The sequence below is a fragment of the Macrotis lagotis genome, chromosome X (genome assembly GCF_037893015.1).
Source record: "Macrotis lagotis isolate mMagLag1 chromosome X, bilby.v1.9.chrom.fasta, whole genome shotgun sequence".
NCBI lineage: Eukaryota > Metazoa > Chordata > Mammalia > Peramelemorphia > Peramelidae > Macrotis > Macrotis lagotis.
The window spans coordinates 264,165,325-264,237,413 of NC_133666.1; the positions used below are offsets into that span (position 1 = coordinate 264,165,325).

At 35.8% G+C, this 72,089-nt stretch overlaps 1 protein-coding gene across 1 annotated transcript; it reads right to left on the reverse strand.

The window, feature by feature from the left end:
- Positions 1–21,489: 21,489 nt before the first annotated feature.
- On the reverse strand, positions 21,490–53,664 carry LOC141501645 (ras-related protein Rab-3C). Its single transcript, XM_074205832.1, has 2 exons — positions 53,544–53,664; positions 21,490–28,509 (listed from the first exon to the last, which is right to left on the reverse strand). The coding sequence occupies exons 1-2, from the start codon at positions 53,599–53,601 to the stop codon at positions 28,322–28,324; spliced, it is 246 nt and encodes an 81-aa protein (XP_074061933.1). The 5' UTR covers positions 53,602–53,664; the 3' UTR covers positions 21,490–28,321.
- Between the last annotated feature and the right edge of the window lie 18,425 nt (positions 53,665–72,089).

Here is a 72,089-nt window from a genome sequence, read left to right on the forward strand (position 1 = left end):
AAACTCTAAAACACTAATAATAAGTATATTGAATGAAAACAACCTTTAAGTATTTCTTCATACCCAGAAAATTGTCAAAGAAAACAAAAGTTTAGAAGAATCAATATTGGAGGGGTGGTAAGAAGATATACACATTAGTGTATTTTTTTTTTATTAAAGATAATGGGGTTAAGTGACTTAACCATACTAGTGTATTCTTAGTGGAGTTGCAAATCAGTACAGTCATTTTTGAAAATAATTTAGAATTATGCAAATAAATGTAGAAAAATATTCATATTTTTGTCCCAGAGATTCTACTGTTGGACTTAAACCTTAAAAAGATCATGGGTGAGAAGAAAGTGCTATATATACCAAAATATGTATAGGGTACTTTCTGTTATAGCAAAGAATCGGAAGCAAAGTAGTTATCCATTGATTCAGGAATGACAAAACAAATTGTGATATATAAATGAATTCCTGTGCTATAAGAAATTATGATTACAGAGAAGGATGAATAGATTCATATCAACTGATGCAGAATAAACAGATTCAAAAAATATATCAAATGCAATAACAATGTAAAAACTAATCAAGACTGAATATTATAAAATTACAAAGAACAAGCTTGTTTTCAAAAAAGAAAGAAGATTGATCATCGTCACTTTTTTGAAGAGGTAGAAGACTGATGATATGAACATTGCATTTTTTAAAGTATTCTTGTATTATTGATCAGTTTTGCTTATTTTTCTCTTCTTCCTTTTTTTAAATTTATTTTATTTATTTATTAACAAAAATTATTTGTCAAATGGATGATTACCCAGGAGGGAGTAGGGTGAAGATATTGGGAGAAATTTTAGTTATGTATAAAACAAAAATATCAACAATTTTTAAAAAAGAGATATTTATTAAATTATATTGTGATTTCATTTGAATGATGAAATTAGAAGCTAAATTTTAGAGGTTTTATGGAAGAGTGTCAGGAGAGGAAATGAATGTATAAATAGTAGATTTTCTCAAGAAGTTTATCCATACAGCTAGGTGACACAGTATATAGCATACTGGCCCTGGAGTCAGGAGGACTTGAGTTCAAATCCAGACTCAGACACTAAATAATTGCCTTGCTGTGTGACCTTGGGCAGTCACTTAACCCCATAGCCTTGCAAAAAAAAAAGTTTAGCCAGAAAGGAAGGAGAAACATAGGCAGTTACTACTTAGCAGGAATAGTTAGATTGAAAGAGAACTTTTTTTTTGATTTGCTTTATTTTTTTTTTTTGTTGTTTTTAGGATGAAGAAGATATGTATATTTGTGGGTGGCAGTAGATATGAAGAAATTGAAGATTAGGGAGAGATTAGGGATGAAGGAGGGGCAATATTCTGGAGAAGACCACATGGAATGGTGGTATCAAGGGCTCATATAGATTGGGTTTTCCTTAATAAGGAGAGAGGCTGTTTGTGAAGCAGGCAGATATTGGGATCAGATGGCTAGAGGAGATGGAAGGAAGGGAGAAGTAAGAATTTGGGGCCTTTTTTTGGCAAAGCATGAGGAGAGGTCCTCAGCTTTGTGGGTAAGAGGAATGTGCACTTGGGGGGGGCATGAAGAGAAATTATAATGTTTGAAATGGTTGCTATGATCAGCGGTACAACAAAATAATGAAGGAGGTATAAAAGTGTTTAACACTTCACATCTCTCAGTCTTCTATGATTACTAAATCTCATCCTTTGGGACCTTTTTCAGATTTAAAACTTGAAATTATTTTGATTTCTCTCTTCTGACTTTAACTTCCATATATCACTTTTAAATCATTGATCTTCAGGCTATTTGAAGTTGATTTGATACATACCTGCTAATGCAGTGTAATAGTTATTTCTCTTAGTTTTATTCATTCTGTGTTCCCATTAAGATATGATTCATTGTTTTTTCTTTTCCTGCCAAAACTCTGGGGATGTCTGGCTGCAAAGAATGATCAATGGAAAGAAATGTTCCCAGTTTTGAAATAGAACCAGCCTGAAGGATATCAGTAGGGGTTAGTTAATTTCATTTTGGGGATAGAATATAGAGACCTTGTCAAGTTATTTAGCCTCATTTAGGTTTCAGTTCTTTATAAAATGAGAAAGGTAGGCTAGATTCTTAGCAGTACCAACATTTTCAACGGCTTTCTGAATATTTCAACTACTACTCTCTTCATTCTCTTCCCAACAGATTTTTTTAATTGATATATTATTTTTCCAAATATATGTTATAAAGGTTTTTCAACATTCATCCATATGTATATGCATATTTTTGAGTTACAAAATTTCCTTTCACTCTCCCTTCCCACTCCTGTCCCCTCAGTGGTGAACAGTCAGGCCAATATTGTACATACATATTTGTGTTAAACATGTTTCCAGATTAGTCATTTTTGGTATGAGGAAATAGGAATAAGGGAAAGAAATACATGAGATAGTTTTTTTTTAAAAGTGAATATAGTGTTCATCAGATTCTGAAGGGTCTTTTTGGTTTGGTTTTGTTTTTCTTCCTCTGGAGGGGGATAGCATTGTCTATAGTTGGTCTAGTAGGGTTGTCCTAGCTCTGAACTGCTGTGAGCAACTGCATCCATCAGGATTGATCATTTCACAATGGTGTTGTTAATGTGTATATTGTTCTCTTGGTTCTGCTCCCTTGACTCAGCATCAGTTCTTGTAATTCATTCCATGCTTCTCAGGAGTCTGACCATTTATGGTTTCTTATAGAACAAGAGTATTCCATAATATTCATATACCATAAATTGTTTAACTCTTCCCCAGTTGATGGGCATCCCCTCAATTTCCAATTCTTTGCCACTCCAAACAGAGCTGCTATGAATATTTTTGAACATGTGGGACTTTTCCCACTTTGCATAATTTTTTTCCTGGATATAGTCCTAGAATTGAAATTGCTGGGTCAAAGGGTATGGACAGTTTTATTGCTCTTTGGACATAGTTCCATAGTGCTCTCCAGAATATTTGAATCAACTTACAACTCCAGCAGCAATGTATCAGTGTCCAAAGCCTCCCACCACCTCTCCAACACTGATCATTTTCCCTTTATGTCATCTTAGCCAATCCCTTAGGTGTGAGAGGATACCTCATAGTTGCTTTAATTTGAATTTCTCTAATTAATAATAATTTGCAGCATTTTTTTCTCATGATTATATATAGCTTTAATTTCTTCATTCAAAGACTATCTATTTATATCCATTGACCATTTATCATTTGGGGAATTTGCCCCCTTTCCATAGATCTGATAGAGTATTTCTATTAATCTATCTGTGGTGTCACCCTTTATTAAATCCTGTACCATTTTTGACCTTATTTTGATATAGGGTGTGAGATCTAGGTCCATGCCTAGTTTTTGCCATACTATTTTCCAGTTTTCTCAGCAGTTTTTTTTTCCTTTCTTTTTTTTCTTTTTTTAATTTATTTTTTATTCTCATTTTGTACAAATGTTTTTCTTTACATTAATAAAATATACTTGTTTACAAGTAAACAAAATACCCCTCCCCCCATGAATATAGATAGACTTGCTTGGGCAAAAAAGTAAAGGGGGGAGAAAAAAAATTAAAATTAAAAAAATAATAGTAATATTTGTAGCTATGGCCAGGTGGCACAATGGACAAAGCACCAGCCCTGGAGCCACTAGCACCTGAGTCCATATCCAGCCTCATAAACCCAATAATCACCCAGCCATATGACATGCAAGCTACCCGATCCCCACTGCCCTGCAAAAACCAAAAAGAAGAAAAAAAGACCTAAAATAAAATAAAATAGTAATAATAGTAGGGGTGGCTGGGTGGCAGACAGAGCATTGGCCCTTGAGCCAGGAGCACCTAGGTCCAAATCCGGCCCCAGACACCCAATGATCACCCTGCTATGTGGCCCCAAGCAGGCCACCCAGCCCCACTTGCCCTGCACCCTCCCCCAAATAATAACAAAAAAGGTGTTTCAGTCTTTGTTCCAATACCATCAACTCTGTCGTGAGTGGATCACATTCTTTATGATAAGTCCATCACAAAAGTTACTTCCATATTTTTCCAACATTGCCATTGCTGATCGCAACTCCCTCCTTTCTTATTTCTCCACTACCATGTACTCTATTTTCTCTCTCCTTTCACTCTGACTTTGCTGTAGGGTTGCTGAGTGGCGCAGCAGACAGATCCCTGGTCCTGGGGCCAAGAAGCCCTGAGCCCCCATACTACCCCTTAGGCCCAGAATCCACCTGGACCTATGGTCTTGGGAAGGCCATCCAATCCCAGCCCCTTGCAAGAAGTAAAAAAAGAAAATGTGTTATATCTGACCACTATCCCCCCATGGTCCATCCTCTCCTCCTTTATTCACATCCCCACCCCTTCCCCCCCTGCTCCCCCCTCCTTCTTACTCCAGTTGTCTATACCCCATTGAGTATAGTTGCTGTTTCCTCTCCTAGCCATTTCTGATGAGAGCAAAGGTTCCCTCATTCCCCTTTGCCTCCCCCCTTCCATATCATTGCAATAGCTCATTGTAATTAAAAAAATCTTATTATGTGAAATATCTTGGACTATTCCCCCTCTCCTTTTTTCTTTCTCCCATTCCATTTCCCTTTTTTTCTTATTGACTCCATTTTACACCATATTTTATCTTCGAATTCAGCTTTCTCCTGTGCTTCAACTATAAAAGTTCCCTCTACCTGCTCTATTAACTGAGATGGTTCATGTGAATATTATCAGTATCATTTTTCTATACATGCAGTTCATCCTCATTAAGTCCCTCATATTTCCCCCCTCTCCTCCAATCTCCATGCTTCATCTGAGTCCTGTATCTGAAGATCAAACCTTCTGTTCAGCTCTGGCCATTCCAAAAGGAACCTTTGAAATTCCCCTGGTTCATTGAAAGTCCATCTTTTTCCCCTGGAAGAGGACATTCAACCTTGCTGGGTAGTTCATTCTTGGCTGCATTCTAAGCTCTTTTGCCTTCCAGTATATTGTATTCCAAGCCCTACGAGCTTCCAATGTAGTTGCTGCTAAGTCCTGTGTGATCCTGACTGCAGCTCCACAATATTTGAACTGTGCCCTTCTGGCTGCTTGTAATATTTTCTCTTTGACTTGGGAGTTCTGGAACTTGGCTATAATATTCCTGAGGGTTGTTTTTTTGGGATCTCTTTCTCGGGGGGATGGGTGGATTCTGTCCATTTCTATTTTGCCCTCTGCTTCTAGAATATCAGGGCAATTTTCCTGTAGTAATTCTTTGAAAATGATGTCAAGGCTCTTTTCCTGATCATGACTTTCAGGTATTCCAATAATTTTCAAATTATCTTTCCTAAGTCTGTTTTCCATATCAGTTGTTTTTTCAATGAGATATTTCACATTTTCTTCTAATTTTTCATTTTTTTGGTTCTGAAGTATTGATTCCTGATTTCTGGTAAATTCATCAGTCTCCCTGAATTCAATTCTTTGTCTGAAGGATTTATTCTCCTCAGAGAGTTTTCTTATCTCTCTTTCCATTTGGCCAATTTTGCTTTTTAAAGCATTCTTCTCCCCAATAACTTTTTGAACTGTTTTATCCATTTGACTTAAGCTGTTTTTTAGCATGCTATTTTCTTCAGCATTTTTTTGGATGTCCTTGACTAAGCTGCTGACTTCATTTTCATGTTTTTCCTGCATCTCTCTCCTTTCTTTTCCCAGTTTTTCTTCTAACTCCCTCATTTGATTTTCAAAGTCTTTTTTGAGCTCTTTCATAGCCTGAGCCCAATTTCTGTTTTTCTTGGAGTCTTTAGATGCAGGAGCTTGTGCTTCCTCATCTTCAGACTGAGTATTTTGATCCTTCTTGGGCTCATTTGCAAAATATTTCTCAATGGTCTTCCTCTTGTTTGTTTGTTCATTTTCCTAAGGCCTAAGCCTGTTTATTGGGGGTGCTTCCTGAGCTTTTGGGACACTCCCACAAGGGTCTCAGTGTGTGAGGTTCTGTCCTCCCTCCTGATCTGTGAATGAACATAAGAGCCCCCCCCCTCTGCCACGGGGCCCAGGTGGGGGGCCCTGTTGTTCTATGGGAGGGGCCTAGACTGGGATCAGGATCTGAATGTGGTCAGAGCTCCAGGGTCCTGTTCCAGGGACAGAGGACAGAGCTCAGTAGTCTCTCTCTCTTCACTCCCCTCCCTCAGATCAATGGGCTCATGCCCTGGGGGCTCCTGCTTACTGGCTCCACCTGCTTCTGTTTCCAGGTCTAGGCCGAGGAAAGACCAGGCTGCTGCGAGCTGTTGCCCTCAGCTCTCTGGGGCTGCCTCCGGGAGGCTGAAGTTCCTTGGCTCTGGTGGGCCACCCCTCTGGTGGGCCGCCCCTCTGCCCCAGGGAGCAGAGCCTCTCTGCTCTTTTCCAGGTTACCTTGAGTAGGAGAACTGCCTCACTGGGTTCCTTTGTGGGTTCTGTCTCTCGAAAGTTTAGGTAGAGTCCTTAGTTTATGAGTTTTTATCAGAGAGCTCCTAAGACTCGATCCCTTCATGTCGCCATCTTGGCTCCGCCCCCCAGTTTTTGTCAAATAATGAGTTCTTATCCTACAAGCTAATGTCTCTGGGTTTGTCAAGCAAGATTACTGTAGTCATTTACTGTTGTTTCTTTTGAACCTATCCTAATCCACCGACCTCTATTTCTTAACCAGTACCAGGCAGTTTTGGTAATTGTCATTTTATAGTATAGTTTTAGATATAGTAGAGTCACCTTCCTTTATAGAAGTGCTTTATAATTGTGTTCATACAGTTTCTCAAATATTTAATCCTGTCTACAGTTATTTTAAATAGAATTTCTCTTACTATCTCTTGCTCTTGGACTTTGTTGTTCTGTATATATATATATATATATATGTATATAATATATACATATATACCATATATACATATATAATATATACATATATATAATATATACATATATACATATATGCTGTTGAATTATATGGATTTATTTTATATCCTGCTACTTTGCTGAATTTGTTAATTGTTTCAAGGAGTTTTTTGTATGATTTCCTCAGTTTCTCTAAGTATACCATCATATCAGCTGCAAAGAGTGAAAGATTTTTGGTATAGGTGCCATATACCACAAGAAAAAATGTATATTATTTTCTTATTAAGTTTTCACCAGAAGTCTATCATATCTAAGTTTTCTAAGATTTCATTCATCTTCTTAACTTCTTTCTTGTTTATTTTGTGTTTAGATTTATCTAGTTCTGAGAGAGAGGAAGGTTGAGGTCCCCCATTATTAAAGTTCTGCTGTCTATGTCTCCTTGTAATTCACTCAACTTTTCCTCTGGAATTTGAATGCTATACTACTAGGTGCATACTTGTTAAATAATGATATAGTGTGATTACCTATGGTGCCTTTTAAGAAGATGTTTTTTTCTCTTTTCCCTTTTAATGAGATATTTTTCTTTTTCTTTATCTGAGATCAGGATCGGTATCCCTGATCTTTTTTTACTTTAGCTGTAATATAGTATAGTATATTTTTCTCTATCCTTTTACCTTTTCCCTTGTATATATCTCTGTTTCAAATGTGTTTCTTGTAATCAACATATTGTAGGAGTCTGATCTTTAATCCATTATGCTATCTTCTTCCATTTTATGGGACAGTTCATCCTATTCTCATTTACAGTTAAGATTACTAATTCTGAAAAAAAAATTTACTAATTCTGTATTTCCCTCCATGCTGTCTTTCCCTTTTGAATTTTTCTTTCCTTCCCTCTCAGTCCTCCTCACCAGTTTTACTCTCTTTCCCCTTTAACTTTTCTTTTAAAATTTAACTTTCAGTTTATTTTCACTTATACATTCACCTTCCCTTTTACCAGGTCCTCTTATCTTATCTTTCCTTTCTCCTGCCCACCTCACCCCCCCCCATTCCCTGTAGAGAATAGATTTTTAATCCCAAATTGGAATGTATCTTATTCCCATTCTGGACCAGATCTATTGAAGAGAATGTACTCAGCATTCATATTTTCCCTTCTTTCCCTCTAAAATTATAATTATATATATTGTGCTTGTTCATCTGTTATTATTTATCACTCAGGCACTATTAATCAGGAATCATCAATCACAGATTAAACAATTGATTAATCAATTGTTCAATTGATTAATTGATAAACTCAAAATGTTATCAAAGTACCATCACAGATTGATTGATAGATTACTTGATTATTTGATAAGCATCATTGCCTCAAAGTCACTAAGTACCTCCCCTCTTCTGTCTCTTTAGAGGTAGACTTTTCAAGAGTCTTGAATTACATCAAGTTATAATCACTTTTTTCCTTGCCTCTTTTTCAAGTATTCTCCAAAGACACACAATCCTCATTAGCCAAAGTATCATCCAAAGTCTAATCATTTCATGAACTATTTGTATCCCTCCTCCAAGCCTATTTTCTCTCACACTTGCCCCCCTCCCCAGGAAATTTAACCCCTTGTTAAGTGAAGTAAGGATGAACTCAAAATCCTGATTTAATTAACTATAAGAATTTTAAAGGATTCTAAGTATTGTGAGGCTCTGAAGATCTAATTTGAAAATTTTACAAATGAGTGTAAGTTATGGGAGACATTGACTCAGGACTGCCCAGTTTATGATGCCCTCAAAGAAATTGCTAAGCTTTGTCAGCACAGTAGAATTTAAGTGGGTTGAAGGATACTGAGACACTTAAGTTTAGAATTAACACCCCTGTTTTTCATCAGGGCTTTTTAATCTCAAACATAGTAATTTCAACTTGGATGTCTTCAATGGAGAGACAAGACCCAACTATACCTGTATCCTCTAAATCCAATCTCTTCAAATATATTTGACCCTTAATTGGAGAAGTAGAACTGTTTTGTCTTCCCATTTAGGGTTGTATACAATTTGATGGTCTTAATAAACATTTGTTTTGTTTTTTTCCTTCCCTTTTTCATTTACCTTTTTATGAATCTCTTAAGTTGTATATTTGGCAACTGAATTCTCTGTTCAATTCCTGGTCTTTGTGTCAGGAAATTCTGAAAGTCCTCTGTTTTGTTGAACAGTCATCTTTTCCCAGACTGTATATGCTGAATTTTACAGGGTAGTAAATTCTTGGTTGTTATCCCAAGTCCTTTACCTTCTGATATATGATATTCCAGATCCTCTGGTCCTTCAATGTTGAGGCTGATAGTCCTAGTGTGAGTGTTTCCTTTGTACTTAAATTCTTTCCTTTTTGCTGCTTGCAGTATTTTCTCCTTTATTTGAGAGTTCTGGAATTTGGCTATAACAGCTTTTGGAGTTTTATCCTGGGATCTCTTTTGGAGGGGATCTGTGTATTCTTTCAATGGTTATATTGTTTTCTTATTCTAACACATTCGGACAGTTTTTTCCCTGATAATTTCCTGCTTGATTTTTTCCAGTTCTTTTTTTGATCTAGGCTTTCTGGTAGTTCAATAATTCATAAATTATCTCTCCTGGATCTATTTTCCAGATTGTTTGTTTTTTCTAAAAGGTAATTTACATTTTATTCAATTTTTTTTCAACCTTTTTTTTTGTTTGATACTATCTTGTCATCTTGTGGATTCATTGGCTTCTATTTGTTCAATTCTAATTTTTAAGGTTTTATTTTCTCTAATTAGTTTTTGTGTTTCCTTTTCCAGTTGGTTATTTTTACTTTTAATGTAGTTGATTTCTTTGGTCAATTTTTCACAATTGTCCTTCATGACTCTTATTTCTTTTTTTTCTAATTTTCTTCTTCCTTCTTTCGTTTTTAAATTCTTTTTAAAACTCTTCTATGAGCTTTTGGATTTGAGTCCAATTCATAGATTTTTTTTTGAGACTTTCCCTGTGAAATGCTTTTTCACTAGTTTCTTCTTCCAACATGGCATTGTTATCTTTATCTGCAAAAGTAGTTTTCTATGGTGAGTACTCTTTCAGCTATTTTGCTCAGCTTTGTTGTTTTAGCTCTGCTCCTGGAGTATGGGGGTATAGAGTCAAGCTTTATATGCTGGGGTCGGGGTCTGATCCCTAACGTGTCATTGGCCAAGATGTTGCCTATGCAGACTACACCTTACTTTTGCAGTGATTTATTTCTATCTTTATGTCCAGGTTCTGCCTATGCAACATTTTGTTCCCAAACCAGTTCTGTCTTTTGTCCTAGGATATCCAGAGTTCAATCTTTGGGGTTGCAACCCTCCTTGTTGACTTGCTAGCTAGCTGCCAAGACCTAAACTGTTGTGAAACTGTGGGGACCTGGATTGCATTGTGGATTAATACCTCCTGCTGGCTTTCTCCCCTCTCTAGCCTTGCTTGGCTTTACTTCCCCCTTTCCTCCAAAGAGACAGACCTTCACTGAAGATCCTCCACAATGTCTACCACTGAAAACATCTTTGGACCTTTTCTTTTTCTTGGTGGAATCTGTAGCTTTAATGTCAGTGCAGAGGAGTCATTTATCTTGGTAGGGAAAAGCTCCCTGGAGCATGTTAGCTTCACACATCCATCTTGGCTGTGCCCTGAAAATTCCCCACCAGAATTTAGACTCTGCTTCTAGGATCCTGGACTCTGACAGATGATCATTTTCCTTTTCTTGTTTTGACTAGGCCAAATGCCAAATTCTGGCAATTTTTAAACCACCTTGCCTTTACTCTGGTTATGCTTATTATCTGTCTCCTATCAGAACTGTCTCTCCCCCAGAATCTTGAACTTTGATAGCTGAACTTTCATCTTATCTTTCCTGGAACTGGACCATCATTCTAAATGACCAGTTGTAGACATTTCTAAACTGTATCATGGTGTGCAGAAATCCAGCCCCCCCCCCCCCCCCCGACTCCCTGGCTATTTGGAGTTTCTATATGTGTCTTTTCCCATTAGAATATGAATTCTTTGAGAACATGGATTGTCTTATTTGTTTTTGTTTCACCAAAACTAAGGGCAATATAAGCCAGAACATATATTAAGTTCATGGTAAGTATTTAATAAATGCTCTTTTCATTCATTCTTCATTAATTCCTTCATTATAAGGTGAAGGTTATTGTAATCCCTGTATTAATGTTTTTGGGAACAGGGCTCCTGTCTTTCTTATAGGAAGAAAAAACAATTCTTGAAATTTCTTAAGATTCTTAGAGAAGGGATATGGGAAGTTAAGGTAGGATGTCTCTTCCTGAGGCTCTCTGAAGGGTAATATATAAACAGTTTATTTTGAGGCTTCAAGCGACTTTATTTCAATATGAGGAGGACTCCAAAGAGGGTATCACTGGCAGAACCCGGCTGAGGTGCAATGTGGGAAAGCCCTGGTGGTCCCTGGAGGGTTCCAGGCCGTGTTCCCTGGGTGGGTGGGGGTGCACTGCAGGTCCTCAGGTGATGTGGTCCAGGTCCCGAGGTCATGAGTGGGGGGTGCTGGCTGGCTCCTTCACTCCTTCCTGTAGCTTCCTGTAGGTGGGACAGGACCCAGCTGGCAGGCACCAGGAGGCCGATGAAGCGGACCATCATGGCCAGGTCTTGTCTACCGGGCTCAACTCCTCCCGCAGGCGCCTCGGGCCTCTGAGCAGCCGCGGATCCAGAGGTTTCAAGGCAACGTCGGCCCAGGGGCCGGGGCAGGGCCGGGGCTCGGGGAGCGAGGAGCCAGGCCAAGGTCGCTCGGGAGAAATGTGCACTTTAACACTCTTGAAAGAAAAATGAGATCCAGAAAATCTACGGCTGTCTTCATTCTTTCTGTGGAAGCTACTGAATGGGTGGGTGTGGAAATGTTCCACCTTTTATTGAACCAATATGACTTAATTTTCATTTCTATTCTGAGACTGGTACCAATAATTTCAATTTGAATTTTGGCAGATTTGTTTTTTCTTCCAATTTGTCGGATTACTTGCTGTTGTGAATCTCACATAAAAAAAAATCTATTAAAGGTAGATTTGTTTATTACGCTAGACTGGTTTTTTCCTTTTGAATTTGGAAATAATGGTAATGATACTATCCACTTCACATTTTTATAGCATTTTAATGTTTACAAAATACTTCTCTCACAAAAAATGCTGTGAGGAAAGATAGGTAGGTTGAATATTATTATCTACATTTCACAGATGAGGAGTCCAAGGTTCAGAGGTGGAGAGACTTGACAGAATCCCTTTCCCAGTGCTATGAATTATGATAGTTGGGTATACAGCATCCCTGGAGAATCATTCAGCTGCAGCAGCAGTGAGAATCCTAACTGCAGAGTTACTGGGAAAAATGTCTTCAGAATGAAGAAATATTCTCTGTGCATAAATATAATATTGAGGAATAAAAAGTAAGAAAGACCCTAGTAGAATTGGTGAGTTTGGGTGCTTGCCTTTCTCTTCTCCCCCTCTCTTGTTTGTGGTTCTGCAAAACTCAGGTAATTTGCATACAACTGGCTTTGAACACAACTCCATCTCTCTTCCTTTCCCATATAAGTGCACAGTCCCCTGGATATAAGGGACTCTGAATATACTATCCTTCTCTGTTTAAGGAAGGGAAATCAGCCTTAATTTTTAAAATGATTTAATATTGACTTTAGGACAATATACCCCTGAGGTCACTCCAATTTTTTTTTATCATAATCTGCTCCAAGCCACAGTGTTCTGAATTTGGTGAACTTGTTATCTGGAATAGAATCAAAACTTTTATTATTGTTTTGACCTTATCTGCTTGGCCAATTCCTAACAAACTTGGAGTGGGGATTTAAAATGAAAGAGGGGATATATATGGTCCTACAAGGCAATTGGACTAAGGTGGAAGCTTTTAATTTTTTTCCTCCTGTGGGTGAATTGGTGGGTTTTTCCTCCAGTCCTGTTGCTATGGCTTAGCTATTTGTTTCTTGTGCTCTCTCTACAAACGATCCTAGAACCTTGCCAGCTTAAAAAGCAGATGTTACTTTTGTCAGTGATAACTGTTGGTTAATGAAGAACAGCGAACTGATGGGGAATGGACATTGTGTTCAGGGGGAGGGAGGGGAAAAAGAGAAAGAAACAGAAAGACAAAGACACAGAGAAAAAGACAGGGAGAGAGAGAGAGAGAGAGAGAGAGAGAGAGAGAGAGAGAATGAGAATAACCTAGAGATTACTGGCAAAACCCTTTGATATGATTAGATTATTAGGAAGTGAAGATATGTAGGATACAACTGGAACACATCATCTGGGATCTTTTCTACCCAATTAGCTTCTCTGAGTCATTTCTAAAATAACTCTAAAAGAGAAGTTGGATTATATTATTACTAACAATCCTTCTTAACTTAGTATACTAGGAATGTCTAATTCTAATTTCTGTGTTGAACCTGTCACCTCTAAAGCTAAAGTTTCCTGTTGGCAGAGATGAATAAATTATGCAAATTTAAAATTATGTAAATTCAAAACATCAAAATCATCAACATATTTTATTTGGATGATATTCTGTCAACATGAATGAATATTGACAACATTCCAATAAAATGCACCTGCTCCTTGAAGGCAGGGATAGTCTCACTTTTGGTTTGGATCTCCAGTACTTAGCACATTGACTTGCAAATAGGATTGAATATTTCATTCCTAAGATTCTTTATCTCAGTATTTGGTTATATTTTGATGTTTGTGCAGATTTGATATCATTATTTGTTGCTGGCTCCTGATGAGTTTTTGGAGAACAGGACATAATAAACTGTGCCTCCTCAGGAAAATATCCTTTCCTCCTCTACACCTGCCCTAGTCTTTGCCCCCTTCCCAGGGCTAGAGGAAGGGTTGAACAACACTTAATCAGAGAACTTATAAAATTATATCTTGTTTAGAGATCATATCCTGGAGTGGTGGGTGCTTTTAGATGAGCAGAAATGAATTTAGGAAGTTTGACTTGAGGTCCAATGATTACTGAGATGTTTTGCTCTTTCTTTTTAAGTGGATGCTAAACATTATTTCAAAAGTATTATTCCTATGAAAAATGCTTTATAATAACCATTAAGTTTTTCTCCTAATTGCTAACTTTTTTAAGATGAAGAAAAAGCAGAATTAGTTCCTCACTTCTATTAGAGAATTTGATAGAAATTGGTTTGATGAAGAGAATTTGGCTTCAGGAAAGACCAGAAGGTTCAAAAAAGGTTCAAAATGTCAAGATCCTTACTAGGTATATTACTTTTTTACTAATAAGCCTTAATTTATCAATGCATATTGTTAAGCTTCAATTTTCTTATTTGCAAAATAGGGATGATTATAATAATATTTTCCCCACAGGGTTTTTCCTGAAGTGCTTAGCAACCCTGAAAATCTACATGAATGAGTCTCTGCAAGATGTTTTGAAGTTTTTTTTTTAATGAAAAGTCAGGAAAACATGTATGGTACCTGAATTGGGGAAACAGAATAAAAATACTTTTCTGAAGTCTTTTCAAAAGTCCTTTTTAATCAAAAAGGTATAGAAATGTTAAAAGTCTTTTGATTTACTATGTCAAGTTTAGAACTCATGGCTCCAGGGATTTTAATTGGCCTTCCAAACTCATATGGCATCAACATTTTAGTTCTTACTTGTAAGTTCTTGACCTGATGAAAAAAAAATGCCCCCATTTCAGAACTGACTGCCAATGTGCCGATAGGTGTTATGAGAATGAAAACTTCTTTTCCTCCTGAAGCTTTAGTTAAGTAATGACTTCCTGTGACTACATTACACATCCTGAAATTCTCTTAGAACATACAATGAATGTCCTTTTCAGCTCAGTTTGATTCATATTTGATGACTTATAACTTTCCATTTTTGTGGTTGTTGAAAAGAGGCAAAAGGGAGAATGTCAGTGGATATATTACTTGTCAGTGACTTGGAGGTTATTTTGACCAATGAAAAAGCAGCATTCTGCATCTCAGAGCCAACGGTATAAAGATACAGCTGTCAACCAACCTTTCAGAAGCATGCCTGCTTTCTCTTCTTGGAAACTTTTCTAGTTTGTTGAGAATAGTAGGAATATAATATCCCAGTGTGAGCCAGTTTTCCTGAGAAGGGCTTATCACTCACTTACTTAAAACTTACTGACTTTTTCTTTTATTAAAACTGAACTGATTTTTATGCCTTTTGTTGTCACCTATCTTAGGAAGTTGACTCCCTTATCTTCTGTCCTACCTCTAATCCACCCCCTTCTACACAGTACTAGGAAATTGTAAGAAAAAAAAAATCAATAACCAATTTCAAACAACTCCTATCCCCCCTCAATTCTTAGAAGGATCCTCTTATACCTGATTTCACCAATAGGATTTACTGAAAGATTTGCTCCGTCCAAAGCCAGCAAAGAAGTTAGGGAGCAAGCAATTAATAAGTTTTGCAAATAGAGAATTGATAGTATGAGCCTGGAGCATGGAGATTCCCACATTCAGCTTATGTACATTAACTCAAGTAGGGTTATCAGTCCTTCTAAAACTTGGCATAGGGACTAGACCTAGAACTCTCAGGGACTATCTGATAGGACTCCCTTCTTTGTCATTTTACAGATGAGGAAAGTTAGACCCCCACCCTCCCAAGAAGTTAAATGACTTGCTCAAGATCCTTGTCACAAGATTGTAAATGTCACAGTTGTAATTTGGATTTGGGTCTTGTGATTCCCAGTTTAAGTCATATTGCTTTGCTTTTCTAACAGGTTACAAAGGGGTCTAATAGAAATAAGGTCAAGGGGGTAAAATTCCCTTAAAATTCCCTTGTTTCTGCTAAAAATATGCTTGACTATTCTTTTCATTTTGTTTTTTCTATGTAATATATATATATATATATATATATATATATATATATATATATATATGACCTATATCAAATTGTGTAACATTTTATGGAGGAGTGAAGAGAGAGAGGGAAAAAATTGGAACTCCAAATTTTGTAATAAAGACATGAATACTAAAAATGTCTTTACATGTAATCCAGGGAAAAGATACTATTAAAAGTCTGACTTGTATAGCAAAGTAAAGGAGACAAACTTGGAGGTATGAAAATTTTAGATGTGTAAAAAAGTTAAACTGCAACTAATCCTTCAATTTAAGAAAGAAACTGACAAATTTTTTAAAAAAAATTTAAAAAGGAATTGTCATTATATTACTTGAGCTTCAAATTTCTCCTAAGGAATGTATTACAATTAAATTCAAACATGCATTTTTTCCATAAAACAGCAACATTAGTTTCTTCTGTCAAGGAAGATCCATAAAGTAAATGAACCTTAAGACCTCTGACTCCCCCAAAAAATTGAATATAGAAGCCACTGACATACCCTTTTCCATGTTCTACACTGGATGCTGAAACTTTATTTTTTACTCATTCCTATGAATATCTATTGCACAACTAAAAAAAAAATCTGTTTTTCTTTTTCCACTTACTGAATGAGGCACACATCTGGTAACCCTATGTCAAGGCAAAGAATCTTCCAAGAAAAAGAGCTCTGATGCATGTCAAGCCCATCTCCAGTCATTGTTCTTGGAATTGGCCTCTCATCTCATTTCTATTATCTGCTCCACTCACCTTAACTCTAGGAATGTCATTCATTCAATGTAGGGTCTATAGGTCAAGGTTTCAAGGGAAAATGAATTTCTTAAGCCAATCAATTTTTAATGAAGTCTTCAGGAAGCAATTTTTGGAGACTAATTCAAAGTGAAACTGCACATTAAAGTCTTTCTCTGAGGCCATAGTCTGGAAAGGAACTTGTTTTGCAAGGACTACATATACATATATATATATATATTTATATATATATATATATATTTTCCACAAATAATACTTTGAGGTTCTATCAAGTTAGACAAGACTTTAGGTATGAGTTACCATTTGACATTGTGTCACTGGATGATCAGGGAGCTGTCCTTTCTAATTTCAGAGTGACTCATCAGTAGTAGGTGCTATTTTGGGTGGGAGGGAAAACATAGCAACCTCTGAAAAATCATTTACTAAGGTATATATTATATTGGGGGTAGTGTCTCCAAAGAAAGAATACCCATGATATTGAAATAATTAATTCTCAAAGTATTCATTAAAAATGAAATACATAACTTTACTGGGTTTCAATATTTGTGCTTTTTGTCTGGATTGATTAGAATTGGACTGACATTTTCACTCAGAGCAAAAAGAATGACAGTGGAGAGGGGAGGAAGCAGTACAGAGTAAAGTCCAATAATAGGTGCAGTTGTACAGGAGGTAAAAATTCCAAATGTGTAAAAAAAAAGTTAAATTGTAAGAAATAAATCCTTTAATTTTTTAAAGAAATTTTTAAAAAATTTAAAATTTTAAAATTATATGCTATAATATTATTCTAATGAATATATTAAAATTAAATTTAAACACATCTTTTCCCACAAAACAACATTAATCTGGGAACATTGAAAGAGTAAATCATTCTGCCAAGGGGATGTGTTCCAAATCCCAAAGAGTCTATTCTTGTAGGATCAGAAAAGTAGGCCTTTCAGAGGGATGTCATGATAAAGGGGTCCTTGAATTGTAGTGGACCATAGGCAGATAGAAGAACAGAAAACTGGAGGAGAGGAACAGCAGGCATGCTTCCCTAGATGGTGGTTCCCTGACACAAACTTCCAATCTCCCCACCTTCATGGGTATTGAGTGGCATCATTTTTTTACTCAGTATATATCCATTTCAGATACATGAGAATTGGAACTATTCTTCATTATATAGGTAAGTTGCCAGGTATTGATGACTGCCATGCTAAAGTCATTAAGAGACTGGAAAACACATGGTACAACACAGAATTATTTTTCTTAAGACTATAACCTCAGGCTAGACCCCAAATCAATTGAAAGTGCAAAAAATAGAGTGAAAGGGACCAATTTCATAGTCTTTAAGATGACTACATTAAACTAATGTATTAATTTTAATCAGCACCAGTCCAACTGATTCTACCATTCCTCTCCCCACTCAGTTCAAAGTGGTTAAGCATTTTTCTTTTGACTTTTGTTTCCTTTCATAGGAATGGAAGAAGATAATTTATCTAGCACCTACTATGGACCAGGGATTATGTTAAATACTTTGCAAATACGATGTCATATAATCCTGCAACAACTCTGGGAGACAGGAGCTATTTTTATCCCCATTTTGTAGTTGAGAACACTGAGGAAGATAGAGGTTAAGTGACTTGCTCAGAGTCACATAGCAGGGAAATCTGAGGTTGTAATCCTAATTTCAGACCCAGAATTCTAGTTACTGCTAGCTGCCTTAGGTGGTTGCATATTTCCCGATGGATAAACTCTGAAACCAAGCCTGTTGCCCAGCTATTGACATGGCTCCTGTAGTTTAATTCAAGCAACATTCATGGAAGCCTTTAAACCACACTGGAATGATTTTTACCAGGGTCCCTAGATGACTCTAAGATATAGTACTTGGAGGTCAGAGGACAATTTGAGCTAGGGGCAAAGGAATATATGCTTTTAAGGTTTACTGAATGTTTTACTTAAATTATCTCAATTGATCTTAATGTCAGTTCTACAAGGTAGGAACTACAGGTATTATTTTCTTTATTTTAGAGATGTGGAAACTGAGGCTTAAAGAGACTAAGCAACTCATCCGTGGTCATACAGCTAGAAGGTACCGTGGAAAGATTTCTAGGTCTTTAGTGAGAGGATCTGAAATCAAATCTCAGCTTTACTTCTAACCATGTCATTCTAGAGAAGTTATTTCATCTTTCCAAGACTCAATTTCTTCATCTGCTAAATAAAACTTTACTCAGTATGATCTCTAAAACCCATTTTACCTCTCAAATCTATATTCTAAGTATCAGAGCCAGGTCTTTTCTGACTTCATTTCATCATAAAGGAGTTTTTTTGGGTAATGCTCAGTAAAGTACTAACAGAGCCCAGGGAGAACTTGTTCACCTCCTTTTCAATGAATCAACCAATGTATCATATCAAAGAAGGATAACCATATAACAACTTTTACTTAACAGTCTGTGTGCTGTATGTGTGTTTTGTGTGCATGTGTGTGTATGTGTGTGTGTGTGTGTGTATGTGTGTGTGTGTGTGTGTGTGTGTGTGTGTGTGTGTAAGGATGGTCATGAAGGGAGAGGAGATGATTGGGAGCATTGCTGTTTAATGAGGATCAAGATGAAGTATCTGAACCAGTCTTCAACTTCCATGGTCTTATGTAGACAGTCTCACAATGAAAGCCCCGACTTGATGCTCTTATCAGCTGAGGACCCAGCAGCTTTGAAATATATGACTTTCTGAGCAGAGGTTGCTTTTGAGTTTCAATGGTATATGCAGGGTTGCAGGAGGATGATGGTAGGAAGCACCACTTCTTTCTAAACCTGAAGCCTATAAAAAGTTTCCTGTGCAGAAAAATGCAATTGACCAAGACCAGAGAGTTCAGGAATATAGTCTCTTGGATATTTATTGTCATCTCCAAAAAATAAAATAAATTCAATGAACAAAAAAGACATTTTGTTCTACAGAATTCACAAATGAACTGAATATTCAATGTAGCCCACATAGTTTTTACAGAACCAATTTCAACAAATAATTAAAACTCCACATGTGAAGAAATCACATTGATTTACATCCAGACAAGAATTCCTGTGGACATAAAAGAGCCATGACATCTGCTACTCAGCAGTTTGTTTAAATTCACAATTTAAAATCACAATCACTATATGGCAGTAGTAAGAGTTGGATCACAACTACCACACAAGTATTAGAAGTGAGTAGTTTAATATTTTCTTAAAAACAATTCAGAAAAAATCCATCTTTGATAAGAACCTGAAAGTGCTGTAAAAGGAGCCATTTGGTCTTAGCCTACCCCAATTTCCCCATTTCATAGTCATACAGCATTATAGTCAATTAATGGGTGTCATGATATGCTTTTCTTAGGGATATTAATTTGGATTTCTTGGATAACTGCTTTAGCAAGGGAGAAAAACTATTTACTTCCATGCTTAAAGACTTGTTTGAAGTAATCCACATATTTTGCCAGACCTTGGGTCTACCTTGTGGCCTAGGATATCAAGATTTCTTTCCTATTAAATTCACTGGGTCAACTGAGATAGTTAAACTGGATAATTCAGAGATTCTATGGAAAGTCAACTGTATCACTTCTATTATGACTGGAGCCCTTCTCCCTTCTATCTTCCTATCTATCTCTTGCTCATTCAAAGCCTCCACCATTTTTCTGACTATATGAAGCTTTCCTTAACAATTCCAGCCCTAATGAATTCTCCACATGGGCCTACAACCCTCGTGGTCTATACTGTGTGCTAAATAACCTGTACTTGTAATTCTTGACTTCCCAACCTCATTGTAAATTTGTTGTCCCAGACCATATTTCATATTTCACTTTTCTTCACAATGCTGTATATTGTGCTGAATGAGGTGCTGAACACATTCATGTAGCCTGTTAAATCTTTTCTACATCTTTATCTATTCCTAAGATTCTTCATCTTTTTTTTGCAGGGAGTGAGGTGGAATACAAATATCCTATTATATCTGGTTTTGTATACACCTGCTTTATTCAGTGAAGTTAAGGACCATGTACAAAGTTCAAGGGACCATTTCACAGTTTGTATAATGTCTGGGATTAACCAATATGGTTTAATGCAATTTGGTGCCTTTAAGATTCCCATTTCATGATGTGTCAGAGGAAATACAAGGTGTAATTGTTTAGAGATACCTAGAGAAGGAGAAACAGCTTATTCTGCAATAAATTTCTGCATATTTTATAAAATTTACTATTGCCTTGAAGAGATAGGTGCCATTTTTGGAGACAAAGGAGATCTAGATCTGCAATTTTATCCCTGTGAGAAACTCCCAGAATGGAAACTCCCTCCATGTAAAGAATAGTCATTGATCTGCACTTACAGTTTTACAATTTCTTAGGTCAGTGAGAGGCAGAGACCTGCCTATGGTCACTCAGTATGTATCAAAAAGAGGACTTGAATTCAAGTCTTCCTGTCCCTGAGGCTACTCTATCCACTATATCACATTGCCTTTAATGGGTCTTACTATGATGATTAGTAGAAGTATTTCATAAAGCTCTAATAATATTTCTTAGGACTGAAGTAGCATTAGTGGAAATAAGAATATAATGTGATTGGTCTACTTTGAATCTGGAATCCAGGTAACTAAATTATAGTCAATTTGTTATTCTATGAGTGAATTGCTTATAAACAGAGTGGCCTTCTTTACTTTTTAGTGAAATTCTAGGTCAAAACCGACGAGTTGCCTAAATTATGGAGAACAGATGGTGAGAGTTTGGGCAGCAACACTGGTTACTGACTCTCTTCCAAAATGATTTAAAGATGCTCTGAGTCTCAATTTTTATTCATATGGACAATAAAAAATTGACAGTGATTATACCCCATAGAACAAAATTATCTAAGAAAATGCTCTGTCCAACATACTTAGGGTTTATATATATATATAATATATTATATATATATATATATAGAGAGAGAGAGAAAACCCACAAATTATTGAATAATTGCAACAGTGAAAATAAAAATCATCATAATAGTAAAAATTCTTAGGAGACTTTTTTATGTTATCAGAGATAAAGTTTCTCCCTCTCTGAAGAGCAATATTTAATTTTTCTTTGGTCACTAGATTTAGTGTTTGTCAATAATTTGCATCATTCAATCAGAAACTAAAGGAGAACTTTGAACTTAAGTGGGGAATAATCACTCTTCCTTTTCTACCCACCCCCTCAGCAATCTACTATCATTCTGTTTGGAAAAAAATTCGGTTTAGACAAATGCAATGTGTACCTGGGAAAGTTTTGCCTTCGATAGCTAAAATATTTAAGGTTCATCATGGAAGAGTTTCATGCAACACCAATGAAAGTATTTTCTGTATAAAACACACCACTAAACATATACAACTACAATAAATCTTTTGAATCAGTCACACAGTCAGCAATCACATCCCATGCATTCATCAGAATTGTCCCTTTCACACTATTTTATATACACTGAGTAAGTCATTAAATATTGCACTTATTGGCCCATGAACCCTCAATTTAGAGGTGTTGAAAAATAGAAAACAAATTTATTTTTATAACATATTTCATGCAACATTTAAGACACTTCAGTTCCACAAACACCATTAAATAGTTGTACATTCTGACAGACCAAAAAGTAGCACATCACATCTGACAACAATATATTAATGGGAATTATAGAAGAAACAGTTTTCATTCTGCATTCATTCATGGGAACAACAGGACTAACTGTGGCAAGTCATTCAGTGAAATGGTAAATGATGACCAGATTTTATTTTCATAATATAAAAACTGCTAGACAACATTAGGACACATTCTCTTCTCTGAAATGCTAGGTATCTGTGTGCAAACCATAGACCATCTGCTCATGCTTTCTCTAAGAGCATCATTTCAGAGGCCTATGGACTTGACCCAAGTGGATCCCAGCTTGACAAAAATCATTAATTGAGAAGCTTGGGGAGAAGTGGGGGAAGAAGACTACTACCATTAACTCTGAATTATCAGCAATAAGGGAAAGTAATAATTTCTTGGATTAAATTAAATGCACAAAATGAATAGGTGCTAATAGATGTAAATATAATTTGAGTTTTGTGCCCTGAAAAAATGTTCTTTTAAAATATAAAATGGAGAACCAGAAAAAATTCACTTGCTGTCTTCAGAATGTTAATGACATTTCTTGTCTTCCTTCTACTTTCTGTGCTTAGTGAGAGTTGGTTATACACATATGAACACGGTATAGTCACATCAAATCAACCCAGAATCAAGAACCATTGCTGCAGGTCCACATCAGGGTTCCATCTCAGGCAATTGACAGGTCTTTGTATATTTTAATACTGATATAAATCTATCCTTCCCCCCCTTAAAATTAATCCAGCAATAAGAGATAATTTCATCTGCTTTGTTTCAAGGTGAAATTATTATGGAAATATAATGGATTTTTTTATGAATTGAGAAGAATTTGAAGTAATTATCTCTTTTTCACTGAGACTGCTATTTTTAGAATTATTTCTATTTTTAAAGGGGGTAAGTTGGTTGATGAGGCAATCTTTATTATTATTATTTTAAATCAAGTATCAGGTCTTTTAATTCTCACCTTGCAATAATTCTTTTGAAGCTTCCCAAGGAGAACCATCACTTAGCAATGTAAGGAAGTAGATAAGTGGGGTGGGTCGGATTAGATGAGGACCCCCTCCCCCATGCAGAAGTTCTAGGAGTTGTGATAGGCACTGAAGCCTGAGCTACCTAGTATCAAGTACTAGGATCACCTGCTTTCTCTCCTCTCCAATGCCTTCATCCAATCCTGGGCTATGATTTAGACTAGGTTACTCAGAAGTCTACCTGAAGTCAAAATCAGTGTCAATGCTGGAATCAGTATCAAAAACCTGTGCTCACCAGAAACTCCACACTGCTTTATCTCTAAACTAAATAAGGTGCAAGTGTAGCAACTGGCTAGGCAGAGCTGAATAAAAAGTTTGATCTTTTTGACAGCTGGTCGAAAAGGCTTTCAAGATCTGGTAGTTGAAGTATCATACTCAACAGACTAATTGGAACAGAGTTTCAATCAATAGTCATGCACACAGGAAAAGGCATTTCAGATCTAGAAATATCAACATGCACACACACACAGGGACTTTTTGGTCTATGGACTTTTACAATGATTTTAAAATGTAACTTGTATCATGGTTCTATGCATGCAGTTGCTACCTTAATTTGTCAGGACTCATATATCTTTCTAATAAATGGGTACTATAGAGTCACAAAAATGCTGCTGGCTTGCTTAAGCTCATATTGCAGCATTCACATGTAGCATACAATGACTGCATACTATATTATGATCATGCACTAAGACCTGCCCTAGAATCAAGTACTAGGTAATGAGGCAGGGTTTATTAATGATTGTCTCCAGGAGATGACACTTTGTGAAAGTTCAACTTGAAACATAGGACCCAAGTTAGATGGGTGGAATGAGCATGAGAAATGTACTCCATTTACAAGGTGATGTAACAAGTTCCAGAGATTTAAATAGGTACCCCAACAACACACATGTATACACAACACACACACACACACACACACACACACACACACACACACATAGCCATACATGCACACTCATACATCCCAAGTAAAAGGCAAGGCAATACTCTGACTAAAAGGTCTATGAATTATCTGCATCAAAGTAAAGCATAAAAATATATATTGGTGTATTCAAACTATTGGTCTCCCATGTAATTAGGTGGTAATTTTATAGCTGTTGCATTCCACATTTACCATGTTTTAATACTATTATTTGTTCACAAATGAAGGCACACTCAGTTTCCATTAAAAATAAAAACCTCAACACTGACACACATGCACAATGATGCTGCAGCAGACAGGAATCCATAAGAAATGGACCAGTTTTTTTGAAAACCTCCATATTCCTCATGCCTTAAAAATCCATCAGGGATGTAGAGGTTGCTCACTGAAAGAGCAGTGGCAGCAAAATAAATCTTTTGGGTAGACTAGGAAGATATCAGCTAAGCTGGTTCAAAGCAAGTCTTTTTAAATGTCCACAGAAGAGAATCTTTATCATCATCTTAAAACTTGAAGAAAATAGCTCAGGCACCTACAGATCAACTGAGGCTTGACCATAGTAGTGCTGATACATGTGACTATTTGATTAGGTGATTGTGTGGTAGATGTCCAATTCTGCATATTCATTAGATCAATGTTTAAGCTCTTGGAAATAGATTTCTGAAATAATGGTACTTTCTCTCTGGGGGGGGTGAGGGTGAGGAATAATGTATATTCACTTGTGAATATAGGCAAAGGGATTGGATGAGTGATTTCATTTTTTTAAATTACTTTTTTTCCCCAAGGGAATGGGGTTAAGTAACTTGCCCAAGTTCATACAGCTAGGAAATTATTAAGTATCTGAGGCAGGATTTGAACTCAGGTCTTCTGACTCCAAGGCTGGTGATCTATTCCACTGCACCACCTAGCTGTTCCCAGTGATTTCATTGCTATAGGGAATTCCTAGAAATTGCTTCTTCCAGTGCAGGCTGGCTCCTTTTTTTAAACTGATAGTTTGATAGAGTTAACCAGGATACTGAGGAGTTAATTTTTGATTTCCTGGGTCATTTAATCAGTGCAAGTAAAGAGGCAACATTTGAACTCAGGTATCCTGGTCTTCAACATGAGGACTGCTATGGCATGCTAAAATCAATACATATGACAGAAAGGGATGTGACTTGAGAATGAGTCAGTAGCTGTCCACAGGCCCCCAATATACCATATCTTCCAAGTGATTGCCCTTAATGTCTCTGAGATATGACTGTCCAACAGTTCTCTAACTGAAATCACTTAAGTTTCTGGCAGCTAAGGAACGTGTGTGTGTGTGTGTGTGTGTGTGTGTGTGTATAAACACATCAAGTTCTTTCCCCAAACAAGTCCATTTAAGCAGGAAGTAACACTCTTTGTGGAAAAAAAGGAGAGAGAACTAGGTTAGAAATCCATGGGGACAGAATACCATGCATAACATAAAATGTAGGACATTGCTTATAGAAACTCACTCAGTTCACTTAAAGCCAGTTTCTTTATGTGTTGTATTTGGTTTTAAAGCCAGGATCTCTGGATGTGATCAGGAATAAAGGAAAAATATAACAACATACCAGCATTTCACAGATGTTTTTAGCTGGCATAATTTCAGGGGTGGGCCAACCAGTCCTTGACACTTTCCTTTCAACTACAGAAAAATGAATCTACCCTGGGATTTGAAGTTGAGACAAAACAACCCAGAATCCATCAGGATTTGGGGAGCTCTCAGATGAATGAAAGTGGAAAGTAGTAGTTGTATATCCATAGTAACAAATTCAAATGCTCCTTAGTAAAGAGACAGACTATGGCTATCCCATGCCTTTAAATTCAGACACAGGGCATCTCTCTCCTAACTACCTGCTCCAAGTGAGTTTGTTTCCATTGATGGCAGGTATTTTGTTTGCAGGGAAGGGGACATCCAAGATGGGGAAACTGGACCACTTTCCTTCATAAAATCAGGTATTCAGCAAACATTAACAAAGTGTTTTACTATGAGCCTGATTCACTTTACTCTTTCAATTTAAAGGAGAGAAAATGCCTCCCCTATGTCTATTTGTCTGCTCAAAATACCATCTCTAATTCTTTTATGTTTAACCTTAAAAAAGAACATGTCTTATTTTTGTTAATTCATAGATTTGATGACAGAAACCATTTGTTTTTCAACTATCCAGTTGTATCCAGTAGAATCACACACAAATGCAGGTGTAAGAAGAATTCTGATTCTAATGTTGAAAAAACTTGATCATGCACTAGTAAAGTTTTCTGTTGTATTCCTAAGCTAATTATCTCTTTACCTTGCTTTGTGAAGGATTCAAAAACAATCATTGCTAGATAAAATCATGGAAAACAAATGTTTCTCCAAGGTCCATGGATACCTTGTGGATTGTCAAAGGGAGACATTACCATCAATTAGGGGAATACTGAACTGTCCATATTAAAATTAGTAAAGTAAAAAAACTTCTAAATTTCTACTTTGGTTATCCATAAGCTCTGATTTTTCAACTGAATTATAAGATCCAATTTTTGATGATGTGAGTAATTTATGTTTTCTGAGCTCTTTCAGAAAATAAAACTATGTCCAGTTTTTCTTCTATGATGTTTTTTAGACCCCTCCCTCACTTTGAACCACATTAAAGGAAGAGTTTCTAATTTTGAAATTCATATGCTGGGTATGATTCCACAGCAAAAGCAAAGAATCCTTTCATTCAATAATCCTACATATTTTGTGTTAATAATCACCTCCTCAGATGACAAAACTGAACAAATTGTAAGCTCCCTTAGTAGAACTGTCCTCCAAACCCCTAATAAGTCTCCTGCCTTTCCATATCTCTTCCAGATCCCAGTCACTACACAATAAGATATGGAATTACTATATTTAACACAATGGGTAGCAGACATCAATATCTTCAAAAAATCTGGAGTAACTGAGAGTAGGGATTTTGGCATTTGGCTCCTCTCCTTCTTCAGAATATTTGTGAAACAATGACTGCACAAACTGAGCTCTAAAGAGTCTCTTCAGTTTTCTAATTAATTAACACATTTTTTGCTTGTAAAAACATATGGTCTGAGGGTGGAGATAAAGGTGGGGTGCTAGTGTTCCAAACATTCAGACCTCCTTTAAGTCCCTCAGGGGTAAGGGGGGTTTCCCCTCTTCTTGGAAACCATGGTTATATAATCTAAATAATCTTGAAGGGAAGGTCCTTTTTTTTTCCCTTAGAAATGACACAAAAGGATCCACCCCAAGCAAAAAGACTTCTGAGACTGTCACAAAAACACACCAAAGGAAGGGAGAGTAAAGATTTTCCCAAATCAAAAAATAAAACTCTTACCTTAATCTTAGTGTCCTCATTTTTCTCACTGATTCCATAAATAGAATGACTTGACCTGAGGACTGACTGATTATCCAGGCCCAAGTGAATTGGTTTGTTCCAGATAGGATGAGAGGAGATGGGATGGGGAGGGACAAGAAGGGTAGTTTGGTTTAAGCTTTTGCAGGTCTCAACATTTCACCTTGTCTTAGTCAAAATGCTTTCTATATGGAATTCTATAATTATGCCTCTATTTACCCACCCAAACATTCATATTAATGCATAAAGTCAGTACAAACAATTGCCTTGTTTAGCCTCATTTTAAGCAAAGGCAGCATGTTTCATTTGTGGTTACAGTAGCAGTTGTTATTACTTTAACAACAGCAAGAAATAAATGGTTACTTAAATTCAATTTTATGCCAGGGTAGCCATTGAACTTCATATACCACTTTGGGGGGGTTATGGAAATAATATTTGTATTTTTTTTAGAATCAATATTCCCTTTGTTTTAATAGCAGTGAAAAATAGATACATTGCTTAATATGTAAGTTAACTAGCCGCAATGACGATCTCCTTAATTACCTGTAATATTTCAGAATTGATTTTTAATTCAGAGGAAAGCAAACACAACACAGAAGCTTTGTTGCTTTCTTCTCTACTCTCCCCTCTACCCCCCCATACCCTATCATTGCCCCACAGTGATCACAAGCAGCATAATATGAATTTGATGAAGCAATCAGAAGTAGCAGTAAAATTATAGTCTGAGGTCATGACACTAGCTGAATTTAAAATAATCTTTAAAAAAAAAGTAAAAAAACTTATAAGACAAACAACTATTCACATGCAGATATCAGATGTTGATAAATGGATAATCCTTACAAATTTAAGATCACATATTTGCCATATATTGACACAGGAAATTTCCAAAGAGCTGTATGCACATATTACCCATTGACATCAAAGACTTCCCTCAAATAAATTAGTAGACAGTATAAATAAAGGCTAATAGACCATTTATGGATGCTCTTTTTTGGCAATAGAACGCACTAGAGCTGCCATGGCCAGCAGCTCCATTAACAGCCACAGTTGGGCTGCTGTGGTGGTGGGGATTCTTTGAGTCTTGTATTCTGTTTTCCAGCAGCAATGGCAGGATCTGTCTCCAAACTCTCTGACATTTTGTCACAGATGATATCCACGAGGCGCTCAAATGTCTGCTTGACATTTATGTTGTCCTTGGCACTTGTTTCAAAAAATTCAAACCCTAAAGGAGAAATACAGAAACACAACATAATCACTGCACATGTCTGGACAGGACCACAATTTAGACCATCCTTACCTAGCTTCTCTCTTCCATGCTTCTGCCACCCCCTCAGGTTAAATTGAATGTGATTCACTGGCTTTTCTAGGGGGGAGGTTGTGCCAAATTGGAGTGCTTTTTATGTTGCCAGTGAAAAGTAAAATTCTAAGTGTAATGTACCAAACCCTTTTTAAAAATTTTCCATAGGAAATATGTCAAGTCCTTTTCTATTTTATAAGACTATAACCTTCATGCTAAAGGTAATGAACAGCAATTACAATTCTATTGCTATTTCTTTAAAATGTTTTATTTAAACAACAATACCAACAATAAAAACATGAACCTCCTTCAACTCTAGCTGTTCTAAACTCCTGCTCTCCTCCCTCTTGGACCTCTTTTCAGGGTTAGGATCTTGGACAGTTTTGAGATTTTCATCTTTTGCCTTTGACAGCCCTCATCTGTTTCAACTCTTTGTATTTCTATGGTACTATCAATTATGGAAGTTCCCTTGATCTAACTTTTAAGTGTTTATTCTTTGTTGCTCTTATCAAGCCTCCTATCTAGCAGATACTCATTTTAAACAATAATCTCAGATAATAGTAATAATAATAATAATTGAAATCAATATGGGATTCTTATGGTTTGCAAGAACTTAATAGACTTCATTCCCCTTAGATTTTGCAATAGCCCTGTAAGGAAAACAATCTACATGTTATTATGACCATTTTATAGATGACAAAATGGAGAATCAAAGAACCCTAATAGCATCTAGCATTTATATAATGCTTTAACTTTACAAAGGCCTTTATATATATATATATATATATATATATATATATATATATATATATATACATATTAATTCATTTGATCCTTACAGCATCCCTGAAAGTAAGGTACTATTTATTATCCTCATTTTATAGATTGAGCTATGAAAGGTCAAATGACTTGCTCAGAATCACAAAGCATCTGAGGCATATTTTTCAGACTCTTAAGATCAGCATTCTATCTATTATGACAGACTGAACTCTGTTGCCCAAGGATGAAAATCAACAGGCACAGATAAGAATAAGTGGAACTTGTGTCTACCAGGGCATGATGACAAGAGTGCCTACTACCTTCTTTACAATTCCTATGGCAAATAAACCAACAGTTAAGTAGACACCAGGTGGCACTACTACCATAGAATTGGTTTCCAGAGTTTGGACTCCGGAATTGTCTAGGGGCAATGGGGCAACAGCTGTGATGTGTGTACCTATCCCCTAGTGCTTATTTTTCCACAGTAACTGAAATCAAACAATAGGTGGTATTTTGCATATGTTTAGGAAGAGATTTGACTGCAATTTTTGCTGGAGCTGCAACTGTTAATCTCATAGCTCTGATGCTCATTGTACCTGTGTAGAGACAGATTTGGCAAATTGCCCTCTACACAATCCTCCCAGTCTATTGTGTTTGGATTCAGCTTCTGTTGGCTAAGCTTACAACTCAGTTGCCATAGCAACCTTCTCACTAGAACAGTCAGAGATTGCTCTGGTCTAGTCAGGGGGTGCTGATTTAGGATGTTTGGGAATGAACACAAAACTGCTATTCTAATCTGTTCTGGATTTCACACTCTATAAATCTGTCTAGTCACATCTGGCCTCTCTCAGAGAAACTGAGATGCAAAATGATTAACTCTTGTGATCATATTTTTCCATCTGGAAGCCAAAATCCCTAAGTAAAAGTAGACTCAGTTTTGCATTCAGAATAAACCTTTTTTTATTCTGTAAAGAGAGTTCTAGAATTAGTGATAGAAACTCCAAGAGATTAAGTTACTTGCTCCAAGTTACATGGATTTAAGTGGAAAAGCTGAGATTCAAGGCCAGGCTCTCTGACTCCAAATATGACATCATTTGCATGACATCAGAAAGACCTTGATTTGAACTCCAAATCTGTCACTGTATATTAGTTCTTTTTAATCTATAAAACAGGCTTGCAATATTTACCTTCTCTATTGATATCAAAGAATCTCTAAAAGAATCAAATGAGTGGTGAAAAACCCTTATGAGGAAGTATATAAATGGAAGCTATATTATTTTCTGAAATGGCATTTCAAAACAGAGGAAAGTATTTCTCAAGAGTTATCATATTCCCTGAACAATCCATTTCAGAAGCTCCATATTTTATCAGGCAACTATCCTTAATCTGTATTTCATGAGTCATGGATGTACTCTGTTATTTGGTTCCAAGTAAGTGTTTTCAGAGTCTGATCTACAGCAACTGTCAGAAGAGGCAGGCTTTTTTAAATCAGTAGGTTCAGCTAAATGACATTTCTTAGTACAGCAGACACACCCTCCTTCTAATTAGTAATAACTGACACCTAGGCTATTCAGCAGTGGGAATTTCTGAACCACAGATGCCAAGTCATAAGCCTCAGAGGAAATGATTTCAATTGACCCAAGTGTCAAAAGTCACTAACAAGACAGATACCCACTGTCCAACTTTCCTGTTATGAATGTCTGTTTTGGTTGTGATAAATTTCAAGTGTATTATAGACAACTTCCATTTATCTAGAATGATTGAGAAAAAGGAAATTCTGATTAACTGGACATTCTGAGCTACTAAATACAGACCAGAGATTACAGATAATTCAATTATAATAAAATACATGATACTAAAATCATATTGGGCATAATTTAATCATCTGTTATGGATGGCAACGTAAGATTAATATGAGCATCAATGAGCATTGCTAAAACTAGAAACTGTTGCACCTGGGGCTAGTAATACAGCAAGACAGACATCTTCTGCAGATCAGAAATGGGAGAAAGGGGCAAGATATCATCCAGTATAGGGGACAGGAATCAATGAGAGCAGTATAGGAAGGGGAGGAACTCACCCTAGTGCACCATTTAAATTATTTTAACTTTAAAAAAAATACCTATTTTAAGTTTCCTATTTTAACCAATTAACTTTTTATTTAAACTTTCTTATGTTATCTTTTTATGTTACTATATTGTTAAAGGACATTTAAAAGCTTTGAAATTCACCCAAATTCAGCACCTTGGGCAGAACACAGATTTCAACATGGTCAATCTCCATTGCTAAAGAAATAAAAAAATAAAGGAGATTGCTCAGATATTGGTATCTTAATTGACTTTAAATATTTATAATAATTCATTAATATCCAGTTGTTTAGTTCTTCTTGTTCTCTTTCATGAAAGGAGGGAACAGAATGTGGAAAAAATAAATCCAACTTTTGTGTAGATCCTGAAAAAGACTATCATGATCTCTTCTATTATAATGTCAACATTAATCTGGCAGACTTTAATTCCATACCCACAGAGCATCTCCTTTTAGAGGAGAGGCATTAAACTCAGAGTTAAAAGCTCCTGAGTAGAACCAGATACAAATATATAGCATAATGAAATATAATTAACTAGATTAAAATATAATTGGTAAATTTTAAATAAAGTAAGTAAAAATACAATGTAACATAGATAATATTAATTTATATTTTTCAAGTCAATATTTTGTTCTTTTCTATTTCAGATTGCCATCATTGATCCAGAAAATAAGGACTTCATGAAGCCATCTAAAACATATGCCAATCCCTTTTCCTATTCATGTGGATTTATTAAAAAATAATATATCCTCATGAATACTAATCTTTAAACTCACTGTAGGGTCTTAGGGCAGCTGTCTCCTTTATAAAGTGGAAAGGAATGTGGAAGTGATTTCATAAATCATAGATTTAGAACTCAGAGGACCCTTAGAGATTCTCTATTTAATCTCTATATTTTACACATAAACTAACAGAGGCCTAGAGAGGTTAAATGCTTTCTAAAGGTCACACAAGTAGGAAAGTTGTAGATATGGTATCAAGTTCCAGATTCCCTTGTAACAACAATATGTTCTTGACATTTTATCAGGACTTGAGAAGAATACTTAACAATTCTGAGATACCCTATCCTCCACAATGTATGTATGTATACACAAGCTTTAGAGGCAAAATCACCAATTTATAAGGTTTTTAAGTTAGCAAGTCAAGTAACAACTGCCTGTGTCAGTTTCCTTATCTGTAAAAGGGGAAAATCATAGCATCTACCTTTTAGGGTTGTTGGGAGGAAAAAAATTACAAAATATTTGTAAAGTGTTTTGTAAATCTTAAAGTTTTGTATAAATACTAGCTATTATTAGACTCAATAAGGTCAATCAAGCTATCCCAGGTCATATCCATCAAGCCCAGAAAACTCAGAGTAGATCTAAATTAGAACTGATGATGATGATGATGATGATGATGATTTTTGCTTGAGTACCCACCAGCCTACCCAGATGTTTCTCTGGTATTAATAGTTTAGCATGAATATTTGTGTTTTCCATTAAAGATAGAAACTCTCTCTATTCACCAGAAACACACTGATCTTTCTTTCTCAGTTTCATTCTCAGACCATTTGTGATTTCATTCTGATTCCTCTCAGATAGTCTCCTTCCCACCCCTCTATGGTGAAAGTATTTCAATAGGTGGGCCTAGAGTCATTGTACTTCCCAAAAGACCCTTAGAGGTCTGCAGGAGAAGACTTTGTCATTGGTCTCCCACTTCACTTTCACTGAATGCTTGGCTCCCAGCAAAGTCAGGGGATGCCATCTCCATGCAAAAATGAGTCAACTGCCCCAGCAGAACCATAAAGGAGACCCATTATCCTTTTCAAGAAAACAAGAGGCAAGACAGGCTGGATTTAATTAGGATGCATGACCAAAGCTGAAGTCATGTGAGGATAGGGAAGGACATATATCCAGGACTTCTGAGTTAATCGGGTTAGAAAAGAATATGAAGAATTATCCAACCTCTGTCTTTAGGAATTGCTATATGCACCTAACCCTGCTAGGAAGATAAAATTTGTATTGTCTTTCTTTTTAGGGTTTTTGCAAGACAGTGGGGTTAAGTGACTTCCCAAGGTCACACAGCTAAGTAATTATTAATGGCTGAGGCTGGATTTGAACTCAGATCCTCTTGATTCCAAGGCTGGTTATCTATCCACTATGCCACCTAGTGGTCCCTGTTATGTTTTTCAAGACCTCAGAGAAAATGAGTCCATGTTTTCTGAAACACCTTTAGCTAATATTCTACACTCAGGGAAATTCATGTCTATAACACTACAGCTAGCTTAGTAGTAGATAGTGTCCTGGGCTTGGAGAAAGGAAGTTCTAAATTCAAATTCTGCCACAGATACACTGTAACTGCATGATCTGAGCAAATCTCTCCTAAGTCTCAGTACCTCAATCCATGATTCTATCACCTCTTAGTCTTGAGCAAAGAGTAGATTGTTGTGGTCCTTGAATGCAAAAGATTTCTTTTGCCTTTTTGCATACCTAGTTCTTAATGTAGTGTTTAATAAAAAATTATTAACTGACTGCCCAGATAGTATCAGTTCAGTTATCTTCTTTAGCCTTAATAGAAATGAATAGCTAGTCACCCAATTCATTCAACAAGCATTTGTTGAGAACTTACCATGAGCAGAGCATTGTTTTAGGTGCTGGAGACATGACAGATATGAATAAAGCAGTTTAGTAAGGTTTTTTTTTCTTTTTCTAGGTTTTTGCAAGGCAAATGGGGTTAAGTGGCTTGCCCAAGGCCCCACAGCTAGGTAATTATTAAGTGTCTGAGACCTGATTTGAACCCAGGTACTCCTGACTCCAAGGCCGGTGCTTTATCCACTATGCCACCTAGCCACCCCAGTTTAGTAAGTTTTATTAGACCATAACCCCATTTGAGGAGTTTCATGGCAAGAACACTAGGATGATTTGGCAACTCCTCATTTTTCAGATGAGGAAACTGAGACACAGGAGTAATTAAGTGACTTTCCTAGAGTCACATATGTATTAGGCATCTGAGGCTACATCTGAACTCAGGAAGAGAAGTCTTCCTGACTCTAGGCCTGGTACCCTATCCACTTTGCCACCTAGCTGCCCTTTGAATAAAGCAGATATGTTGTCTTTAATGAGATTGCAGAGGAACCTTAGTGACACAGTGGATATAATGCAGCCAAGAGGTCAAATTTCACCTCAGACATTAGACTGCCTCAGTTTCCTCAATTGTAAAGTAGTACCTACTTCCCAAGTTACATATCAAAGTCATTGTGAGGATCAAATGAGATATAGTATTTGTACAGAACTGAGCACAGAGCCTGGCTCATAGTAGATGCCTAAAAAATGCTTCCTTCCTTCCTTCCTTCCTTCCTTCCTTCCTTCCTTCCTTCCTTCCTTCCTTCCTTCCTTCCTTCCTTCCTTCCTTCCTTCCTTCCTTCCTTCTCCCTCCCTCCCTTCTTTCCTCCTTTTTTCTTCCCTTCTTCCTCCTTCTTTCCCTCCTTCTTTCCTTCACTTATTCCTTCCTTCCTCCCACTTTCCCTCTTCCTTTTCTCCCTTTCCCTTCCTCCTTTTCTCTCTCTCTCTCTCTCTCTCTCCCTTCCTTCTTTCTTTCCCTCCTTCCTTCCTCTTTTTCCTCCCTCTGTCCTGTCCCCTCCCTTCCTTTCCTTTCTCACATAGCGGTCTATACAACTATGTCTCTCTGGGTAGACCTCCATCTCCATTTTGTACCCTGAAGCCCAAGGCCATTGAGGGCTTCTTCAGTAGCCTGAAACCTTTTCAGTTTAGTGTCCATAAATTGACATAGAGTGCCTTTTGACATAGAGTGCCTTTTGGCCCAATAAATGTCTTTGCCACTGGGTACATATTATGACTGAGGCTGGATTTGGATATATACCTGTCTTCTAGACAGGTATATTGACTTGTTAAAGTGTTTGCGTGTCATACTACTCTTCCAAAATCTTTTATTTCCTTGACTTTGTGCTATAATCACCATAATAATCCTAATATCATCATAGAACATTTTATAACTATTTCCTTAATGTCTTTCTCCAGAGAACTCAAAATATACTTATATTTTTATAGTTATCATTCAGTTTACTCTCACATTTATTTTAATAAGTATTTCCTTTTAGGAAATACCAGTTCACTCCCCCAAGACATTTTTAAAAATTAATATTTTTCTGTTACTGATTTAGGAAAATCCTAATTGCTAATGTAAGTTAATATAATTCACCTCCTTTATCAAGAGGATATGACTATAACTGGCCCAATTTGACCTTGAAAGAGAATGTACAAATGCATCTTTTTCTGTTGGAGGAAAAAGTCATGGTGTGATAACACTCTGATATATTAAAAATACACATGCCCACACAAAACAAAAATCCATTAAACAACTTTAAATTTGTATACCCAAACTCCCCCAAATATGTATTATATGATATTTTTAGATTCTATTATAGCTTCTTAGGCTCCTATCTTACTGTTGTTATACATTAAACATGCAGAGTAGGAAAAGAGTCTTCACTTTTCTGAGTGACATCTGGGTCAGAGCCTAGAGATACCCAAGCAGCAGGACAGGCTCTAGTTCAATGTGTTCATGTTTGGGAAGATTGCCCAGAGACAGACAGTAAAATGAGTAGAACAACAAGGATTTTATCCCCATTGACTGGAAGAGGACCAAAAAACTGCTCTGTAAAAGAGAAAAGGGCAGGATCTTGGCAGCAGGCTTAGGGCTATCCAGAAGATCAAAGACTTTCATCCATTGGAAGGACCTAGTCTGGCTTGACCTGGCAGCATCTTTCTTTCCTCCCTTCTGTCACCAGTCTGAATTGGGTCATTATAGGAGCCTGACTCATTCTAAACAAGGGGATTTTGGGGTTCAATATCATCAGTGCAATGAATTTCATGTCTGGGAGAAGATTCACCTTCTTCTATTGGATATAGAAGGAAGAAAGGCCTCTGATGCGTTCTGCTATTATAGTTAGATGTCTTTACTTTCAGGGAGATAACTAACAAAGAAAAGTAGAAGTGGAAAATGCATTCCATATGATACCAGGATCTTACTGGGTTTTTTCACTCGACTCCTTCTTACTCTACCCTGCACCATTTCTTGCCCAGTTCCCCTTCCTGATATTTATATTTCTGTCAGTTGTACCCTCATTTTCTTAGTCACTCATGCCTAAACCTTAGAATCACCATTTAGGCTTCTCTTGTGATTCCTTGACACTCCCTTTGTCATTTTTCTCATCTTCTTTCCTTTCCATTTTAATCATGGCCTTCTTGATTCCTTAATTTAAATTAATCTCTTCATTCCCAACCTATTTCAGTAATCTCCTAAGAGTCCCTAACTTGTCTTTCCCCACCCATACAATATATTCTTTACAATTGCTTCCAGATTAATCTTCCTAAAATATTTTCATTATGCCAATTCATAAATAATAAAAAAAAAAACCCAAGCTGTCAAAGGTTCCACATTGTCCTCAGTCTGGCCCTCACTATGCTCAGCTGCTAGTCTCAAATGATCCCCCTGGCCTTATCTTCCACCTCTTCCCAAAAGAGCTCTTTGCTCTAGGCAAGATTGTTTATTCATTGTTCTTAGAAAATCAACTCCTTACTCCTGCCTTTGTGAGTCTGCTCACACTGCACCTCCAAATGTAATGAATGGCCTCCTTCCCCTTCTGTGAGTGGCTAATTCTTACTTCATTTCTATTTTCCCTGTCAAAGAGTATGATTTTGTGACCATTAGGAAAAAAAGAAAAAAATCGTTAATGGAGAGTTGAGACCAAAAGACTTAGGAAACAACTATAGGAGGTTACCTAGATGATGTCTTCAGGGTGTATACTGGAGTGGAAAGGAGCTCTTGCACTGAAACCAAAGAATTGAATTCAATTCTTTCTTTTTATCCTTAAATCCTTGTATGAATTTGGACATGTTACTTACTTCTCTGGGTTTCAGTTTTTTAACTATAGGATAAGGGACTTGGATTTTATGTCCTTTGATATCTCTTCTAGCTGTGTATCACTGAATATTTGCAAACTGAAAGTGGTGCTAATGGTGCTAATGATCTCTAATGATTTTTAGTGATAAGCTACTAGTGATTTTTTTGAAAAAATCATGGAGGATAGAAAAATTTCTAGACAATTGGGAAAGAGCAAATATTACCCTAATTTTCAAAAAAGGAAAGGATTATAGACTAATGAACTATAAACAATTATAGTTTCTTAACTCATTTGCATGGAACTGTTTTGAGATTTAGGAGATTAAAAGTCACAAAATGAAAAAATCAAAGAAGTAGATGAACACTAAGGGATGATTCAATAAGAATTGGGAATTTAATAAGAGAGATCTGGTCAGTTTTAACATCATAAGTAATATATGGGTCACTGAACAGTAGGATGCTTTGTTTTAAGTCATTTGCAGTAATGAAGGTGGAGAACCTGGCAAATGAAGACTGAAGTAAAGGCAAGGGGAACTATGTGAAGAAGCTGGCAGATTTATCAGTGTAGTGTCAGAAGGCTTATTTATTAAATTCCTAATTGGTTGGAGTAAAGGTTCAACCCCATTGAATAAGAACTTCAATGACAGATATTATGCTTTTGTACTGCTTAGAATTTTAGAGAGGTCAAATCTCTCAGAAGGGCATGTAGCTATATTTTTTTTTTATGAACTCTGGTTGCTAATGTTGCCAGTAGAGCATTCTGGTGAGTAAATAGCTGTCTAGGCTTGGCTGTATTGCCAGCTTTATGAGCTTTGCAGTTCTCTGGCCTAAAGTGTACTTCTATACAAATTAAAAATGTAACATTTTCTTACCACACTTTCACGGATGATTGTGAATTGAAAGAACTTATAAATACTTTGACAGTTTGAGAGGAGATTTGCCCAGCTGGGAAGTGGTGAGGATCAAAAGGGTAGCAATTAGCAGCTAAATTCTTTCATATGGCACAAATGTTCTTGAACTGATAATGACATCAAAGCCAGCAGTGCATTTTGAGTCATCCTGAGCAAATGGGTTTCCTCACTCATATTTCTTTGGCAGATTTCTATAAATGTGTACCTATTCTGTTCTATAGATACTGACTGCACTGATGGGAGAATATGACCCATGCTTATAAACATAGATTTTGGTACATTTATTATTCCTGTATTTATCTTAGTATAGGAGTATCTTTTCTTTTGCTTTATTGTTAAATAAAGTTTAAGGTTAAAATCTAAATGTAAGATTGATGTGAATGTCTAGGTTTAAGCAAATGAAAACCCACTGAAGGGGACTTGAGAGACAGAGTGGTGAGGATAGGTAGTGAATTCCTCTAATAACAGGATTATCCCTAGGATCCTGAGAGAAGATGAGTGTAACTACATGGTCATGTTCCTTCTTTGGGAACTTAGTTCTGTCAATATTCTCAAACTCATTCCTTTTTAAACTACCACTGCAGCCAAAGTGGAGAATCTTTATAGCCTTCACTCTCTGTGTAGCCATATGTGACTGGGCAAGCATGTATTTGTTATATCTAATTATACCTAATGGATTCACATAGAGGGCAAAGAATTGAGTCTGTCATTAAGGATTTTTTTTATTTTGGTCAGAATTTGATACTTAATTGCCACACATCCCTGAAAGACATTTTATAATTTCTAATATTATAAAACTTTGTTAAATTGGACAAATATGAGTCTCAATTATGGCATGCCTTAAGAAATATTTAAGGCAACTACGAATCTAAATTAGCAATCAAAAGTTGCTTGGTGAGACTGAAATCAGAGCAAAGGGATAGACATAGCTTTTTAAGATTATGCTCCCCTGGCTGGTTAATGGTGGTGATGGACAATCTGGAGAATGATCTCTATTCCATTATAAAAGACTTACTAATGAATGAGTTCTTATAGGGGACAACTACTAGAAAATACTGTAAAAACACTAGTATGTTCTTATTCTCTTATTCTTTTTCCTCCTCTTAAATTGTATGAATCACTTTATATTATAACCTTGCCTTGAAAAGCACAGTGTCTGGCACAGAGCAAGCTTTAAATCTCCTCTGGTTAATTGATTAAAGGCTATAATTAGATTCTAGCTTATCTTTTACATGGTTACATTTTAGTTGGTCATTCATCAAATATTTATTAAGCCTCTACTCTGAGCCAAGCATTGTTTTAGGAACTGGAATAAGTAGAAAATTTAAGTAAGATACAGTTCTTATGTGTTTTACAATTTTTAGAGATAAATTACATGATTATGTGGTAAAGAATTCTAAGGCAAAGCGATTTATGAAATTCATTGGAGAGATCAAGGAAGACTTCATGGAGGGGGTTAGTCTTTAAGGGGTTAAAATTTGATGATAATAGTGGAAGACCTCCCAGAAATGGGAGTTGGGAGCTGCAAAGGCATAGAGATCACTGAGCATATGAGATAGGAAAAGTCATTTTTGTCATTTTGAGTATTTGTAGTGTCTTAATGAGACAAGGTTGCAAAGGGAAGACGTTGCCAGATTGTAGAAGTCTTTGAATGCCAGATAAATGGACCTGAGATAAAAAAAAAAGATTTTTCAACAGAGAAATGACATGTCCATATCAATATGAAAGAATAATTATATTGAAAAACAACTTGAAGCATGAATTGGAGAGGAAAGAAAGTAGAGTCAGAAAGATGAAATTGTAGGACTTTGAAAGTCATCATGGTATAATGTGAAGAGTGCTGGATTAGAAGCCAAATATCCTAGATTTTAATCCTGCCTTTATCATATTTTCCACCTGTGTGATATAGGACAAATCATTTAACTTTTCTGAGCCTCAGCTTCTGTATCTATAAAATGAATAGGTTGAACTATATGGCTCCTAAGTTCCCCTATGTCTCTTAATCTATGATCCTGTGATCCTCCATATTTATCACAGGTGGAAGTCACAAAACAATTGAGATGAGAGCTGAATGGCTGGTACATACAATGATAGAAAAAATTTTGAATATTTACTGGGGAACTGAGGTAGAGTGTTGGTAAGGGTCAGACAGGGGAATGATGAAGCAGCAGTTAGGATTCATCTGAGATCATGAATGATGCATGTGCATTAGGGGAAATCATGAAACGAGACCTACATTAAAACCTGTATAAAATATGGAAGCTATTTATTCTTTCTTCTGGGTTTCCTAAAACTATGGGAATCTCTGATGAATACATATTTGAAAAATAAAAGACTTATTTGGTAAATACCTATATTTAATCAATGCATTTACAAATCTTCTCTGAAAGTTTATGTTTATACATGGTTTTTTCTTCTGGTTTTTTTATGACAATTTTCAGTTTTTATTTCAGTTTTATTTATTTTTATTTCAACATTTTCTGACCTTCTTAATTTACTTATATGTGATCTACTACCTGTATCTACTAAATATGTAAATATTTTCTTGACTCTATGGAAATTATTAGTATCAAAAAAGAAAGATGGAAGAGCCTTGCATTATTAGCTATACCTACTAAATCACAATTCTGTCTCTCCTTTATGGCTAACATACATTAACTTGGAACAGCATGTCTTGGCTTTATTTGATGAAAAAGCAGCCATCCTAGGAAAGGAACCTAAAGGTTTTAGGATTCTTTATATTCTCTTGCTTGATTCTAAAAGCTCAGTGGGATAAAGCCAGGCCCCAGGAGAGATGAATTCTTTTTTTGAATCCATTGCCTAGGAATATCAAGTTAGATCCAGAAGAATCATTGTCAGAGGGAGGCCTTAATAGTAGCCCATTGGTATCAATATACAAAGAGGTCTGACTGATACTGAGCAATATTTACTGTTTCAGCTAAGGATAACACAAGAAGGAATGGTCTAAGATTTAACAGGAGGGCATTGAGTTAGACATTGCAAAGAGTTTTCAGAGTAAAGAGTTATGATGCACTCACTCATTCTTTAACCCCTTGCAATCTAGGTTCCATCTCTACCACTCTACTGAAACTGTTATCTGAAAGGTCATTAAAGATCTCCTTTTTCCTAAATCTGATTACCTTTTCTCATCCTTTACCATGTGCCACAGTTTTGTAACATCTGATATTGTTGACTTCTCCCTTTCCTTCTGGGTACTTTCTCCTCCTTTGACTTCCCTTTTGACTGGACTTTGATGAAAGAAAAATGATTATTTCTCTCTCATATCAATAGTCAAATATTAAAATTGGGGAGATCCCAGGTTTCTTCCTTTGTTTTATTTCCTTGTCTAATTTCTCAAGGGTGAGGCTAATAGTAGATAGAATAACCATTGTCCTCATTTTGGGTATTTCTATTCCACCCAACTAGCTCAAGCTTGGATGGGGGATATAGATTCCTAGTCTAGATTGCCCAAGGTTGGGAGTGGGAATCGTCTCTCTCTGTCCAAGAGTGACATGAGTCATTCAGTCCCTCACTGGAGTGAACTCACTTCTCTTTCTAAAGTCTACCTCTCATTAAACTGGCAACCAAGTGGAGTTCATCACTATCTTCAGGAATTCCCCTCTTTCAGGGGCATATAAGTTGTGAGCCCAACACTGCCACCATAACTTTGGCATTTGAGAATATCACTGACCTTTTATTAAAAATTCTTGAATTATTAATAAAATGATTATGTCGCACAGAAATTACATCTCTTGAACTTCTTAAATGCCACAGGTGGAACACCAGCCCTGGAGTTAGGAGGATCTGAGTTCAAATCTCAGATACTTGAGACTTACTAGCTATGTGATCTTGGGCAAGTCATTTAACCCTGATTGTCTTTCACCCAGGGTCCTCTCCAAACATCCTGATCCATATCTGACCATTAGATCCAGATGGCTATGAAGGAAAAAATGAGACTAGTGACTTAGCACAGCCCCCCTCATTCAAATCCAATTCACATGCTTGTCTTGGCATCACTTCTCTGACATCATTGTCTTCTTCAAGAATGAAGAATAAACAACAAATGCCACAGACAGTTCTCCTTCCAATTCTCTGATCACTCCTTTTGTTTCTTTAAGTTCAAATTTCTAAGGGACAATCCTTTAACCATCACTTCTCTCTACAAACTCTTGGTACTCTTAGCCAGTCAGTTTTCAGTTTTACCTCTGCTAGCTAACTCTCAAATCTGTATATTCATAACTGTTATCTTTTCTAGGTTCTCAAGAATTTCCAACAATCTGACAATCTTGCTGAATGTAGATGAAGAGATCTTAAATCATTAAGTTCTACAATATAGTTTTGTAGGACAGAATAGAGAGGTTAAACCCATTATCCAGTAAGCATTTTATAAATACTTCTTGAGTTGATTTGTGAAAGATAGCAGCTAGACAGGATTTGAACCAAAATCTCATACTTCAACAATAATTGATGATGATGATGATGATGGTGATTTAAATCAACATTTAGAAAACATTTTCAAGTTTGCAAAAGTGGTTTACTGGTTTTCTGTCCACTACAATAAAAAATGTCTATCAGCATTCCAAGCTCATTAAAACTAAACAAAAATTCTTCATCTTTTCCGTAAAGCATGTCTTGCCTCCTAACTTCTTTATTTTGGTCAGTGGATTCACAATCTCCAAGTCACTTAGTCTCAACCCTTTGGAATAATCTTTGACTACTCTCTCTCTCTTTCAACTTTGACATTCTATTAGTTGCCAAGAACTATTGATTTTGCTTCCATAATATCCTCAAATTGGTCTTCATTATTTTTTTTCACTGCCAATGCATTCCCTCTTGGACTGCTGCTGTTCAATTCCATTAACTCTCTTAGTCTACTGTCACAGCTTTCCAATTAATCCTTTTTATTTCTTTCAGTTTTAAATGGTTCAGGTTTATCTTATTTACCATTGTATTCAATGGTAAAGTGATCAAAATCCCTGATTTGCCATTTAATTATCTGTGTACCCTTGGCCAAGTCATTTTACCTCAATAGGCCTCAGTTTCCTCAACTGTAAAAATAAAGGGATTACATTATCTGACTTCTTAGGTCCCTTTTAGCTTTAAGTATATATAGTCCTAAAAATAATCACAGTCTTAATCAATTCACTCCATTTATCACAAACCTTAAACGATTTTACACAGACTTACCACATAAAGTCAAATTCTTCATCTGGCATTTAAGGTCCTCCACAAAAAGTGGACATGCATATTTAAATCACAGTAATATGTAATATGTCACATTGTAACTCTTTTTAGTAAATCACTCTCATGTTCAAACTTAGTGTAGACAACCAATCACCTGATCAAACTGCTATCTCCTAATTTCTACAACCCACCAGATTTAACTACTTTAGTTCTACTTGTTGTTGTTTTTTAATTTAAATTTTTTGTTGTTTAATCTGGTTCCTTTTTTAATTCTTATTAAGAAGCCTGAATCAGACCTCCAGTGTCATCTCCAATAAGTGACAAAACAAAACAAAAGCTCAAGTGAGCTAATGAACAAAGAGGATTCAGAAAATACTTTGTATCTATGAACCACCCCCATGTGGTTCAATCTGACTGGTTAAGCAGTTAATCCTAGCCTTCTGTCTTACCCACTTTCTCTTTCTCTTATTTCTCTCTTCACATTCTCTTCTTTATCACCCTTTTCCCCATTTCCTCTCCTTTCTATCATATTTTCCCTTTCTCTCTTTGCCTTTTTTCCCTTCCTTCTGTCTCTCCTCTATCTTTTCTTCTCTTCTTTCCCTCCCCTACTCTTTCTCTCTCCATCCCTCTTTTCTTTTTCCTTCTGTCTCCTCTCTATTTCCCTTCCTTTTTATAGGTTACATAAAGCATACTTGTCTTTGATCTAAAAGAGAGAAAGAAGATCCTGGAATATAGCCAATTACTATAAATATACATGCATGTGCATACACATAACATACATATGCACACATTTATCTACATGTATATTATGTGCATAAAAGCATACATGCATAATACACACCCAAATATATACACACATGTATATATACACACATACATAGACATGAAAGTAGACCATGGGATGGGAAAGACATGACAGTCATACTTCCTTACCTTACTAAGGTGCTTCCATGCTAGGAAATGCATCTCTGTTTCTATATTACTGCGTGGCATTCCTATACTGATTGAGCCATATGATTCTTCTCTGTGAAGATAGCATCCTATCTAACTGACATGAACATTCCAGTTCACTTGGAGGCTGAAATACTTAAAATAATTAATTCATTGGCTCTTTGTTTTATAAATCAATCTCTGGTGATTTGGAGTTGTGTGAATTCATCCCTTAGGATGAATTTCTTACTGACCTTAGGTGGGACATCAAAATTGAATTATTTTACTCAAAAGGCTCTGCAGCACAGGTATACAATAGAAGGCAGTTTGGATAACCAATCAGCTGGTCAGTCTGCCATCTTCTAACTTCAACAAATTGTCAGATTTAACTACTTTAGCTCTAAGTTATTGTTTTTTTTAATTTAAATTTTTATGTTGTTCTAATCTGGTTCCTTCTTTTAACACACATACATACATGCAAATATTCATATGCAAACAGACACACCCCAGCTTATAATGTGTGGGTTTTTATTCCATTGGAATGAATTGGAACCAAAGTTGGAATAAATTCCAACATTTGTTCAATATGACTTGGGTGGGAGGGAATGAGAGCTATGTTAAATTTGAGGAAATGTCATATAAAGGAGGAATTAGAATTGCTTTGTTTGGTTCCAGATGACAAAATCAGAAAAAAAAAAACTTATGGAAGCTGTAAAGAGGTTGTTTTTAGGTTTATGTTGGGATATCCTTCTGAAGTACCAGATCTGTCCCTAAGTGGAATGGGCTGCTGGAAGAAGTGGTAGGAATCCCTCCTTTGAGGTCATCAGAGTTTGGAGGACCTCTTGTCAGTTATGTTAAAGACAGGCTCCCTTTGTCCATGGTCCTTTATAGCTCTCAAATTCTATAATCATGTGATACTGCATTAGGTTGGAAATATAGAAATTAATATGACACAAATTCTGTTCTTAAGGCACTGTGAATTTAAAGGGGAAACAGACATAGACATAAATAGGATCATAGTTAGAGTTGGAAGAGAGTCATAGAGTCCTAAATCTAAAAGTGGAAGGAGCTTTAGAGGTCCTCTAGTTCAACTCTGTGATTCATAAATAGGGAAATTGAGTCTCAAAGAGGTTCAGTGACTTTCCCCAGGTCATAGAGTAGAAAATTGAAGAGCTAAAATTTGGATCCAGATCTTCTGACTCTCAAAAATCAACTTTTACATATTTTCTTTATTCAACAGTAAAAGATGTGGAATAAGTACAAAGGAGAGATCCAAGAAAGGTGCTGTGAAAAAAAGTGACTTTCAGGACTTTTTAAAATAGATTTCATATAGATAAAAAACCCTATATTTTATAAAATAAGTTTCAATAGATGGAGAATGAGTAGGGGAAGAGGAAGGAGCAGGTAAGGAGTCTATCCTAGATATGAAGAACAGCATGTGAAATAATATGGAAGCAGGAATGAGCAGAATAAAGTATATGTTAGAATGTAGAGAATGTGAAGGGAAGCAAAATAAAAGGAGACTAAAAGGGTAGTCTGAAACCAGATTGTGGAAAACCTTCACAGAATCACTGAATTTCAGAGATGAAAGGGTCCTCAGAAACTCAGAAGCAGTTACAATCATTATTAGGCTATTATAACAGTCTAAGAGAAGAGATGACATACTGAATCAGGATGATGACTATAAGGAAAGGATTGATTGAATATGAAAGCTATTGTGCTATGATCACTAAGTCTTGGAAACTGGTTGGATGTTTGGGTTGAGAGAAAAGAGACTCAAAGATGATAACTGTTAAAATCCTGAATGACTTGGAGATGATGCTGATGCTGACATCATTGAGAAATTCAAGTGGAAATGTCCAGTAGATATCTGAATTTATGATACCAAAGATCTGGGAAAAAGTTAAGATTAGAGATACATAGTTTTGGGATCCATTTGCATAAAAGTGATCTGGATCTAAGGGAACAGGACCTAAGATTTCCAGAGGAGAGAATATAGCAGTAAGATAAAAGACAACCAAAGATAGACCCTTGGTGGACACTCACACTTCAACAGTTTTGAAATAGATGAGGAGGCAGAAGAATTAGGAAAAGATTAGGGCTGTGTTGCCCTACAAAGTATCAAGGAGAAAATTGTCGATATTGTCAAAGACCATTGAGATATCAAGGGCAGCAGATTTGGGGGATATTTTGATACTGTGAGAGGCAATGTAGTGACTAGAGATTCAGTCTTGGACTCAGGAGGATATGAATTTAATTTTCATCTCTGACACATACAAGCTATGTGATCCCAGGCAAGTCTTTGTTCTAAGAGTATAAATCCCAAGGGCAGTACCCATCTGTCTCAGTAGAGGAATTTATTCATCTGCATCAGCAAAATCACAGATTCATTCTCTATCTCTATTTCAATATATGTGATCAATTACATATATGTGGGTAATGTCCTCAAATGGAATAGGTTTCAACTCATTCACGCTTTTTTTATTGCAATGTGACTTTTATTCATTTTATGCTGCACATCTTTCAGAAGAGAGGTTGGATTTATCTAATAATCTAGAGTTTCTTCCTCTAGATTTCTGTTAAAAGCCTAGATTATTCAGAGGATGGTGTTGCTGTCAATAATAATGGTCGAATTCAATTTTAGAAATATTTAAACATCCAGGTGAAAATGTTCAGTGGGCATCTGTATATATGAGACCAAAATTCTGGGAAAGGATTAAGAGTAGAGATACATAACTTTGGGAGTTTTCTGTAAAGAGGTGATAACTGGATCTAAGGGAATTGGTAAGATAAGGAGAGAAAATATAGAATATAGCAGCAAAATAGAATCCATTTCATGGGTACCTTGACCTTGTCATCCCCTAAAAGTCTCATCCTGCCTTAAACTTAAGAGAATAGTATGCCTGGGTACAAGTATATCATATGATTTAACAATCAATCAAAAGGCATTCATTAAGTACTTAATATGTGCCAGGAATTGTTTTTGGTGCCATGAATATAAATATAAAAATATCCCTTTATTTCCCCACTCCCTGAATATCTCTTTCATAGCCTTGCTTACCATATTTCTAATTTGGAGAAATTTACTTTCTGGATCTCTGATGACCAGATTAGTTAATGGATTTCCCAGAATAATATTTCAGGAAAGCTTTAGTCTTTATGCTTCATTTCATTTGTCACTCTTTAGATTTCTCTTTTACAACTTTGCTTGCCACATTGTTACTGAGCTTATACTTAACTCTACCTCCCTCCAGTTCAAGAATCATGAACCATGATTAATCATTTGAGTTCTGCCATTGTTTCTGGGTGGGATATGTCAATCTATTTCCATATGATCTTGCTTACCATCTCTGTAATGATCCAGGACAAAATGATTTTCCTGGATATCAGGTCCTATGTATGTGGTCACTATTTTAGTCTATAAGATTCTTGAGTGCAGGAGTTGTTTACATTTTTTATTCACATCCCCAGTATTTAACACAGTGCTTGACATATAGTTGTGTTTAATAAATGTGCTTTCATTCATTCTCATTGTATGACCAACTTACTTCCTATTATAGTTATATAACTCTGATACTATCTTTCACATATTTTCTGGTGTGTGATTCTTCATTGGTAATATGCTGATACATATTTACTATGTCTATCATATGTGGCTCTTGCATCCCATTATTCATGATCATATAGCATCATTAAAAAAATATTGGAATTTTAAAATGGGCCATGTCTTAGGGAGAGGCTTTGTGGTCATTAAAAGTAATTCTATCCAATTCTAGACTCAGTTTATTATTGACTTGCAGTTTCTCTCTAAAATACAGATATTGATAGACCTACTCTCTCCATTTTCCATTCAGTTGCATAGTTTATGTATAATGGACATTGTTGGTTCTTCCTGAGTAGGTAATTAGTACAAAATTTTTTGAATGGTTATGGATCTTGTTTAAGAGGATTTGAGACAAACTAAAATCTGATACAATAAATCAAATACCACTGGCAAACAGAAACATCTAGAGCAAAAGTGTCAAAATATTGACAGGCTGCATTGCAGCCCTTAATTTGAATGTGGTATATCTAAATTAAAATGCAACTGGGAAATATTTAAAGAAATAAAAATACAATAGAACTAGATAAATGTGGTTTTTTAAAATCAATATGTGGTTCTTATGTATGGTTTAGTGGTTCCTGTTTCTATTTAAATTTATTATCACTGATCTAGGGACCTCACTTTTATTTGGAATCTGTACTAGACATTCTCCATAATAGTGGTCAATATCTTGGTGAGCATACATCTTCTATTTTATATCTTGTCTAAATTTATTATTGAGAAGAACATAGATAAAAGAATTGTTTTAACTCCTGTATGGGAGACCTCATGAGAAAAGAACTTCTAAGACAATGTTTTGCTTTACTGAATCAAGTGCTTTAAAAAATAATAATCATATTGGGATGTTTTATGTAGTGTACCTTTCATTCAAATGTGTGACTAAAAAGATGTAATCTTTTTTTTAGAAAATCACTTTTGAAAGAATATCCTTTGTGCATGTATTGATTAATCTCATAAATATCCTGTAGATACAGGAAAGTCAGCATATGGGTTGTTAAGTAAATGGCATCTTTTTCGAATCAAAATATCACTATTTTTCCAAGTTAATGGAAATGTAATGCCCCCAAAACATTGCTACTCCAGCACACATATCCTCCATATGTGCTATAGAACAATTAATCTTTCCATTTTTCTTTCCTTCAGTATCATTTCTATTAAATTTATTGGGTGATCTTGGAGAAAGATATTTCTGTTAAAGTGATCAGAGTGAAAATTAGATGGCCAGGAACTAAGAAGGAGAGACAATGAATAGACTGTTCTTTAAGTTTAGGGTAGGATGATAGCTTTTGGGGATAGAAGCATCAGGGGAAAGTATTTTTAGGTTAGGAGAGATTTGAGTCTATTAATTGGTCAAGTAGAAGAAAGTATTAGAAGAAGAAAGATGGGAAATGCTTGAAAGAAAATTAGAAATTCATTCAAGGTGATTAATAGTTGTGGAAGAAAATGGGATCAAGGGTTTGAGTGGAAGGAATGGTTTTAGCAAGATGAGGAATATTCCTTTCTTTGAGAATAGAAGAGGGAAGAAAGATTGAATGGGTGAAAATATTGAAAGATTTAGAAAATAATTGAATTTATATCAGATGATCTCAATCTTCTCAGTAAACAGGAGGTGAGGTCATCTGCTGAAAATGAGTAGAGAAGAGATAGAGTTAGGGAAGAGGTTGTGAGGAAAGAAAAAAATCAGAATAGATGTTGTATAGAATATAGTAGCCAATAACATAGGAACAAAAATGATTTATGCAAGGCAAGTGAGAACCCAGTTGAGATTAGATGACATGAATTTGAAGATTGAGAGGGAGAGGGAGAGGGAGATAGAGAGAATGAATCATTTTCAACAGTGGTAAGGGAGGTTTCCTAAAAGTGGCACTCAAACTGGAGTCATGAAGGAAGGAAAGACTGTCAAGAGTCAAAGTTGAGGATAGAGTATATTTTAGTTATGGAATATAATATAGAATATAATCTCTATAAATACACAGAGGTAGAGAACAGTTTATTGCCTGGTTTGACTGAAACATAGAATATGTAAAAGAGAATAGGATGAAATATAATCCAGAAAAGTGGTAGAAAGCCAGTTTATGGAGCCTTGCATATACCAGGTTTCAGAGTAATTTCTCCCCTGTATACAATAGAAAATCTCTTAAGTTTTCTGGAGTAGGCAAATAAAAGAATGTCTTGTTCATCAGAAAAAATTAATTTGACAACTATGTGAAAAACAGTTTGGAGACAGGAGGGAAAAACATGATCAGATAAAACATTATCAGATGGCAGTGCCCATAGAAAGAAGAGCTATTTTAGAGACTGAATAGGAAAAATTGGAAAATTATTAGATGTATAGGAGTCAATGATGATTCTAAGATTTTGTGCCATTAATAGAAATTATCCAATTGAATGGGGGAACTATACATAGAGATATGCATAGAACTATGCATGCTGAACTTAAGGTGCAAATGAAGTATCCAGGTAGCAGAAGCTCAGAAGTCAGGAGTTCAGAAAATAGCTTAGGGCAGGGTCTGTAAGCTTGAAAGTCACCTTCATAGACTGATTATCGAACTATTTGGCATTCAAAGCCCTTCTTCATAACCTACTCTAAAGGAGCTCACACTGCATCTAGGGTCATTTCCAGTCATTCTGATCCATATCTGTCCAATAGATTCAGATGGCTCTAGAAGAGAATGTGAGACTGGTGACTTTGAACAGTATCCCTCACTTAAATCCTTACAATTAAAACTTAAAACTTGCAATTAAAACTCACTTAAAACTTGTAATTCATGCTATCAACTTGGAAGGAAGAAGGAAGGTGGTGAGTTTGATGTCAGGGATATTGAATTACAGGGATGAAATGACAGTCATATGGCAGTGTATTCATAGGTAGCTGCAGATTTTTAGGTGATGCTTAAGAGGTAAGGACCAGAGCACATTGGGATGTTTTATATATTCTCTGTACCTTCCATTGAAATGTGTGATTAAAAAGATGTAATCTTGTTTTAATATCTTCAAATAATCTTTTAAATCTGTAAAATTATCTGTTAAACCTATAAGTGATTTAGTTCTCAGAAGAAGAATAGAGAGAAAAGATTCAAGATCTGAAATCTAAGAAATGCTCTAATTAAGGGATAGAAGCATAGTTCCAGATGGTAGAAAGTGACTAGCTACTCTGGATCACTATCAGTAATTCGAACCAAGGAGAACTGATGAGTACTTAAGGATTAAAAAATTATATTTTCTTCACCTGATCTTTTTTTTTTTTGTATTATGGAAGATTATGTCAGTCTGGTAAAGCCTAAGGATGTCTTCTTAAAAACCATGCTTATAAATCCACAGAGAAAAATACATGGGATTGCGAAGGAAACCAATTATATTGAAATACAGATTTTTCCCCCATCCAATTTATGGACCCCCTCAAATCTATCCAAGAACCTTGTTGAGGGTCCATAAACAGCAGAATAAGTGCCACTCAAAACCTAAGGGAACTTTGGAGGTATAGGTGGAAAGTTTACTGACAGATGTCAACCTCTAAGTCTATCATTGCATGTAGACCTCTTGAGTAGTGGGATTTAGACAGCATGGGAGAAAGAAAAGCAACTCCTCTCACCCCATGAGTATATTTCACAGTAAGACTAAAAATATGAAAGAACTCAGTTGCAATTTGGCTGTCAAGTTATTTTTTTGTTGAGTGTGAATAGTATATGTGCAAAATTAAAGAAAAGATTTATTTAAAGGATTATTCTTTCATAGAATGAGAATGGGATCAACAGAGCATATGCTAGGATTTGGAAATAACTTATCCTTTTTAACAGTCTCCTTTTTAATGGTACTCTTTATCATGGGGTTATCTGTGTGATTTTAAAGATGACAAATATTTAAACTGACTTTGTACCTCATAAGGTTTCGTGTCTGCTTAGCATTGGTACTTATCTCTGATTTCAGTTAATGAAGGCATGTATGGTCATGGCGGGGGGGGGGAGTCTCTAAGGCACATGAAAGAAGGAGCATTTCTCTCTAGGAGAGCATCTTACAATGGTTGCTATGGAAACCACTGATTTTTATTGAATCCAGAGCAAAAAGATCAATTAGAAACAATTGGGGGAACTTGCAAGGGACATAAAATACTCTTGTCTTGTGATTTCAGGAACTTCTCAGTAATTTTTCATTGAGCAGTTTACAGAATATGGCTGGTTTTAAATTATCATTTTGAGACTTCTAATTTTAAAGGCTATCAGGGGCTCAGGAAAGGTTTTATTTTTTATACAAGGTTCCAAAATTGTGTAAGCAATGAGGACATCTTTAAATGTTAGGAGGGCATATGTAGCACCTTTGCATTCTTAGTGGAGTTTCATATGATACATGAAGCCTTTTTGTATTCTCTACCCACCCAAGGATCAGCACAATAAGGAGCATATTGTACAGTCTTTGAGAAATGATATATGTGGGTTGAATGAATACTTTCATGCAGATTCTTCCTTTGTACCAATATCTTCCCCCCCCACATGCTTCTTTGATGGCTTTCCCTTTATCTTATCTTTATAAAAAAAAGCATATGCTGAGTAACTCTAATCAGCCAAAGTATTTGCACAAAATATTACACAATGGTGGGGTGGGGAAGAGATACAAAGATAAAAGTGGACAGAGTTCTTGTTAAAAAGGGCACTGACTCTATGATCTCATTTGGATGGTTAATATCTTTACCATTTTGGATCACAATCAGTGGTACTCTGGTAAATATTTAACAATCAATTCTCCAAGGGGGAAAAAAAAGGTACATACAATTTTAAATTTAATTTGCATTATTATGAACACAATTTCCATCACTTCCTTAAAAACATTATTTCTACAAAACAATAAATCCAGCCCTGATCTGTAGTTGTTGGAGATTTCTGAGGTGTAAATGCTCACACTCAGAGTTAACTAGTTGGAGCCAGGTATGGAGTCAGGAAGACATCTTTTTTTTTAAAACCCAAGTCCAACTTCAGATACTACTAGCTCTGTGAACCTGGGCCACACACTTAACCCTGTTTGCCTTGGTTTTTCTCATCTGTAAAATGAGGAAGAAAATGGAAAGCACTCCAGTATCTATGTCAAGAAAAATCTCAACCTCAAACTGAGTCATGAAGAGTCAAGTGGAACTGAGATGATTAAATAGCAAATGCTCACAGTAAAAATTTAACTACTGGCTCTCAAACCTGTAGAATCTAGTTCAGCACACTCTTGAACAAGCCACCTACAAGTTTTCATCTTTATTCCCATCTTCTGTAAATCCTCCATGGATGTCTTATGATGGGTAATAATAATAATAATAATAATAATAATAATAATAAACATTTCTCACAATTTTATTGCACTTTTAGTTTTTTAAAGCACATCACATATTGATCTCATTTGCACAGTTCTAACCATCTTTTTTCCTCTTTACAACCTAGGTTTGAATACAACTAGGAAAGATTGAAGAAAAGACAATGATCATTTGCTGAGGATGCATAGCTTTCCTTTGTCACAGCATTACATTTCATTTAACCCACCTAACAATTAGTACTCTTTCTGTGAAGTGCCACAAACAGTAAAGCGATCTCATTGGTTGATTTCTTACCGAGTTGTTCTCCTAAGTGTTTGCCTCTCTCTGTTGAGATGACTCGCTCATCTTCCATGTCACATTTGTTCCCAACCAAGATAACCTGGGCATTATCCCAAGAGTATGTTTTGATTTGAGTTGACCTACAAGAGAAGGAACACAATTTAAAAAAAAAAGTTAGGGGAAAGCGTGACTGTCTGAAAAAGAAGAGAAGAAACAAACAGAGAATGTAATAATAGAAAAAAATGAAACTCAGACAACTTCTGACATTTACACTAAATTAGTTTGATCTGTAATTCAACCTTTCAAAGACTCAACAATAAATGAACACATAAAAAATATCAAGAGAAGTTCAGCGTTGTCTTGATTTCCTCATTTATAAGCTATACAAGTAATGACTGTCTTTCTTTACAAAAAACAAAAGTGTACTGTTGTCATTTCATCCCCCTACACAAAAACATCATTTTATTTTATTACAATATGGTCTTAATCTTCTAAGGCAAATTAAATTTGGAACATCCAATATAATATAAATATATGAATCCAATGAAATAATAAATACATCACTTTCAGTTTATGTTGAATGGAAATCAGCTGCAGATGGGTATTAAGGATGCTGAATTGTGTTGATATTTTAACTCCTAATTATATTCTATCTGATTTTTTTAAAAAAGATAGCCTTAGATAAACTATATCACACAAAGACTCATTCCACCTTCCATCCCACTCTTTTCTCTTTATTTTGTTACTTGGAGGGGAACTAATTAGAACCACAGAATGTTGGTTCACATAAAACATATATATGAATATGTATAGATACACATATGAAATACAAATACATACATGTAAATGTTTTGTAAACATATTGATATTTATCCTTTGTTCTCAAAGAAGACTATGACATCAGGAAAGCAATGCCATGACATGTGAGAAATTGTATTTGAGTGAAGGGAGGCTGTGTTAAGTCACCAACCTTACTTTCTCCTCCAGAGTCATCTGGGTCCAGTAGCCAGATATGAATCAGGACTGGATATGACCCAGGTTGTGAAGCAGTCAGGGCTAAGTGACTTGCCCAGTATCAAAAAGCTAAAAATTGTCAAATGTCTTAGGCTGGATTTCTACATTTTGATTTCAGGGTCTCTTGACTCCAGGGCTAGTACTCTAACCACTGCCTCATCTAGCTGCCCACATATACATATATTTATGTGTAAATGGAAAAAAATTAATGTTTTTAAAATTGGTAAGATATAGACTGTGTCACTGGGGAGAAAGAGAGTGAAGGTCACCCTTGCTGCTGGAATATATTTTTATGATGAGTACTAAGGAAATTAATGCTAAATCTTGTATTTTAAATTCTGTAGACACTACTTATCTTGATACTATACTGATTGCTATTAGCATAATAATAATTTATTTAGATAAAGGTTTAATGTTTTCAAAATGTGAGTTTCTCACCTATTTCAACTCTCAACAACATTCAGCTACTGCCTTGTAAAGCTCTTTTCTAACTGGTCCTCACTTCCCACCTCCTTATTGTTAGAGATAGCCACAACATGATAGATGGAGAGCAGGACTTGCAGTCAGTACCTGGATTCAGATTCAGCCTCTAAAACATAGGCTGTGTCCTGCTGGGCAAGTTATTGAAATCTCCACACCCAGAAAGCTCTCTATGACATTAATTTTCAGAGCAGATGTTAAACTGGATAGACAAATAGAGTTTTCTCATTGGGAATTTACTGTGCTAATGAAATCAAAGAGAGGACACTGGTCCCCACCAAAATCCTCCAAAAACTGAGTAATTAATTACTTCTCTGTTTATAGTCAGATTCTCCACCTTTCTCAGTATTGGCTTCAGTCAGTGGATTTGGGGTCAAACCCTGCTCCTTGCTCAGGAACAATAAACTGCTTGAAGGCAGGGATTGATTCATGTTAGTATTTTTATCCTCAGAGCCTTCATTTGCTTTTCATGGCATCACCTCCCTGATGCCATGGCTTTCTTTGAGAGTGAAGGACAGACATCATTACCCTCTTCCTCCTCAAAGCCTACCATGACTTTTTTTAGTTTTTTTTTTTTGCAAGGCAATGGGGTTAAGTGGCTTGCCCAAGGCCACACAGCTAGGTAATTATTAAGTGTCTGAGGTTGGATTTGAACTTGGGTACTCCTGACTCCAGGGCTGGTGCTCTATCCACTGTGCCACCTAGCTGCCCCCCTACCATGACTTTTTGTACCACAGTTGGTAAATGTTGATATTTGATAAATGTTGTTTTGTTTAATTAACTCCATGAGGTATACAATTCAAATATTATTATTATCCCTATTTTCCTGATGAGGGAAGTGAGTCCCAGTGAGCTTAAATGTCTTGCCCCAAAGTCATATAGCTGGAATTGGAACTGTCTTGAATTGTGTTCTGATTCTTAGTCTGATTACTCTTTCCTCTATTGTCCAAAATAGACAATGAAGGGGGACTAAATGAGCAATTAATCAAATAAACTCTTGACAAACAGACAAGTATTTGTATTCAGAAGTTATGTTCCTTTTTTTTTTTTCAAAAATGTGTTTTGATTGTTTTCCTGGCATTTCTCTGATAATGAACATACAGATGGAAATGAATTGCTTCAATTACTTCCCTAATTAGAGAAACCTTTAATGTCGGCAAGAATAAGTGCTCACAAATTGAGAGAAAGTTTCAATCAAATCATGTTTCATTCTTCAAGGATCATTTCTAATCTTCAATGGGCAAAGTGGAAAGCTACTTAGAACAAGAATCAGATAAATAAGATGTGTTTTTAATTCCCACTCAGCACAGGTGGATGAATTTTGCTACTATTTAAACATCACCAACTCACTCTGGTTTATTATGTATTTCCACCAAGGTCAACTCCATAATAGAGGAATACTTTGCTTCATCAATTAAGAACTTGAAGACCCAAGTGTCTAACTTTGAATTATTCGCTCAAATCATTGCCCTCTGAAATATTCATCACGAGAGTGAAAAACATGACCTGTAAAGAGACTTCTTTAGTAATATAACCTATACAACACTGTTTACTTTTTAACCATATGAATGGTCAAAAATACCCATGAGTGTGGGGTATTTCCAAGATCTTGGTTTATACCTTGCAAAGGGTGATTTGCCATATTGCAATGCTGTCGCCTGGGACAGGTAAGCTAATTAACAATGTGTACTAATGAGACTTCACCATGGATATTTGTTGATTAGAGATGCACATTTTTAAAGGGAGTAGGGAGGGGTACATCACACACTATTACTCATGGAGAGGAATTAGATATTGCTAGATCCTTGGAAAAAAAAGATCCTTGGGGATTTACAGTTAATCACAGTGAGATTAATGGATTTCATTGGAACTACCCTGGTCACCATGGTTACTCTGGAAATGGCAGTCAACTCAGAATTCACACAGTATCAGACCATGAGGGACTAAAGGATGCCATTATTCATTGGTCATGAACTGAATTTCATTTGCAAAGAAAAATCATTTAGAAAAGGGAAAAGGGAACTTCCAAAAAAGGATGCAAGAAATAAAAAATTGTAAGAGATTTTATTATAAAAGAGGTAAATTCCATATTGTGTATATATATATATATATAATCTATTTTGAAAATTAAATAACAGACTTTAATACAAAATGCTAATGCTAACATATTAACATCAATGTCCCTAGATGCTTAAGTCATTCTCTAGTAATGTCAGAAACAAGGTGGAAGATGTGTGCATATTTGTGTATATGTGAATGTGTGAATTAATAAAAAAATTTATTAAATACCTGCTTTGTGTTAGGCACTATGCCTGACAATTTTGTTTTGCAAGAAATTTGCATTTAGATTATGAAGACAAAAAACTACATGGAGATATAACCAGAAAAAAATGAAAAAGAATAACTACAGACATCTACCACAGAGCTACTGATATAGTTTGAGAGGGAGGGCAACAGAAGTTGAGAGGGATTAAGAAAGGTTTCAAGCAACGATGCTTCTTTTACCTTCTTTTTTTCAGAAAGAGAGTGCATACCAGGTGTGGGGGGGGAAGACTTTTGCAAAGACATAGATACTAGAGATGGATATGGATTCAGACAGAAGGCTAGGTTTGACTGGCTTATAGTATGTTGGGGGGGGATATATAAAGAGGATAGAAAGTTAGGTTAGGACCAGGTTGTAAGGGTTTTACAAGTTTAGAAAGAAGAGGTCATAGTTTATCATAGAGGCAATATGAAGCCATTAGAGTTGATTGAGTCAATGAAGCACAAGGGCAGATTTTCACTTAAGAAAAACCATATTAGCAGCACTGTGGAGGATAGTCTGGAGTGATGAGAGATTTGAGTGACCAATTAGGAGTATGACATCTGAGCAAGAGGTGATGAAGACCTGAAACGTGTGTGTGTGTGTGTGTGTGTGTGTGTGTGTGTGTGTATGTGGTTTTGTATGTGAACAAAGAGATAGGGTCAGATGTGATATGAGAGATTTGGAGGGAGAAAGAGCAAGATTTGGCAACTGATTAGAGATGCATGAATATGAAGAGTCTTGCCTAATTCCAAGGTTATAAACCTGGGAGACTAGAAAAATGGTGATGCAGTGTAAAGAAACTGGGAATTTTGAAAGAAGAATAGGTTATGGTAAAAGATCATTTGAGATATACTGGGATTGAAATGTATCCAAGACATCCAGTTGGTAATAGGAGATAAAAGTTCAAGGATAGACTAAAGTGTAGAATAAGACCTTTTTTAGACATTGCCAACATGGCAATTTGATTTGCTTGATTAAATATATTGATTATGTGGATCTTTCTTTTCTTTTTTTCTTTAAATAGTATTGTAGGTAGGAAGAAAAGAAAATAATTCTTTGTCAATTGAAAAAAAATTTTAAATAAGGAGCTAATTCTTCCATAGAACCTGTGACTTACTACTAAACCTGGAAATAATTCAGGCATGAGTGTAAATCTCACTATCTTCTCCAACTGGCAAGTTTATGTGGGTACTACCACCTAGTTTTCCTGTTGGTGCTTCTTCTCTCTATAGCTATGTGTGTTCTACTGCAACTGGCAGCTAGAGTTTTAGGCAAATTTTAAATAAGTTTCAGTGACTCATTTTTGAATTTCCCTCCCCTCTACAGAGAGTCTCTTGAACAAAATAAGATCTCAGAAAAGATTTATTGGATTAAATTGAAATGTCTATTCCAAATTAATTTTTTAAAACTCTTATGACTCAGAGCTAGAAGGAGCTATCTACATTTCAAAACACTATTTGTTGAACTTGAAAAAATAAATTGTATTTTTGTATCTATTATTTTTAAGCGTAATTTTAGAAACACATTTAGATGTGATGTGTCTTTTAGGAAATAGATATATGATAATAAAAGGATCAACATAAATGTAATATGGAAGGAGACTTATTTCACAGTAATGAGATATAAATTGTCTCCTAATGATGACTTTAGATTTATCCCAAGAGTTTCAGTATGTTGTCTGATTATTGTCATTTTTTGATGAAATTATTTACTGTTTTTATAATTTGCTCATTTTTATATATCTTGTAGGATTAGATTATTTAGCCTCCATTTTACTATTGAATCTGTTCTTCAAATCCTATTATTATAAACTTTATTGCATTCTGGCTAATAATATTTCTGCTTCACTGAATTTGTTTTTGATTGTTTTATATCCTTGCATAACTGATTTTTTAAAGGTGTCAGACAGAATGGAGAAATATGTTTACACCTTTGTTTCATCAAAATAGAATTTTGACAGAACCACTAAATCTAATAGTTAAGCTACAGTATGAAAGAACACTATTCTGACTGGTAGTCCACTGAACTCTCTCAATATTCTCCTCTAAACACCCTAAAAATAATGTCTCAAATCAAATTTTGGAACAGCAGAGCCAACAAAAGGTCAGAGGGAGACATTAGGAGGGCTTTAGGAGAGGTCTGTAAGGTTGAGATAGGCACAGACCCAGGAACATGAGTAGTAGACCTTGGAGACAGCAGTAACAGTAGCAGCATCAGGTTCAGGTGTTCTCAGACTAGAGATGGTAAGAATTTGGACTAGGGGTCAGAAAGAGATTACAGGGAACCCTTTACTGTCACTGGGTATAGCTGGCTGAATTGAAGCTCTAGAGAAAAGAGGAATGCTTTTGATGGATCACCAGGGTCTCTGATTACAGTTCCAGGGCTAAGAGGAGCAGTGCGGCTAGAAGAGAAAGGGAACTTTCCTGGGTAAAGACCAGAGCTACATGTTGACTTGGAAAACTCTATATTAACATTATCTGTGTTCTAATAAATTTTATTTATTTTGTTAAACATTTCCCAATACGGGGCAGCTAGGTGGTGAAGTGGATAGAACACCGGCTCTGGAGTCAGGAGTACCTGAGTTCAAATCTGACCTCAGACACTTAATAATTACCTAGCTGTGTGGCCTTGGGCAAACCACTTAACTCCATTTGCCTTGCAAAATCCTAAAAAAAATATATTACCCAATTAAATTTTAATCAGGTTCCAGCTGAACTAGGGAATGTGCTTGACACCTCAGATGAAATTTAATTCTTTCATTTCAGTTATGATGAAACAAATTGAAAGAAGGAAAATAATTTGTCAAGGAAATATGATGCATAAATGGCAGATGCAGAACTAGAATACACACATATCTGGACTCCAAGTCCTGAACTTTTTCTGCTATATCATCACCACCACCACCACCTACATTTCTATAGAGCTTTAAGATTTGTAAAGCCTTTACAAATATTATGTCATTCTATCTTCACAATAAAAATAGTCGTCATATAAAAACATTTTTTTACAAACTTCAAAGCACTTAGTAATTATCAGGGAGCTTTACAAGGACCTTTGAACCTTAAACTCTCATCATGATAAACTGGCAATTTAGTCATAATTTTGGACTTTTTTATTTATTTAAGAACAATGGAATCTTTTGTGACTTTTCATGAAATATGTATTTTCTTATTTAACAAACAATAGGACTGGTTAAAATTCAAAACAATAACAATAACAAAAAACACAATATGATTTGAAAAATTTAAACTTCTCTGTACAGGCCCCTGGGAATGAATTCAGCCAAAATCCATGAAAGTGGTTATTATGTGTCTATTCTGTGCTACATAGAACCAGACAAGAACTCAAGGAACTAACAATCTAGTTGGGGAGGCAAAAAAATATAAGAATTCAAAAAGTTAAATCCTAATGAAACATTAAATATTTAAAAACTGACTGTAATGAAGCTTGAAGTTTGGGGAATACTTTAAGATGTTTGCTGTGTCTAGCTGAGAGTCTCAGTATAATTTCAATAGGATGGACAGAAGATTTGGGATGAAAAAAATAGATTGAAATCCTTCCCTCCTCATTTACAAACTAATATTAATCTAGTTATGGGAGTGGGGAGCCTCAGTTTCATCTCTAAAATGGGGGATAATATTTAAACTACCTACTTCATACAGCTGTTATAATGAAAACCCTTGTAAAGTGGATATAAATTGAGCTCTTCTAAACTGTGAAATCCTGGGCAATAATACTATCCCCACTAAGCCTCAGTTTTCCTCATTTGAAAAACAAAGATAATATCAACATACTCCACAGTTTTGCTGTGGGGATAAATTAGATGATGCATGTAATACATACATACACACACACACACACACACACATATATATGTGAACATGAACTGAAATAGAAAGTAAAGCTTATAAAACATTTAGTTTTTCTTCCATTTTCTCATTAATTGCTTTTGCAGGTTTGTCCAGAAAATTACTTCTCCTCCCACCCCATCTTGTAAATGTGACATTTAAAATGACATTCAATGTCTTTCACACGAACCACGGGCAAAGCAATTTGTCAATGCATAATACTTTGACCCCAGAAAAGGGAAAAACATGAAAAGGCCAAACTGAACATCTGATATCTGCCCTTGATTACAGATAATAATTGTTCTTCATTCTCTCAAAGTCCACCAAATAAAGTGCTTTTCAAGGAGACCAGGGGTAGAGAAGTATGGGCAAATAAACCATGGCATTTTCCTAATGAAAGGTTTTGGAACCTGAACTTAGCTTTGATTCGATTGGTTCTAACCCTCTTGGTGTGCTATGGACACCTTTGGTTGCCTAGTAAAACCTAGGCATCTCTGTCTCAGAATGATGATTCTAAATGCATACCATATAGAACAAAGGAAACTCTATTGAAATAGTTGTCAAAAATATGTTTTTAAAATAAATTAATGAATCCCAAGATTAAGAATGCCTGGACTTCAGGGCAGCTAGGTGATGCAGTAGATAGAGCACCTGCATTGAAGTCAAGAGGACCTGAGTTCAAATCCAGCCTCAGACACTTAAAAATATCTAGCTGTGTGATCATGGGCCAGTCACTTAACCCTGCTACCTTCCAAAAACCAACTGCCCCCCCCCCCAAAAATAAAGAATAACTAGACTTCAATGAATAGCCCAAGCCCTGTTCACATAATGTCATGAGACACAAGTTTAAGTTAGTATTGAACTGCCTGGGGAGCAGAAGGGACCACGGTCCACCATTTTGGTGAAGATGAGTGCTGAAAACAACATTTCTCAGGGAAGGAAAGTAACTTTATAATTAGGCAAAAATAAATCTCTAAGGAGGTAAAGAACATATTAGTATCAGAGCTGAAACTGGAATCAAGGTCAGAGAATCAGTTTCAGAGTCGATAGAAATCTCACAAGCCATCTAATCTATCCTCTTTGCAAAAAAACAGAAAGGATCATGATGTCTTTGCTTGAAGACTTTCAGTGAGGGGGAACCCACTACCAGAGTCACCTCCCAAGACAACTCATTCCATTGTTGTATAAGCTCTAGTTAGTATGATTGTTTTTCCACTTTCCTTATGTCGTCCACATATGTGATTTCTCTCTATTGACATGATGATTTATAATGGGGCCCAAGAAGACACACCTAATTTCTAATTCATAGGACTTTCAGGGACATAAAGACAGCTATCATTTCCCCCTCTCCTCATCCCCAACTTCTTTTCCTCCTCAGAACAAAACCTTCCCAGTTCCTTCCTTTTAATATGACATATGTAAGGTCCCTTCACCCCTCTGATATTTCTCATCTGTTTTTTTATCAAACTCTTTCTAAAACTGTGTTTAGAACAAAGCACAATATTCTATACATGATCTGACCCAGACAGAGAATAGTAGAGTTTTTTAGTGAACTATATATTCTCCTAGAAATAGAACTCAAGAAAAAACTAGCTTTTTTTGCCTACCACATCACACTATTGACACCTGCTGAGCTTGTAATCCCTTAAACTCCAGACCTCCAGATCTATGTCAGACTAACTGTTGTCTAACCATATTTTCTCCAGTCTGCTCTTATAAAGACTTTTTTAAGGGGATCCAAGTAAAAGTATAAATAACATGTTATATTTGTCTCTGCTAAGCTTTTTTTTCCACTTAATTTGGCTCAAGAGTCTAGAAACTAACTTTGTAACACCTATTAGCTTTGTATCTGCAAATTTGATAACAATTATATACACATCCCTTTAAACATAATATATATATACAGATAATGTGTATACATACCCTATATATATATATATATATATACACACACACACCCTTACATATATTATGTATACATGCAAAATATATATATACCTTTACAACTATAATATACTCATATACACATATCATTACTTATATATACAAATACACACTGCATTCATATACACATATACCCCTTTACATATACATACTTTTAAACAATACATCTATACATGTGCATACAATATCAGTGTTTTTGTGTACATGTATAGATGTGTTGTGTATATAGACATATATAATATATTGTTTGTATTTATATATATGCAAATACATAAGCATCTAATTTTTTTATATTTGATATAGATTTTATATGCACATATTATACATAACCACATGTAGGTATATATATAATATATGAATATATCACATACATAGGTATATATATATATATTTATGCACTCAAAGTTGTATGTCTATAATATACATATATATATATATATATTTATGATGTATGTATACACACCTGCATTTCTTCTCAAATTTGCAGGTCAGCTGTAATGACAACTCTTTCAATATGGCCACTGAACCAATTCTGTATCCACTTAATTATATCATTGCTTCTCCAAGCATAGCATGAGATAGCTCCATAAACACTTTCTAAAGTCTTTGGACTCAGACTTTTTTCATTCACTATACCAATTCCAAAGAAATTACTTTCTAATGAAAAAAACTACCTGAATCCTTTATACCCTCAAGGAACTCTTTAGTTTCTGAATATAAAGTCTCAGATCTTTTTTTTTTTACCCTTTAGAAGGAAAAACACAAACAAAAATCCACCATCCATACTAAGAATATCACCACCTTGTATATTGCTTCTCCCCACACATTTCTCTTTTGGCTTGGCAATAATCATAGGTGATACAGAAAATGAATTGATCAGATATAAGACAGAATTTTTAAAAATATGCATCCTGTTTCCCTCTATAATTTGTCAACTCTAAGCAATTATTTAGTAGAACATTTAAAGTAGCTAGGTGGTACAGTGGATAGAACCCTGAACCTAGAGTCAAGAAGACATGAGTTCAAATTTGACTCAGATACTTATAGTTGTGTGATCTTGGGGCAAGTCACCCAACTCCAACTCATGTCAGTTTTCTCATCTGTAAAATGGTGATTACCTTCTAAGGTGGTTGTGAGGATCAAATGAAATAATTACAAAGTATTTGACATAATATGTGAGCCATAGTAATTGCTGTATAAATGATAGCTCCTATTATTGTTTTTTTATTGCTCCTATTATTGCTGTTGTTGTTATTGTTGTATTATTATTATTTCTTGGAATAATGAATAATAACATGATTATTACTAAAATAATTATCATTATTATGACTATTCTAGCTATATGGCTAAGGTGCCACATTTTGTGAACTTTCCTTTTAACTCTTGTGAAGTGTGTTTTCCCCTAGAATATGACTATGGGCTGGGGAGAGAAATGAATTTATCTACAGAATAAATAAAATGATATACAGAAATAAATAGAGAGACAGCACCATATAATGAATGGAGTTAGTTCAGAGAGCCTAGAAGACCTGAATTCAGGAATTGTCTCTTCCATATCCTTACTGTGTGGTCCTAAGTAAGTCATAACCTTTCAGCGCTCTAAGATATTCTGTAGATTAATAATTTCCAGAAAAAGTGTCCACTTAACACTTGTACAGGGAACTATCTTAAATGGGAGATTTCTACAGCAATGAATCACAGGCTTGGTCCCTATTTCTAACAAATACACCAGATTAATACAAAATTGGCCATTCCTCAAATTTAGCAGTTGAAAGACAATTCTGTCTACTTTTTAATGAGTTCCTGAGCAGTGATGCTTTCTAAGATTGACAGAACACATTGTCCTTGAGGATCTACTGACTGACTGTGCAGTCTCTTGAGGTCAAAGGACACACCTTGAAATCACAGGATGAAGTTAAAGTGGAGAAATACATTTTAATTTCAGAAACAAATAAATTAAAAATAAATGTATTTTTGCAATCAAACCATAGAGACATTTCCCTAATCTTTTGAACTAAAATCTAGACTAGCTTGACAATTATACCACAGGGAACAAACTCCTGATGAGAGGCAGGTAGATTAAATGACCTACAAGTTCTATTCCATTTTCAATTTCTATGATCTGTAACACAATTAAGTAATTTGCAATGGCTTGAATAATAGAATTACTTTGTAGAGATGAATCTGCTATTTAATTTGTATTTGATTTGGTCTCATATTTAACCATTTAAAAATTTTTGTATTCACCAAATATTGGTTTGGATACATATTGGGTTTCTTGCTCCCATATTCTCTCACTGTGGTCTATCTCTTCTATGAGACTAGGCCCAGAATTACAGCATTTTAAACAAGTTTTCTACAAATAACCACTGAAAATGCTATTTTCCCTTTATTATTTGGAAGATTAAGCTAAATGGTGGCCCTGAATCCCCATCCTCTGCCCTCTTTTTAGCTTAACATTTAAAAAAAACAGGTCCATACAATTTTATTTGAGGCACATTTTATGGTCATCACCCATATTTACCAATACCCTTCTTCCTGTTTCTAGAGATTTTTGCTTCCTTTGTCCACTTCTCTCTGCTATTCTTTCTAAATGAAGATGAGATTCAGATCTAATAGATGAAGGAAAAATTGAGTCACCTTGTTCTTCCACTTCATTTCAATGGATACATGCTGCTATCTTGGACCTTCAGTAAATTAACAAATGAATTGTTTACCAGTTAGGATGTTTGTGGGTGCAAGTGGAAGTGAGTGGAGAGTGGAGAGAATAAACTACAACTAACTGGACAAATCAGTCACCAGTATATGGTAACATCCTTCGTTCTATACTCAGTGTTATCCAATAAAAGGAACAAAAACAGTCAGTCTACAAACATTTATTTAATGATTCCTGTTTCCCAGACACTGTGGCAAGTTCTGAGATTTCAAATAAGGACAAATAAGATTTCAAATAAGATGGCAGAGTAGGTAGAGTGCTGGTCCTGAAGTCTGGAGGATCTGAGTTCAAGTCTGGTTTCAGATAGTTACTAGCTGTGAGACCTTGGGCAAGTCACTTTACCCCAATTGCCTTGCATTCAGGGCCATCTCTAGTCATCCTGATTCATATTTGGTCTCAGGACCCTGATGGCTCCAGAGGAGAGAAAGTGAGGCTGGTGACTTGGTGCAGCAGCTCCTCATATCCAATTTGCGTTCTTGTCATGGCATCATCTCTCTTTTTTTTTTTAAGAACAAAGGACAAACAAACATTATCATCATTACAAGTAAGGATTAAAATAGTCCCTGCTTTCAAGGAACTTACAGTCTAATGGGGCACACAACATATATTCAAGATATAAACAGAGAAGATGAAAAGAAACCTTAGTGGGGAAAGCTCTAGAAGGAGGGGAGGGAGAAGGGGGATGGCTGGGGGAGGGTGCAAAAGAAACCATAAAAGGCTTCCTAATGAGGATGGTGTTTGAGAGGCTTTTGAAGGAAGGAGGAGATAGATAGTGCAGTGGATAAATCCCTGGGCTTGGAATTAGGAAGGCTCATGTTTCTAAGTTCAAATTTGACCTCAGACACTTAATAGCTGTATGATCCTAGGTAAATCCCTTTTCCTTGTTTGCCTCAGTTTCTTCATCTGTAAAATGAGCTGAAGAAGGGAATGACAAACTAGTTCAGGATCTCTGCCAAGAAAGCCCCTGAAGGGGTCACAAAGGATGGACAACAGAGGATTCTAGAGAGGGAAAGCATTCCAAGAATTAGTGCAAAAGTAGAGTTATGAGAAATGAAGTTACTAACATACTATAATATCTATAAAGTAGAAACTCTCACATCTTTATCTCCCCTGGCCTAGCCTAATGCTCTGCAAACAGCAAGCACTAACTCCATTTGTTGAATGAATTTTAGAATTTTAATATGGAAGAGAAGCAAACAAAAGAAAAAAATGAGGTAATTTTCTATTTTTTTTTTGCAAAAATGTATCATTATTTCTGTTCATCCACCCTGTTACACATAATCTTTCAGATTACAATGCAATATATCAAAGCTAACATCTGAACAACAGTCTGGGAGCAGAGGAGCTGTGATTTCTGTGATTTCTAGACTAAAAATCTCACCTCCAGCAGGCCACTTGGCTGTCTCCTCCACCTCATCACTACCCAGCATTGCTAGACTCTGAGTATGACAGGCTGTTAGGTGCTATGCAAAAAGAATAAGGCACAAATTTCTTATGGGAATAGCACTGACTCCCCAAGGAGTACTATGTGGAAAATAAATAAAGACTCTCTGTAAGGCAATTGCAAAGATTATCTGTACAATGAACCAGCATCTCCCCATGGCTCATGTTGCTTTTTCACAGCAAATGCTGTTAGGGAGGCATATAGACTTTGGTTGGGCCTTAAGAACAATTTTCTTGTTTCAGTAAAACAAGTCAAATACCCACCCCGACATTAAATGCTAGAGAAGCAAAAAAGACTTGCTTTTGTGTTTGAGAGGTTTGACTGAGAAGGAAAAAAAAATCTAAATCTCTTTCTCTGATAAGGATAGGTAAGGAGAAAAAGAAGATCTAGAGAAATATGACCAAGATTATGTTGATAACTTATGGCTTATGAAGCATCATTGAAACTATCAAAACAACATAACCTCATTTTTTTGGATTCCAGTGTAACTATCTAGCAATAAGCATTTATTAAATTTCTGCTATCTACTTAGAATTGTTCTAAGTATGGAGGATATAAAGCTAGACAAAAATAGTCCCTGCTTTCAGTGAGAAGCTCATATTCTAATGGAGGAGCCCAGACATAAACAGACAGTTTGGAATCTGCTGAAAAGACAAAGATTTCCTGGCATTTAAGTCTCTTTTACTTTGTCTACCAATAAAGTTCTCATTTATAAGGAAAGCATAGTTAAAATGCAAACCAGAAGAAACAACAGATGACTGCCTTAATGATTAGTCTTTCCAATGTTTATGTTAAATGGTTGGAAGCCAGTTAGTGATTCTGGCCATTGCTACAAAGCTCCCAGAAGTCTTTGACTTGAGCTTATTTCCATGATTAAGCCTAGTAGTAATTCAATTCAGCAAGCAGTTATTACATGCTTACTGGATGCCAAGTATTGCACTAGATGTGATATAAAGGCAACACTGAAATATCCTGCTGTCATGCAGTTATTATTCTTTTGGTAGAAACAACTCAAACACCTGAATGCAAAAAATATACAAAGATAATACAAAATACAGAGAATATACCAGCTGACCTCCAACCAGAGATAAAACAATATTTCCCAAGTCTCCATTACTATTCAACCCTACTTTATTTTCTACTATAATGTCCTTCTTTCCAAAAAGAACATGACACTGAGTAAGCAAGTGAAAGAACATTACTTAGTCCTCAAAGATAACAAAAAAGTTCAGAATATGGGAAGAGGGCTGTGGGGAAAGAAGAAATGAAGGGATGAAAGGATGAAAGGAAAAAGGCAAAGAGAGAAATAGAGAAGGAAAGAAAGAGAAATAGAGGAAGGGAGGGGAGGAGGAAAGGAGGAAAGACTTGTATTTCTTCCTATTTTCCAGGATGGCAATTTTGAAACAAGGAAAAAACATGTAACCTAGGTCTTTCTGAGCATGCTCAGTTTTAACTAGAGATGCTTTGGAGGAATCTTTAGGGTATGTTGAGTTTGCCTAATGTATCCCCTATCATATGAGTTTAGCTGGGCTCCTTATATTGACCACGGACATTTAAAAATTGGTGAGACTGAGCCTATTACTCTTTAGTTGAGCTCTTTTTTTTTGTTTTACTATCCTCTCTCTGCTCTGTTTTGACAAATCTTTTATCTGCTACACCCAGCACAGACACCATGAACTGAATTGGTGAGAGGGGAAGGACTCTCTTTCTCCTTCCCTTTCTTTTTTTACCTTAGTTCCTAGAAATGGATATGAGGGTGTTTGTTTCTGTTCTGTGTTGTTTATACTCAGTTTCAGGTATGAGATGACTCCCAATGTACTAGGCATTTGGGCCATCATGAGTAACCTTGGAGCCATGATTGCAGGCAAGGCGATGGAGCCAGCCAGCCTGGGATGGGAGCCCTGAGGAGTCAGACTGCCTGGGATGGGAGCCTGATACAAATTTTGGAGATGAAACAGACTGTGCTCTATGGGAACCAAATTAAGTTGTGAATTTAATCTCCTTCCTCTTCAGAGACTGAAGTGCAGTGGGGGGGAGAGGAATTATGCCCCCCCACACACCATGTTTTAGAGGAATAAGTTGTATAATCGTTATTATACCTTCTGAAATGAATGTAAAAAGCTGTGTAAATTAAGTGTAAAAGCTAAAAAAGAAATAAATTTGAAATAAAAAACAAACAGCATGTATCTAATAATATCCATATGATTGTTATTTGGGAGATATTTGAGAAAACATCAAAATAATGACTGCTATACATTTAGAGCTGAAAAGCACCCGAGGATGATTTTTCTCAACTCTTCTCTCACCCCTCATTTTAAATATGAAGCAAAAGAGACCCAGAGATGCTGAGTAACTTGCTCAAGGCCACATAGAAAGTTTGCATTAGAGTACTGAGTCCTATGAATCCAAAAACAGTCCTTTTCCCACTATATCATGTTTCTTTAACAAACACAATTTCAGCTTCCTTTCTTTCTTCCTTAGTGAAAGGAACGTTGTCAGTATGGTATTGGGAGGCCTTAAGAACTTAATTGTTAATTGTGTCAGTACTTTTACATCCTCATAAAACCTTCATTGGAAGGCTTGCTAGTCAAGACATCACCCTCCTGATGTTAGTGGTCCTCTTCAACAATGAAAGATGAACAACAACAATGGGAAGCAGGCAGCAATATTTTAAAGAAGTTCCTCACTGATTATATTTTGGGGTCCACCATTTACTATAGGATTATAGCTTTAGATCTGGAAAGGATCCCCTCAATCAGCTAGTCTGACCTGTTCATTATACAGATGAGGAAATCAATGGCTAAAGAAGAGATACGGCTTGCCCATGGGCAGACATATTGTAAGTGGCAGCACTTCTTTTTGCTCCCCATTTAAGTCTTGTGCAATGTTTTTTTTCCCAGTCAGAGATAGGAGTTTAATGAATGTGATTCTTTTTAAAAAGAGCTACTTGTCCAAAGAATTCACTTTTCACCTTCATCATTAAGCTCAAGGAACAAAAATATAATTAGTTCCACTGAAATCATATTGTAATTATCTGGAGAGCTACCATGGCTGTTCCAAAGAAGCCCAAAGCAGTTCTTCATGCCCCATAATGTGTTTTGACAGAAACATCTGGCAACTTACAGCTAACTCATCTGTGGCAAAAAGAGAGCTATTTGTAAAAGCAAAACAAAAAGCAAAACAGTCTGAAACATTTCAGGCGCAAAATGAACTGATCTAACATTGATCTGGGACTGAATTGAGGCTGGGGAGAACAATATTGGACCATAGGAAGAAATCCCCAAATTCCTTCCCTTCCAGGGATCTGCCAGAGCTTTCCTTCCTTTTCTCCCACTAAAAATTGCAAGACTATATTCCTTTATCTTGCAGGACTTTTTAGAGCATGGAGTTTAGATTCTATTGCCTTTCCACTGTTAATTCTTTCCTACTCACCCTGTATTTAGATTGATTTTTATCTATTTGCATGTTGTCTTTCTTATTAGATTGTAAGTTTATTGAGGTCAGGAACTGTCTTTTTACTCTTTTTGGTTCCCTAATGTTTAACATAGTGACTGGCATATTGTCAGTTAATAAATATTTTCTGATTTGTTGAAAGAAGCCTAAAAGTGATTTAATATCACATTCTTTTTAATTTCTTTTTGGTCCAATCTTTTGATTTCAATAGAAAAGAGTAATTTCCTCACATTCTCAGGAAGGAATTTCTTCTACCAATTTAGATTTTCAACTGTTCTATGATTTAATCTTAGAAAGGTGGTTATAGACACAGAAGGATTAGATGTCTTATCCAAGGTTGCATAGCCAGTATAAAAGAGGTGAAATTTGAAATACATTCTTAGCAATAAGGGAGGCTCTCTAGCCATTGTATTAAGCTTCTCTTCCTTATTTTAAAGATGAGAAACAGATGCCCAGATAGATAATAAAGACTTGCCTAGGGTCACATAAAGAGAAAGTAGTAGAATCAGGATATTTATCCAAGTTATCTGAGTGCAAGATATGTAACTAAGAAGAGTTTAAATATAGACTGTGAGCAAATCATCACTGCTGAAAAAGTTTTAGCTTTGTTAGAAAATTGGTCACAAATGAACTGCACCTGCTACTACCTCTTTCATTCTATCTCAGAGTAGCACATCTCAGGGAATGATTCTTATTTATTTGGAGAAGTATATTTTTTCTTAGTTAAAAATATTTAATTTATGTGCTTTTTAAAAACATCATTGTTGTGTCCCAATGAACCTTCCCTTTTTAAAAATTAGAACAGTCACAAAAAACAAATAAGCATTATCCAAGTCTAAAAACACCTAACACAGTGTATTGCAAATATTAGAAGCTATGTAATGCAATGGATGGAGCCTAGAGTCAGAAGGATCTGAGTTCAAGTACAGACTTAGATGCCTAGAAGCTGTGTGTTCTTGGGCAAGTCACATAAACTCAGCCTACCTCTTAATAAGAAGAGTGGGTACCTACTTCACAGGGTTCTTGTAAGGATCAAATGATATAATAAATATGAAGCCCTTAGTACAGTAGTAGGCACATAGGCGCGCACACACACACACACACACACACACACACAGAGTAGGCACTTAATAAATGTTTATTTTGCTATTTTAATTATTTTTGCTTCACTTCCCCCTAATAGATGCTCAATAAATATTTGTTGAATGAATAAATAGAATTACAAATAAAGGGGAGGATCTTGTTCTGAGTTGTTTATCAGCAGAATCCATACCCAAATATATTTGTATTTATGTCAGTATTGTGGAACTATGGAAAGAGCTCTGGATTTCATAGGACCATACATTGAAAGGTTAAA

Bases quoted from the DNA above. Each gene is read 5' to 3' on its own strand.
- LOC141501645 (XM_074205832.1), bottom strand. From the start codon at position 53,601: ATGGAAGATGAGCGAGTCATCTCAACAGAGAGAGGCAAACACTTAGGA. The intron at 28,510-53,543 runs GTAAGAAATCAA...TTTCTCCTTTAG, and splicing joins ACACTTAGGAGAACAACTCG to GGTTTGAATTTTTTGAAACA.